A 72089-nucleotide genomic window follows, 5' to 3' on the forward strand; every position below is an offset into this window, starting at 1 on the left:
ATAGAACAATACTGTATTGTGAATATTTGAATATAAACATATTTGACTATTTGCTTTCATTTTCTCCCTTTGCCTCATTATTCTCTGTGAAATTAATATTTGCTCTCTAAGGAAAACTTATTTCCATAGTTTAGGTTAAATGCTACATAAAGGTAGAGAAAATTTTAAAATATGTATTAAATGTTAAACTATCAATAAGTTTCATATTTTGAAAATTGTATCAATGAAGTTTTTAATATATTCTTTTTAGTTATTTAATAGCGGTTGACAAAATTGTCGTATCAAGGCAGTGCAATTTCATACAATTCACACCACCAGAGTTCTATATCCCCTCCTCCTCCATTGGAAATTTCCCTGTTCTTTATCCCTCTGGGAGTATGGACCAAAATTCTTTATGAGATGCAGGAGGTGGGAGGTCTGGCTTCTGTAATTGCTTCTCCACTGACATGGGCATTGGCAGGTGAATCCATACCCCCAGCCTGTTTCTATCTTTCCATAGTTGTGTAGGACTCTGGGTAGGTTGGGTTCCAGGGCATATTGGTGAGGTCGTCTGTCCAGGGTAGTCTGGTTGGCATCATTTTAGCATCTGGAACCTGGTGGCTGAAAAAAGAGTGAACATATAGAGCCAAACGAATTGTTGACTAATCGTGAACCTAAAGGCTAGAATAGTTCAGATGAAGAGTTGGTGGCTCTCTGTTTTGTATATGGTTAGTAGTCCTATTTTAGTTATATTCCAAAGGGCCCATGACTATATTAGTTTTTTTTTTTTTTTTCCTGAGCCTGACATCTGATACATAGGCGGATCCATGTTATTGTCTGGGGAGTTGATGTCATGGCTGGAAAAAGGACCAGAAAGCTGTATCAGGAAAGAGAATAGCTTCCAAATATGGGAAAGTTGTATAAATATTGTTGACTATAAACTCCATAGATTTTATCTGACATGGGCCTCATATTCAGCTTAGGAACCTATGTGACCTCTGGATCCTTGTAGATCTGAGCTCACATTCGGTGGTCATGAGTAGGAACAATCTAGGAACATTCTACACTATACTCATTTTAGGACCAGTCTTTCTTGAGTGGCAGAGTATGTTGACCCAGCCTTTCTCCAGAGAGTGGGGCCAGTTTCTACCACTGTTGTTCTACACTGAGGGCAATGTACTGTAGGCCAACAAGAGGGTTTGTGATGTTGTTCCTAATGGAGATGATCAATGATAGTGGAGAGAGGGATCTACTAGAGGTCCAGACCCATCATATCTATATGGGAATCCTAGGATTTCCTGACTAGGACCCCACATGATGGGGTTGCCTCGTAGTGATCAAAAGGGCCATCATTAAATGTATTATTCTCTTGACCTTATCCAGCTTTTGTAGTCCTTACTTTATATGACATGGTTAGACTTAAAGTGATTGAGGAAAGGGAAATAAGGAGTAGGTGAGGAGGATATCTAGGTCTAAGTAGAAGATATTTGATTAAGTACCTTGTGGTTTCTATTTTAGGTCTTCTTACTTGTTTGCTGCACTAGTTGAGTCACTGTAGACTATTGTGCACTTTTACTTTAAGGTATGTATATTCCTCCAACTTGTGGATACATCGCACGTGTGCCCTATCTCATGGGCCCTGGCCTATATCTAGGTTGTGTGACTTTGTTAGGAAGCGTGCCACCTGAAATGGAACTAAGGAGTCCTATGAGCTAGGAAAGGTCTCACCAGAGTATTGGAGCTGGAGAGTTGGCATTCCATGCCTAGTGTCTCTGGACACAGTCTGAAGTAGAATATGTAGAGGTAGCACTGATTGCATTGATTTGGTGGAAATCAGTTTATGCAGTATCAAATGGTATAGTTCCAGAAAAGAATGAAGGAGAATGAGCAAAGTCCCAGAAGTTTCATAATGGGGATAAGTATGGGCTTATAGAGAACATGAAAGATTTCTTGCTCTCTTAAGTTTAAGAAGGAAATATATAGGTATTATTATAACGAAGTTATCTGTAAACTTGATTTACTCTGAAAATCCCATGGTTAGGATTTACTATACTATACAAGACATTACCATGGTTTGTGTGATTTAATGGTGTTTACAAATAACTGTATCTTAGATACTGATAAGACTGGTTACTTCTGGTCTCCTTGGTCTAAGATATAGGTGATTGAATAACCCAAAAAGCTATTATTAGAAATGCATTAACAATTTAAGCCCAATGTTAAAATTCTATCAGTTTACTCATTGGAAACCTTAAGTGCTTAGGTTGAAGGAATATATACTCAGAACTGAAGTCTATGTATTAAAAAGCTCTAGACATTCAATCTATTTTCCCCTTTCATATTGATTAATGGTTTAAAGACTATAAGTTAAAAGGAATATATATTAATACCATTACCACCACCAAAGGTCTACCTACACCTTTGTCCCTACCCACACCTTTCTACAGTGGAGCTACAAACTACACTTCCCATCCTGATCTCCCCAGAAATTTTTATTTTGGTGCAATACACCAAACTTGATCAAATTCTGCTTTGCATTTTCCTTCCTGTTCTTTCTCAACTTCTTTTTATGAGTGGGATCATCTCATACTCATAATTTTTTTGGTGTGTGGCTTATCTCACTTAATATAATTCCTTCTAGTTCCATCCGAGATGGATTCATAATTATTCTTAATAGCTGATTAGTATTCCATTGTGTATATATACCACAACTGTCTCAGCCACTTATTTGTTGTTGGTTACCTGGTAGGTAGTTCTAGGTAGTTTCCTATGAACATAGATGTACACATATCTTTTTGGATGGGTGTGTTTGACTCCTTAGGATATATCCCTAGTAGAAGAATTAATGAGTTCTAGGAAAGTCCATTTCTAGCCTTGTGAGGGTTTTCCAGACTGCTCTCAAAAGGGACTGGACCAATTTATGTTCTTACCAGCAGTGCAGGAGGGTTCCTTTCCCCCACAACCTCTCCAGCATTTGCTGTTGCTGTCGTTTCTTGTGTATGACATTCTCACAGAGGTGAGGTGATATCTTATTGTTGTCTTTATTTCCATTTCTCTGACAATCAGTGACTTGGAGTGATTTTTCCGTATCTGCTGGAATTTTGCATCTCTTTTGTAGTGAATATTCTGTTCCTATCATCTCACCACTTCTGGATCAGATTATTTGCTTTTTCACTGCTAAGTTTGGTGAGGTCTTTATATATTTGGTTATTATTATTATTATATTTGGTTATTATTATTATTATCTTCTCTGATGTATGGTGTGTAAAGATCTTTCCCATTCTGTGAGGAATCTCTTTGTTTAGGTTGTGGTTTCTTTTGCTGTGCAGAAGCTTTTCAATTTGATGTTGTCCCATTGGTTTATTTTTGTTTTAGTCTTCCTTGCAATTGGTTCTGTATCATCAAAGGTGGTCTTGAGATTTAGATGGGAAAAAATTCCACCAATATTTTCTTCAATGAAGTTTTTTCTCAGTTTAATGTTAAAGAGATTATTATTCTTCAACTGAGTATAAATACCAATTTTAAGAGAAGCACAGTAAGGTAGAGACAAGCTGATTCAAATGTTAAGTTAATTGCATTAGGCAGTGACAATGTCTGGAACTGCATTGGTGTGATGTGTAATGTACCTGGTGTACTCATAAAACCTTACTTTTTTATGGCTACAGTAATTTATTTTATTTTATTTTTGATAATTCCTCTCAGATAAAAGGAATATGTCTTTCCTAGTAGTAGTAGACTGTTTCATAGCTACACAAATCTAAATTAATTAAATTAATTAAAAGATTACGTGGCCAAGACTAGCATAATTATTTTGACAATGTTAGTTCTTCTAGTTCATGAGAATCTTTCCATTTCTTTGTAACTTTTTCTGTTTCCTTGATTAATGTCTTATAGTTTTCAGCATAAATGTCATTCATTTCTTTTGTTGTGTTTATGCCTCGGTATATATTTCATTGTTTTTGCTGTTGTGACTAAAATTGATGTCTGGATTTATTTTTCTTTTGGTTTGGTGTTTGCATAGAGGAATGCCACTGATTTCTGTGTTGATTTTTTTAAAATATTTATTTTATTTATTTATCCCCTTTTGTTGCCCTTGTTGTTTTATTGTTGTAGTTATTATTGTTGTTTATTGTTGTAGTTATTATTGTTGTTGGATAGGACAGAGAGAAATGGAGAGAGGGAGGGGAAGACAGAGAGGAGGAGAGAAAGATAGACACCTGCAGACCTGCTTCACCGCCTGTGAAGCGACTCCCCTGCAGGTGGGGAGCCGGGGTTTGAACCGGGATCCTTATGCTGGTCCTTGTGCTTTGCGCTACCTGCGCTTAGCCCGCTGCACTACAGCCCGACTCCCTCTGTGTTGATTTTATAGCCAGATACCTTTACTATATTACTCGATAATTTTCAGGAGTTTCCTGCTGGATTCTTGTACATTTTCTGTGTATACTATGACATCATTTATGAATACGGGCAGTTAGACTTCCTCTTTCTTAAGAATTTATATTACTTTGAGAGACTGGTGGTAGTGCAGTGGGTTAAGCACACGTGGTGCGAAGCAAAGAGCTTGCATAAGGATCCTGGTTTGAGCCCCCTGCTCCCCACCTGCAGGGGAGTTGCTTCACAGGTGGTGAAGTTGGTCTACAGGTGTCTATCTTTCTCTCTCCCTCTCTGTCTTCCCCTCCTCTCTCCATTTTTCTCTGTCCTATCTAACAATGATGACATCAATAACAACAACAATAGTAATTACAACAACAATAAAAAAACGACAAAGGCAACAAAAGGGAAAATAAATAAATTAAAAAGTATTTTTAAAAAATTTATATCACTTTAATCTCTCCTGTCTGATTGTTATGGCAAGGACTTCCAAGACTATTTTGAATAGTATGGGCACAGTAGCCTGTCTTGTACCTGATTATAATCTTTCAGTTTCTTTTCATTGAGTTGATGTTGGCTATAGAATTGCTATATATAGATTCAACTAGTTTGAGGAATTTTCTACCTATTCCCATTCTTTTTAATGTTTTAACCATGGATAGATATTGGATCTTGTCATTAGGCTTTCTCTGCATCTATTTAGATAGTTATGGTTTTTGGATTTCTTTTTGTTGATGTAGTGCATAAATTAGAAAAAACAAGCACAAATTGTTGGAGAGGCTGTGGGCAGAAAGGGTCCCTCTTACACTGCTTGTAGGAATGTAAGTTGGTTCAATAGCTATGGAAAAGTGTCTGAGATTTATAAGAATTCTAGAAAAGGATCGACCTTATGACCCAGTATTCCCTCTCCTAGGACTTTTCTCAGGAAAAACAAAACAAAAACACCTATCCAAAAAGGTCTATACACGTCTATGTTCATAGCAGCAGTTTGTAATAGCCCAAATTTGGAAGCAACCCAGATGCTCAGTGAAGGATGTATGGCTAAGGAAGTTTTGGTACATATACACAATGGAGTACTATGTAGTTGTTGTAAATGATGAACTCATTTCCTTTGCATTGTCATGATTAGAACTCATGGGCATCATTTTGGGCTTGAAAGCAAGAAAGACCAATACTTTATAATATCATTTATAGATGGACTTAAGAATAAAGAACAGAAAGAGAAAACATAAAATGAAACTTAGATTGGATGTTGTATATTGCACCAAAGCAGAGGACTCCAGAGAAGGCAAAGGACAGGAGAAAGGTACTTTGGGATCCAGCTGTGTCTCTTAGACACCAGTCAACAGGAGATGAGAAACCTTGTCTGTGTGTTAAAGAATATACTGTAAACCACTAACCCCCCTCCAATAAAATAATATTTTAAAAAATACATCAAATCCAAAAAAACTTATATGAACATCCCAAAGAAGACTTTAATTATGGAATAAAACTATTCATGAAGTTTAAATATCTATGGAAAGGTAAGATAAAAAACTTGGGTTAGTACCCCAAAACTCCATATTCTATGATTAGAGGTCTAAGGATAAGTCAACAAAAATTATGCATTACAAAAGAGGAGTCTCTATCAGTCTGGCAGCTTGAAGAAGAGAGGTGTAGAAATACTGGATAGGAACCTACCACTGGACTCAGTCATCACTTCTGACCATCACCTCATTGACACTCTAGGCGACCCAATACTATGATGTGCAGACCAAGAATGACAACACTCTGACTGAGTAGAATGGTGTGATCCACCCTCCATGTTGGTGAAGCACTCTCCAGTGAAATCCAGATACACAGGAACATAGATCACAAGCAATCCACTGGAGATCTAAGTCCTCCACAACTTCAGATAAGGATAAATTGTACAAAAGTACCCTTTGCTGTGGTATCAAAGACAACCATGTAGCTTTTATACTACAGTGTTATCCATTTCATTCTGAAGGAAGTCCCCAAACTTATAGATACTCAAGTTGGGTCATCATCACTGACAACCATTTCAAAATATCTATATCCATTTTTTAACAAATACAAGAATGACTGGTGAACTTTAAGCTAAAATATATAATGTATACCAACAGTTGTTTGCTATGTAATTATATCATCTTGAAAATATTTTCAGAAAGGCAAAGTATATGTTGTAAGGAACAGACCTGTAGAATGTTCTTTCATTTTTTTTTCTTGTGCCTATTTTTTCGCTACTTATTTTCTTTCTTTTTTTAAATTTCTGGGGAATTAGTGTTTTACATTTGACAGTAAATACCATAGTTTGTACATGGATAACATTTTCCAGCTTTCTACATAACTACACAACCCCCGCTAGGTCCTCTGTCATCCTTTATGGGCCTGTATGCTTCCTCCCACGCACCCCAGATTTTTTAATTTGGTGCAATATGCCAATTCCACTTCAGGTTCTGCTTGTGTTTTCTCTTCTGATCTTGCTTTTCAACTTCTGCCTGAGAGTGAGATCATCCCATATTCATTCTTCTGTTTCTGATTTATTTAACTTAACATTATTTCTTCAAGCTTCATCCAAGACTGGCTGAAAATGGTGAAGTCACTGTTTTTAATAGCTGAGTAGTATTCCATTGTGTATATAGACCACAACTTGCTCAGCCACTCATCTGTTGTTGGACACCTGGGTTGCTTCCAGGTTTTGGCTATTACAAATTGTGCTGCTAAGAACATATCTGTACACAGATCTTTTTGGGTGGGTGTGTTGGGTTCCTTAGGACATATCCCCAGGAGAGGAATTGAAGGATCATAGGGAAGGTCCATTTCTAGCCTTCCGAGTGTTCTCCACAGAGGTTGAACCAATTGACATTCCCACCAGTCATGCAGGAGGCTTCCTTTGACAACCTCCCTGGCATTTGTTGCTGCTACCTTTACTGATGTATGACTTTCTCACAGGAGTGAAGTGGTATCTCATTGTTGTCTTGATTTGCATTTCTCTGACACTCAAAGATTTGGATCATTTTTTCATGTGTTTTTTTTGCGTTTTGCATCTCTTCTGTGGTGACTATTATGTCCATGTCCTCTCCACATTTTTTGGATGGGGTTGTTATCTTGTTTTTGAGTTTGGTAAGCTCTTTATATATTTTGGTTATTAAACTCTTGTCTGATGTATGGCATGTAAAGCTGTTCTCCCATTCTGTGAGGGGTCTCTTGGTTTGGGTAGTGGTTTCATTTGCTGTGTAGTAGCTTTTTAATTTGATGTAGTCCAACAGGTTTATATTTGCCTTAGTCTTCTATGTAATTGGGTCGTTTCATTGAAGATGTCTTTAAAATTTATGCAGAAAAGAGTTCTGCCAATATTTTCCTCTAAGTATCTGATAGTTTCTGGTCTAACATCCAAGTCCTTGGTCCACTTGGAATTTACTTTTGTGTTTGGTGAAATATAGTGTTTCAGCTTTATTCTTCTTCATGTTTCAACCCATTTTTTCCATCACCATTTGTTGAAGAGACTCTGCTTTCCCCATTTGATAGTCTGGGCACCTTTATCAAAGATTAAATGTTCCTAGGTGTTTGGGCTTACTTCTGGGTTCTCAGTTCTATTCCACTGCTCATTGTGTCCTGTAGAATGTTCTGATAAGCAAAGTGGAATCCTACTGATCCGATAGGCCAACTTGTTGATAGTAACCAGAAATTGAGCTCTAAGGCTCCTTTGAAATTGATGAGAATATTAGATAGGCAAGGTAAATGAAAATGTCAGGTTGTGTAAACAGTGGAGTTTTCTGTGTCATTTTTTGTGAACTAAACTTGTATGTTTTGTGATTGAGCTCAAAGATTGCACTTTCTGTGTCTGTTTAGTATTTCTTCTTGATAGCAAAATTTGAGTTTGATAAACTTCAGAATGTAGTAGTAAAGAAATAAGTGGACCTGGCCATAATTGTGACAAATACATCTAGTTTAATTTTAAAAATACAAATGAAATTAAATAAATTTAAAATTCAATTCTATAGTTACCATGTTGTAAATGCTCAGGCAGTTAATATGATAATAGTAGTTATTGTACTAGACATGAAGACAGACTGCTTCTACTCCCACAGATGTTCTATGTGAGACTCCTTCTCCAAGCTCCTACTGGACCAGACTTATGCTGTATTCCAGTTGAGATTTATGCTTTGAAATTTTGTTCTCTTTTGCTCCCTTGCTGTCTTTATTTTTCCTTCAATAAGCAGTATGTATTTGAATTCCTTTTATTCTTATGCAGAACTCTGTCTATGATGCTATACATGTTTATTGACCTGCCATTTCCAATATGATGATAAATGCATTTTCCACCTCAATTGTATAACAGTTATACAACCTCCAGGTCATCAGAGTCTACTGTAAAAAATCAGATTCACCACGAACATGTTAGGCAGAAATATTATCCATACATTAGGGATTTAAAACACCGATATTTCACTGATGTATTTTCTCAGGAACTAGATATATAGTGTATATGTTAAATATATGAGAAACTTCTGTGTATTTTATGATATCTTAAATTCAGAAATTATCTTAAGATCTTTTGATTCTAATTGTTTACTATGCATATTCTAGCTTTATTCAAATATTTACTCTCCCAGTAAAATTTTAGAGTAATATTACACGAATTTTTATTGAAAACTATTACTTCTGCCTCCTGATCTATGTCAGTATTAAGCTTTTCATTTGATGAAAACATTATCATTTAGTGCCAGTTCTCTTGATTAGTATTGTAAAATCACGAGATGGCATTTCTCACATTCTTTTACAGTGTTAAATTTTGCAAGAAAAACATCTAAGTTTTCTTTTACAATGTATTTTTAATTTATTCATATTTCTACATATATGTTTTTTCAAATATTACTTTTATATACAAAATAATTTCTGTTTAATTTGTATAACAATTTCTTCTGACATAATGTCATTCTTTGATCCTTTATTGAGAATGAATATTCCTAGTATTTTCAGTTAATCCTATTTATAATATTTGTCAATTTTAGTAAATGCAGTGATTTGATGCTTACACAAACATAGATGATTATTCCTTGGCAAATCACATGATTATTTGCATGTGGTAAGAATGAAATGAAATAAAATTTCTCATTTATGCTTAGCCAGTATATATTATTTCACTTGAGAGATTGCCTTGTGTGGCAGTGCTAAACAGTTTTCAGAGGGATGAAGGTTGTAAGGAAGGGGAAATAAACAGGTGAGTAAGTCAGCAGAATGTAGTGTTGAAATCCAAAAGAATAAGACATTTTACAGCTCCATCTTTTTAAAAAAATATTTATTTTATTTATTTATTCCCTTTTGTTGCCCTTGCTGTTTTACTGTTGTGGCTATCATTGCTTTCATTGTTGTAGGATAGGACAGAGAGAAATGGAGAGAGAAGGGGGAAGACAGAGAGGGGGAGAAAAAGATAGACATCAGCAGATCTGCTTCACTACTTGTGAAGTGACTTCCCTGCAGGTGGGGAGCCGGGACTCGAACCGGGATCTTTATGCTGGTCCTTGTGTTTTGCCACCTGCGCTTAACCCACTGCGCTACAGCCCGACTTCCAGCTCAATTTTTTAAAAGATGGACAGCATATTTCTTAAAAATGTATGTACCCAGATGCTATGAAGCTGGAAATCACTGATATACTTTAATTTCATGAGTGTTTTCTCTTTTTTCACCTCCCTTCCTGATCCTTGGTGTCTGGAAGGTCTGTCTTTAAGCTTTGGGTACTTTCACTACTCCAGATTTATATGAGAAAATACTATTAATTAAACCATGTTTTAATTTTTTTTCAAGTGTGGGAACTATACTCTTCTATACTGTAGTTTTGGAATTGATTATAAAGCTAGATTAGTTTAGCTAATCCTTTTTCATATGTAATGTATTACATTTTTATTATGTATAACTTTATATGTGAAACATTATTTTTGATTATTTCTCTTGCAACTAAGTTATGTGACAAGTAGGCCATTTGTCAGTGACAGGTCTGATAATTCACATTTTTAATCAATTTTAAGTTACTTCTTTTTTATTTTTATTTTTTTTGCATGGTGATATATGTTGTCCTGTTTCATTGTTTTGCATGTTGTAACCCAATTTTCCCAACAGCACTTATTAATGATTCTTTGTTCTCCATTTAATGTTCTGAGCCTCTTGTCATAAAATAACTGTCCCTATGTATGAGGGCTGAATTCTGAGCTTTCAGTCTATTGCACTCTTTTCTGTGGCTATTGTGATCCAGTTATCACAGAGTTTTGATAACTATAGACCTCTAGTATAGTTAGGAGACAAAGTATGTGAAGCTTCCACTCTTGTCCTTGTTTTTTCCCTGAGGATTTCTGGCTTTTTTTTTTACTGGTTCCAGATAAGGTTCTGTCACATTGGATAGAAATGTTATTGCTTTTTGTGATGACATAAAACTAAATTGTTGCATAAACTATGTCAATTATAAGTAATTAAATATTTGCATATGTACTGTAGGCATATAACTTTTACCGAGATGAATTGTTCTCACCCATTTTTTAAAGATAGATTAAAAAAATTGTCAAATAATTTGTTTTGACAGGAAACAGGTACTAACAAATGATGGAACAGAAAAATGCCAGCTCTTTCACTGGATTCATCCTACTGGGTTTCTCTGACAAGCCTCAACTGGAGTTAGTCCTCTTTGTAGTTCTTCTGATTTTCTATAGCTTCACTTTACTGGGAAACATGACTATCATTGCATTGTACCACTTAGACCCAAACCTTCACACCCCAATGTACTTTTTCCTCTCCAACCTAAGCTTCCTGGACCTATGTTACACTACCGGTATTGTTCCTCAATTCCTGGTTAATCTCAGTGGAGCTGACAAATCTATCTCCTTTGGTGGCTGTGTGGCTCAGTTGTATAGCTCTCTTGGGTTGGGATGTACTGAATGTATTGTTAGGAGTCATGGCATTTGACCGCTATGCAGCTGTTTGCAGGCCCCTGCAGTACACTGTGATCATGCACCCTCATCTCTGTGCCCTCCTGGCTTCTGCTTCATGAATCTTTGGTTTCTCCAACTCCTTACTGCAGACTGTGCTGATCTTCCTTATACCACTCTGTGGGAGAAATGAACTAGACCACTTCCTTTGTGAGATCCCTGCATTAATTAAGCTTGCCTGTGTTGATACCACAAGGATTGAGGCTGAAATATTCTTTGTCAGTGCCATTGATCTTCTCATTCCCGTTGCATTAATCACTTTATCTTATAGTCGTATTGTTAGTGCCATCTTAAGAATAAAATCATCAGCTGGAAGGAGAAAAGCCTTTGGCACCTGTGGATCCCACCTCATAGTGGTCTCTCTGTTCTATGGCACAGCCATCTATGCTTATCTCCAGCCCAGCAACAACTACTCTCAGGATCAAGGCAAGTTTACCTCTCTCTTCTACACTGTCTTTATACCCATGATCAATCCCCTCATATACACATTGAGGAACAAGGATGTAAAAGGAGCAATGAAGAAGGTGTTTTGGAAGGACTATGGCTCCAGATGAACATGTGAGGAAGACAATTTAATGCAACAATTTTACATGTCAACATAGACAAAATGTGTGTTTCCTACATGTGTCATCCAGAATTTCTCCTGACAACTGTCAAGAAAATTTCCTTATGTTTTCTTAAATGAAAATTTATATATAAATTGTCAGATTTATTCAGCTTCCTTGGACTTTGGTTCTCTATTATTAGGACATCTATATTATGTTTATTATTTTAAAATCTTTAACAGTTTTTTTATTTGTGTTCACACTTGGCATTATTATTTTAGTTCTATTCACAAGAAAACAAGTTAATACAAAAAGGTTTAACTAAAACCAGACTATCAGCTAGAAACACTGTTAGGATAATTATTTTTTAAATCATTTTACTGGGGAGGATGTTTTAAAGTATAGTTGTTAACATATGTGTGAAATTTCTCATCACACTATGTTAGGTGTCTGAAAAACACTCTGATGCCACCATAGATATTTTTCTATCCTCAGTGCACCAAAGCCTCAAAGCTCCCCCCAACCTCTCCTTGCTCTCTGGAATATCAATTTTTTAAAAAAATTTATTCTTGGCCTTATTACAAAGTCTTAGTTTACTATCAGATCTCTTTCATAAAAGTATATGTGGATTCTATGGAATAAATACAGCATAAACTCAAAGAAAACATGCTAAAATCAATCTTGACAATGCTTTGGAAATGAGTCCCCCATTACATCATCAATGTGACAGTCATATAATGTAGCATTCATTTCATAGAAAGGTGTGCACAGGAATCACTCAGTGGAGGTTATATCCAGAAATGGAGAAAACTTTTTTCTACCAAGAGTTTTTTTTTATTTTTTAAATATTTATTTATTCATTTTCCCTTTGTTTTTGCCCTTATTGTTTTATTGTTGTAGTTATTGTTGTTGTTATTGATGTCTTCGTTGTAGGATAGGACAGAGAGAAATGGAGAGAGGAGGGGGAAATAGGGAAGAGAAAGATAGACACCTGCAGACCTGCTTCACCGCTTGTGAAACGACTCCCCTGCAGGTGGGGAACCGGGGGCTTGAACCGGGATCCTCTCTCTGGTCATTGTGCTTTGAGCCACCTGCGCTTAACCACTGTGCTACCGCCCAACTCCCCCAAGAGTTTTTTTTTTTAAAATATTTATAACATCATTTGGAGGGCATACAAAAACATCAATTTAAAAATTAGCACTTGTTGTTACGAAGAAAGCACAAATTGCCTTAACAGGGCCAGACCAAATATTTGCATAGGTTGTTTACAGTCTTTGAGCCTATTCTATTGTATTCAGTGACACTAGTTACCCTTTCATCACAACACAGGAAATGCTTAGGTAGTTTGTACATTGCCAGAGAAGTGTATGATATGAGATGTGGGAGATGATTATTTTAAGTTTTAACTCCCTTTTTTTTGTTTTCTTTTCATTTTGTAGAATTTTATTTATTTTTACTACAGAGAGAGAGAGAGAGATACCAGAGCGTTTCTCAACTCTGAAATACAGTGGTACCTGGAATTAATACTGGGATCTCTGAAGCCACAGGCTTGCAAGTCCAGTGCACTGCCACTATGATATCTCCTATGCCTACATTCTTTCTTGTGTTGACATCTGCTCAAATTCTTATGTTTAAATATGTAATCCAAATCCTATATCCATCTACATATTAAATTAGCAGTAATGTAGTAAAGGTCTCAAAGGGTAAATATATAGTTAGAATACCTTTTTTCAGACTATTTTTAAAATTATTTCATTCATACATCAACTGTTCAGGGACCATGTATGAAATGTCTCCTCTGTCATGGCCCATAACTTAAAATCAGTAGCATATATGAAAAATTATGGGTGATAGGCATTCATATCCAAGAAGACCCAAGTTCTATGGAAACTTAATCTACCTCAGGGCATATGAGTGTGATATGGAGTAGCAGCAGACACATGATTGTCCCTTAAAACAACTAGAAAACTCAATGAAAGAACATTCCAAATCTCATCAGATCACACCAGAGACTTGTGAAGAAACATACTTAGCCACAGCAGGGTGTAGACATATATGATTGGTGGACAGAAAAGTAGAGAGGGAAAAATTTCATTATGGAAGAAGTCATGCATTCCAGCATGTTGTTAAAGTTTCGGAAGGCTCTTGCCGGGCGGGTCTAGCTTCACAGGCGGGTAACAGAGACGCGGAGACAACGGCTGGGCAGGGAAGCTGTATTTCTTTATTCAGGAACAACGATTCATAAACTAAGACAAACTAATCACCAAACAGAACTCTGCTGTCTCTTTGCGGCGGCACAAACACTCTCTCTCTTACTTTCGAACTCAAGAACTCTCTCTTACTCTGGAACTCTGGAACTCTCGTACTGGGGAACCCTCTGCAACTCTGGCACTCTCGGACTCAGGAACCCTCTCCCGGGGTTCCTTGGGGCGGGGCCAAGCAGGCCAGCGAAATTAACTGGACTGATCCAATTCTCTTGGCGGGGGAGGGCTAGAACAAACCAATGTAAAGCATACGACACCAGCAGCTGATATTATCTTGTCAACTATGCAGTGGAATACAGTGTCAGCGAAGCATGGAATCCCTGGGCTCTTAACCCATGACCTCAGGGGCATCAAGACACTGAACTGCTTGCAAGGTCTCAGCAGTGCAGCTGAGAAATGACCTAGCTCAAAAGGAAAGTTATGTGATCTGTTCCTGCCCCAAAGGAGATTTATGGGAGGTTAAACAGGCCCACATGGCTGCTGGTTGATGGCTGTAATAGTAAATCTTGCTTCTTTGAACATACAAACAAAAACAGCTCTCACACATCTAGTCCTCAGAGGTCTGAGTGTATGATGAAACACCACACAGAGGCCTTCTCTGTCACAGGCATTAATTCATCCTAGTGATACACTACTGAACTTCTTTCTCATCCAATCACAATATATAAACAAAGGGAAATCTAGAACTGTAGCCTGAGTGCTACTTGCTGACTCAATAACAGAAACCATGATAAATACACAAGCTGAGTCAAAATATCCCAAATTCAGCTTCTACTATGGAAGAGAAAAAAAAAGCCATAGAAATATGTAGAACTAGAAGCCTTATCAGAGAATGATTTTAGAAAATTCATTGAAAGAGGAGTTCAAGAATCTAACCTTAATATACAAAAACATAATGGAGAACAGAAAGATAATTTTACTAAGTTAGAAAACACAAAGGAAAAACTCTAAACAATTCTTTTAAAAGTTAAAATGATGTCAAAGAACAAATTTAAACAGAGTTCACTAAAAAGACTGGGCTGAGTGGTGGTGGTGGGGGGTTAGAATACAGGTCCAAAAAGGATGACAGAGGACCTAGTGGGGGTTGTATTATTATATGGAAAACTGGGAAATGTTATGCATATATGAACTATTGTATTAACTGTCAAATGTAAAACATTAATTCCCCAAGAAAGAAATAAAAAAAAGAAAATATGAAAGAAAAATGCCAGAGTTATGGGGAGTGATAGTTGCTTATAGTGCCCCTTAATTTGGTGCATATTAGTATTAGATTCTTTTGATTGATTAATTCCCTCATTACTACATTATGTTCATCCCTGTCTCTCATTGCCTTATCTATATTCAAATCTATTGTGTCAGATAAGTATGGTTGCTTTTTTTGTGACCCATTAGCTTTTATAATTCTTTTCCAATCTTTTACATTAAGCCTATATATATTTTTTAATATTTATTTTATTTATTTATTCCTTTTTGCTGCCCTTGTTTTTTTATTGTTGTAGTTATTATTGTTGTTGTCGTTGTTGGATAGGACAGAGAGAAATGGAGAGAGGCGGGGAAGACAGAGAGGGGGAGAGAAAGATAGACACCTGCAGACCTGCTTCACCACCTGTGAAGCGACTCCCCTGCAGGTGGGGAGCCAGGGTTCGAACCGGGATCCTTATGTGGGTCCTTGTGCTTTGCACCACCTGCGCTTAACCCGCTGCGCTACAGCCCGACTCCCAAGCCTATATTTTTCCTGGGCAAGACTGCCTAACCTTTATGTTGACAGAACTTCTTTGTTTGTACTGGGACATTACTGCTGGGTATGTCATTTTTCTTTACTGTCTCCTCTCTAGGATACTGAATTCTTTACTTCTCTAGTTGTTGAAGTAGTCTTCTGAATTCTATAGGTTTTTTTTTATCCAGGTATGTTGAAGATTTTGCTATAGATTTAATGGGGTCTCTGGAACGGACTGACAGGCTTGTATGCTAGACCACTATCTTGCCAGAACTCACCGGTTTGAATAATGTCTAATAAGTATTTATTTTAAATGTGGATAGGTGGAAGAGTGCTTTAGCTAACTGGTGATATTATAAATATTGTAATATCAGAGTCAACTATAATATTATTTCAGTTTGTTTCTTTTTTTTCTTTAAATTTTTTTATTGGGGGATTAATGGTTTATAGTCAAGAACTAAATACAGTAGTTGGTACATGTGAAACATTTCTCAGTTTTCCACATAAGGAATTAACCACCCCCCAGGTCTTTCTCCACCATCATATTACAGGATCTGAAAATGCCCTCCCTCTCCAACCCCAGAGTCCTTTACTTTGGTGTAAAACACCAAATTCAGTCCAAGTTCTGCTTTGTACTTGCCCTTCTGTTCTTATTTTTCAACTTCTATGAGTGGGATCATCCCATATTCATCCTTCTCTTTTTGGCTTATTTCAACATTATTCCTTCAAGCTCCATCCAAGATGAGGTGAAGAAAGTGAATTCATTGTTTTTTAATACCTAAGTAGTATTCCATTGTGTATATATGCAACAACTTACTCAGCCACTTATCTGTTGTTGGACACCTACATTGCTTCCATGTTTTGGCTATTACAAATTGTGTTGCTACAAACATGTATACACAAATATTTTGGGGTGGACATGTTTGGTTCTTTAGGCTATCCCCAGATGAGAAATTTTAGAGTCATAGGTAGGTCCACTGCTAGCCTTCTGAGAGTTCTCTAAACTGCAATTACAGAAGCCAGACCATCTACCTTCTGCACCCCATAGTGATCCTGGGTCCATACTCCCAGAGGGATAAAGAATAGGAAAGCTATCAAGGGAGAGGATGGGATTCAGAGTTCTGGTGGTGGGAACTGTATAGAATTGTACCCCTCTTATCCTATGGTCTTGTCAGTGTTTCCATTTTATAAATAAAATTAAAAAAAAATAATTCTATAGGCTAGGAAGAGGTTTGCTAACAGCCAGACCTACATCAACAACAACAACAAAGTAAGGAAATCTCACAGAAAAAAGAACAATAAAAAGAACACATTTTATGTTTCTGGAAAAAGACTATCAAGAGAAGTAAATGTGTTAACATTCAGGTAATAGAACACCAAGAATGAAAGCAAAAATGTACAGTGGAAAAGAAAATTCCTAAAGACATAATGGAGATAAATTTTAGAATTGAAGTGTTTGGATTTGTTTTGCTATAATTTATATTTGTCACTGCATAGCACTCATGTGAATGGGTAAAAAAATTACCTGTTTTACTATTGATAAACATCTGATTTATGTTTTTTTAAGTCAAGTTCTAGAATATATTTATTCAGCAAATGGTATTACTCATAAATTTCACAGCTATTAACAGGGTGACTAGATCTCTAAATCTGTATAATTTCTTTGTCTGGATTTCATAACATTTGATCTAAGGATCTTAAATAACCAAAACAAGAAGTGAGTCTACTCAAACTTACTATAACAAATTAATCCTTACTGATATGTATAGATATGGTTTTAATATAAACCACATTTGTATAAAGCATTCTGTATTAAGTAAGATAACCCTAAAGTTGCTCTCAGCTTACTCGTCTTTTTAAGTAACTATAGGTTCATGATCTCTCCTTCCTTAGAGGATTTTTAAAAATTTCTTTATTGGGAGGTTGTTTTATAGTTGACAGTAAATAAAATAGTTTGTACATACATGACATTCCCCAGTTTTCCACATAACAATACAACCCCCACTAGGTCCTCGCCATCATGTTCTAGGAAATGAACCCTCCTCTCCACCCACCCCGGAGTCTTTTACTTTGGTGCAATACACCAACTTTTTTTTTTTTTTTTTTTTTTAAACCACCAGAGCACTGCTCAGCTCTAGTTCAAAGCAGTACAGGAGATTGAACCTGGAATTTTTGTAGCCTCAGGCATGAGAGTCTCTTTGCATAACTATTATGCTATCTACTCCTATCCCAATGTTTGGTTTATTTCTAGGTTTTGGATAACATAAACAGTCCTCTGACTATTCTTATACAGGTTTCTTGGGGCACTTTTCCAAGTAGTTAGAGGTAATTACCCTTAGAATGGGATTGTAGGTTAGATAACTATTAATGCCAAACTACTGTTCAAAATGATCTTTTACCGAATATTAATTGCAGCAGCAAGAGTAAACTGGGAAGAAAAGATTTATAACACATCTAACTCTTATCTTTTCCTGGACACCGGGAGTGGTATTGATATTTAAAAAAACTTCTTAGTGAATATCATGATGAGATTATCTACCAAGATATTTGAGGAAATTCTAAAGACTTTTTTTAAAAATAAGAAATGGTTTTGCCACATAAATTTGCAAAACAAACAAATGGAAGTAAACAAACTTCCTCTAACACTTCTGTGAGAAATGGGCAGGCAGAAGCATCAGGTTAAGTGCACATAGTACAAAGCAAAAGGATTCAGGTTTGAGCCCCCCCCACACACCACCACTGCAGGAGGGTCGCTTCACAAGCTGCAAAGTAGGTCTGCAGGTGTCTTTATTTTTATCTTCCCCCTCCTTTTAATTTCTCTCCATCCTACTAAATAAATAAATAAATAAATAAAAATAATTTTTATTTTTTTATTATTTTTATTTTTTTATTTTTAAATTTTTTATTTAAGAAAGGATTAATGAACAAAAACATAAGGTAGGAGTGGTACAACTCCACACAATTCCCACCACCCAATCTCCATAACCCACCCCCTCCCATGATAGCTTTCCCATTCTCTAGCCCTTTGGGAGCATGGACCCAGGGTCGTTGAGGGTTGCAGAAGGTAGAAGGTCTGGCTTCTGTAATTGCTTCCCCGCTGAACATGGGCGTTGACTGGTTGGTCCATACTCCCAGTCTGCCTCTCTCTTTCCCTAGTAAGGTGTGTCTCTGGGGAAGCTGTGCTCCAGGACACATTGGTGGGGTCTTCAATCCAGGGAAGCCTGGCCAGCATCCTGGTGGCATCTGGAACCTGGTGATTGAAAAGAGAGTCAACATATGAAGCCAAACAATTTGTTGAGCAATCATGGATCCCAAGCTTGGAATAGTGGAGAGGAAGTGTTAGGGAGGTACTCACTGCAAACTCTAGTGTACTTCTGCTTTCAGGTATATATTTTGCAGTAGTTTATGGATACGTGTGCACATAAGCTCTCTCTCACAGAAACTGGTGTATATCTAGGTTATGGGACTTTGTTAGAAAGTGAACTACCTGAGATGAAATTAGAGTGTACTATAAAAGGAAAGGTCTCACCCGAGTAATGAAGCTGAAGGGTTGTCGTTCCACACGTGAAGTCTCTGGACACAGTAAAAAATAATTTTAATATTTTTAAATTTATTTTTTATTTTATTTATTTTCCCTTTTGTTGCCCTTGTTTTTTAATTGTTGTTGTAATTATTATTGTTGTTATTGATGTCATTGTTGTTGGATAGGACAGAGAGAAATGGAGAGAGGAGGGGAAGATAGAGAGGGGGAGAGAAAGACACCTGCAGACCTGCTTCACTGCTTGTGAAGCGACTCCCCTGCAGGTGGAGAGCCGCAGGCTCCAACTGGGATTCTTAAGCTAGTCCTTGTGCTTCGCGCCATGTTCACTTAACCCACTGTGCTACCTACCGCCTGACTCCCAAAATAAAAAATTTAAAAGTGGCCGTAGGAGCCGTGGATTCTAGTGCAAGCACTGAACCCCAGCGATAACCCTGGAGGCAAAAAACAAAAACAAACAAACAAACAACCCCCAACTTTGTGAGAACTAAGGTGATGATTGTTGGGGGTGCGTGGTGGGGAGAACACAGAATTTTGGTGGTGGGTGTGGAGTGGACCTATACCTGATAATCTTATAAGCAAATATTAATTACAAATAAAAAATGGCTAAAAAAGATGTTTTCTCCAGGATAAACATTATAAATACAAGGAACATCTGTGGAGATGAAAAACAGTTAACTAATTAGGGATTGATTTAAGAGATTTATATACATCTATGTCAATAGCAACACTATAATAGCCCAAACTTGGAAGCAACCTGATGTCTGAATGAGTGGCTAAGAAATTTCTGATATATATATATGAATACTCCTCAGCTGTATGAAATGATAAAATTGTCCCCTCTGTCACATCATAAATGGAACTTGAGGAAATTGTGTTAAGTGAAATAAACCAGAAAAGCACCGATATCAGTTGATCTCACCTATACGTGGAACTTAAGTAACAAGGAAAGGAGAAACAAAGGAAAAACATAGACTAGCTGTTGCAGCAAAGTCAGTGGTTCTGTGGGGGCAGGAGAACTTGAGTTGGTGGTGGGAGAAGTAAAATTATACTCATATGATAGCTATGTTGTATATCATTCCCCTAATTAAACATTAAAGAAAGAAACTAATTGGATTTTCAGTCACTATGATTTGGTTATGAATAAAAAAAAGGAAACTGGCAAAAATATAATTAAAATTAGGTAACTATTCTTATTTATTTATGTAATTATATATCAAATAGTTTTTGCAATTGTGGAAAATATTGTGATTTTTTTTTTTTTTTAGCACTGCGACCATGTTATATTTACATTTTCAGCACCCTTAGGATGAATGTTTATTTATTTATCTTTTAAATTTATTTATTTATTCCCTTTTGTTGCCCTTGTTGGTTTATTGTTGTAATTATTATTGTTGTCATCGTTGTTGGATAGGACAGAGAGAAATGGAGAGAGGAGGGGAAGACAGAGAGGAGGAGAGAAAGGCACCTGCAGACCTACTTCACTGCTTGTGAAGTGACTCCCCTGCAGGTGGGGAGCCGGGGCCTCGAACCGGGATCCTTATGCCAGTCCTTGTGTTTTGCGCCATGAGCACTTAAGCCACTGTGCTACCGCCCAACTCCCGAATGTTTATTATCTTCATTTTAGAGAGATAGGAAGAGAGAGAAAGAGAAAGAGAGAAAGACCACAGCACTAGACCTTCTCCCTGTGCTGTGACAGTTCCTTGTGCTACCAAGGCTTGAACTTAGACTGTGTGCATGGCAAAGCACACCATGTGAGATATCTTCTGGCCCCCAAATATTGTAAAACATCTGAATCCTTCAAGTATGATAAATGAGAAGTCTATTTATGTATCATCTGTCAAATACATAAAATATGTGCACCCTCAAAAGAATTCTGGTCCATACCCCAGAGGGGAGAAATGTTAGGGGAAGATGACCAGAGGGCTCTGAAGTCCAATTTCATCAAGACCTGGAGAAAGAAGAGGAAAAAAGGAAGGACATTTGGAAGTGGCAATAGACATAGATGTGGCTTAGAAAGAAAAGGAAGGCAAGACAATAAAAAAAATGGACAAACACATTTAAATATGGATAGTTGTAGAAATAATAGTCAACCAATATCTGTGATCTTGGGAGAACTACTGCAGTTTCCAGTGGAGGGAATGGGGACACAGAACTCTGTTGGTGGGAATGTCGTAGAATTATACCTCTGTTAGCTCATAATGTTGTAAATCAATACTATATCCCTAATATAAATATATGTAAAATATAAATATATAACAACTTTAAAAGGGGTATCTTTTAGAATTCTTCTTGATACTAATTTTCCCTAAAGGTTATCATCTCCAGACAGCTCAGTATAGAATCTAAATGAAATCCATAGAGACCTCTGCCAGCAAACAAATTTGCTTCTTAAACTGTGCGGCCTGCTTCTAGTTTCATTCTCACCCTTTCTTGTTGCCATAAGGATCTCTTCGACGTATAGCCTAGTCATTGAGTTAATGCATTTAGAGAATAAATAGCACACAGTTCAGAGTTGCTCTCCACTATTTTATCACATGAGAGACAAATGCAGGTCTTTAATGCTGTGTAAAGGTAAGCAAAGTCATGGTGAGAAAGTATCCTCTTGCTGAAGAAAACTTCAGACAATTCAATGTTGGTATAATCAATCAGTCCTTGATTTCATTCTTGTAACTTGTTTCATAAATCTAAATACCTGAGCTTCAGTCTTCTGTAATGCATTAAGGACAATGGTTTGGAAATGAGATGAGGAAAAAACTTAGAACCTGGTGAAAAAAGGTAAGTGGAATTTAGCTTGGTCTCAGTGTTGTGTAAATTGGTAAGCTAGTTTACATTCAGTTGAAATTGTTCTTGAAACCAAAAATAAACTTGGTGTGCCTTATGCTAGTAGTGCCAGAGAAATTCACTAAAGGACTAAATTTGATTGTGCATTACAGAAGTCAACTTTTGTATGAATGTGAAAGTTTTCACTATTTGCTTCCATTATCTTCCTTTGACTCCTTGATCTCTGTGAGACTATACAATATTTGTTCTCCATAGTAAAACTTTTCACTGTCTGTATTCTGAATTTTCTCTTACTTTCATAACAAGATACAAAAAGATTTAAAATGGTGGTCTGGGAGGTGGCATGGTGTATAAAGTATCAGATTCTCAAGCATGAGGTCCTGAGTTCATTCTCCAGAAGCGCATGTACCAGAGTAATGTCTGGTTCTTTCTCTCTCTCTTCTCCTATCTTTTGCATTAATAAATAAATAAAATCTTCATAAAGATTTAAAATGTATATCTAACCTACATGTTAAGCTAAAAGTTATAAGGAAGTTTCATGTCATGAACAATTTGTCAATAAATTTATTTTATTTTATAATATATTTTCTTTTAAAAATGAATCTTTATTTTATTGGATAGAGACAGTCAGAAATTGAGAGGGTAGGGGGAGATAGAGAAGGAGAGAGAAAGAGAGACACCTGTAGCACCACTTTGCTTCACCACTTGCAAAGCATTCCTCCCATAGGTAGGGGACTGGGGGCTTAGACCCAGGTCCTTGTGCATTGCAACTTGTGCCATGAGTCTAAATACCCGAGCTCTCAACCAGGTGTACCACCTAAATCTCAGGCTAAATCTAAATAAATTTTAAACTTTAATAAATTTAAGCCCTGTTAATAAATTTTAAACTTTCTGTTTATTATAAAAAGAACTGACTCCAGTTGAGTATAAATGCTAATTTAAGGAAGAAAAAGTTAAAAAGAGAAAAGGTGACTTGAATGTTCAATATTGGTAACGAGCAATGACGATGTTTATAAGGGAATGTATTGATGTTGATATGTAATGTACACTAGTGACCATCTTCCTCCACCCTTGAGTGTGTTCATGAATGAATTCTTTCATATCAAAGTTTTTGGTGCCCCACTTCAACTGTCACCTGATTGGTGCACCCATTCACATAATTGCATGGTTCACAGCCATTCCTTTCTTCAAGAGTTGCTCTGAACTGGTGTGCCCTCACTGCCAGAAGGTTTACCAAAACCTTGTGGAGAAGGTGCACAGCCTATAGACTCATATTATATATGAAAAGTTGTCTTTGCCTCAAAATAAGACTGAATCTACTGCAAGTTATGCTCCATAGTTCTGTTGTCTTAATAGGGTACATCTGACTACATGTAGTTCTTCCATGAATTAAAATTAGACATTAAAATTAATTTCTGGGAGTCAGGCAGTAGCTCAGCGGGTTAAGTGCAAGGACAGCGTGTAAGGATCCCGTTTCAACCCCCTGGCTCGCCACCTTCAGGGGAGTTGCTCCACAGGAAGTGAAGCAGATCTGCAGGTGTCTCTCTTTCTCTCCCCCTCTCTGTCTTCCCCTCCTTTCTCCATTTCTCTCTGTCCTATCTAACAATGATGGCATCAATAACAATAATAATAATAACTACGACAACAATAAAAAACAACAAGGTCAACAAAAGCAAAAATAAATAAATATAAAAAAATAATTTCTTACCTGCTACTTTTAATTTTGCAGAAGTGGGGTTTTGAAAATACATAATTTTACTGCTATAGGGCCACTTTTTCAGAGGTGATAGATTGATAGATGATAGATAGGTGATGATAGATAGATAGATAGATAGATAGATAGACAGATGATTGATAGATGATAGATATGTAGCACAGTACTGGAACTTTCCTTTGTGCCTTTGTGCATTTCTAGGCTGGTGCTAGGCTCCAAACTGGGCCACCCATGTGCTAGAGCTTAGATATCTCTGTGCATTCTACCACCTTTAAATGCTTAAGTAGAAATGTGAATAGTAGCTATTGTATTAGATGAAGAGAGATTATTTCCAGCATCACAGATCTATTGGAGACTTTTGCTCCAGGTTTTATGGGGTCCAGCTGTATTCTACTTGTGATCATCTATTTGCTTAGCACCTCTGGTCTGTTTTGTTTCACTCACTACTTTTATTCTGAGAGCATTCTCTCAGTACACAACATATATTTTGATTGCTTCTACATTTACTTCTTTTACAGAAGTTTGCCACAAACAATATCCATGCACATTTCCCCCATTACTTCCAATATAGTGGTAGTCTTATCTCCCCTATTTATATATCCTCTGTTACCATAAGAGGCCATCTTGATATATCCAAGTAGATTTATAGTTATATGTTGTAGTATCATATTAAAAGTAAACGTGATTGCTTTCATAGTACTGTGGCTACAGAAATTCTGCTTGTACTCTTTCAGATTCAATCAGGAAGCGATTGGGAGAGAGTTTCTGTGGTTAAAACATCAGTAGTAATTATGGATAATTAGAAATATCTTCTTTATTGCCACCAGGGTTATCACTGGGGCTTAAAGCCTACACAAGGAATCCACTGCTGACTTCTGGAGGTCATTTTTCACTTAAAAATTTTTATTTTCTGCTAGAGACAGATATAAATGTGGAGGGGGGAGGAGAGTGACAGAAAAAGAGAAACACCTATAGTACTGCTTCACTGCTTATAAAGCTGGGTCTGCGCATGGAGATCAGTGCCTTGAATTCAGGTCTTGGCTGCTCATGATAAGACATGTACTCTACCAGATGTGCCACCACCTGGCCTGTAGACATATTTTAAATTCAGACAGCTTGAGATATTTTCCCTTGAAAACATTCTTGTTGATATCTAGTTTTACTGAAATATTATTCTTCCACAAAACCTTATTTTATGTGAAGTATTATAAATTTTTCAATTATAAACTATTAGCTACCATTCAATATGTATTAGTCATGCCATACTTTCAGGGCTAAAGTTAATTTATTTGATGGCTGACCTCTTGAATATTTTTATAAAATTGTGTTCTTGTTAAGTGTCATTGTTCATATTTGTTTTTGAAAATTATTACATACATTTTTGAGAGATTAGTTGAGGTTATATGTATTAATGATTTAGATCATATCAATTACATAGTAATGCCTACTAATAATATTATTAGCTGTAGACAACATTTAAATTCAGATTTGGCTTCTTTAATTTTTTAATTTTAGGATTAATGGTTTACAGCTGACAGTAAAATACAACAGTTTGTACATGCATAGATGATAGATAGAAGACAGATAGATACATTTCCACCTAACAGTACAGTCCTCACTAGGTCCTCCTCTGACATCATGTTCCAGGACCTGGTCCCTCCCCCTACACAGAGTCTTTTACTTTGGTTCATGGTTCTTCAATTTTCAATTTTTATTTTACTTATTTATTTTGAATAAAGAAAAAATTGATAGGGAAGGGAGCGACAGAGGGATCAAAAAAGAGATACACCTGCAGCACTGCTTAACCACTTCTAAAGCTTCCCCTCTCCTGGTGGGGACCAGGATGTGAATCTAGGTCTTGCATGTTGTAACATGTGTACTCTACTGCATGGCACCACTGGCCTCTGTAATTTTTAAAAATTTTTATTTATCAAATGGGAATATTGACAAGACCATAAGATAAGAGGGGTATAATTCCACGCAATCCCCACCACCAGAACTCCACATCCAAGCCCCTCCCTTGATAGCTTTCTTACTCTTTATCTGAGAGTATGGACCCAGGATCATTATGAGGTACAGAAGGTGGGAAGTCTGGCTTCTGTAATTGCTTCCCTGCTGAACATGGGTGTTGATAGGTGTTGTATGCTTTACATTGGGTTGTTCTAGCTCTCCCCTGCCAAGAAAATTGGATCAGTCCTGCTAATTTCGCAGGCCCGCTTGGCCCCACCCCAAGGAACCCCGAGAGGGTTCCAGAGTTCCAGAGTTTGAGAGTTGGAGAGTTGCAGTTAGAGAGTGCTTGGCGCCGCAGGGGAAAGAGGCAGCAGAGTTCTGTTTGGTGATTAGTTTGTCTTAGTTTATAAATCGTTGTTCCTGAATAAAGAAATACAGCTTCCCTGCCCAGCCATATGTCTCTGGTCGTCTCTTTTACCCGCCCGTGAAGCTAGCCCAGCCAGCTAGAGCCACCGAATTTTAACAACAGATAGGTTGATCCATACTACCAGCCTCTCTCTCTCTCTCTCTCTCTCTCTCTCTCTCTCTCTCTGTCTTTCTCTCTCTCTCTTCCTAGTGGAGCAGGGATCTGGGGAGGTGGAGCTCCAGGACACATTGGTGGGGTTGTCTGCCCAGTGAAGTCAGGTTGGCATCATGACAGTGCCTGGAACCTGGTGGCATAGTGATGAAGCTGAAGAGTTGACATTCCATGCCTGACATCTCTGGACACAGTCCAAAGTGAAGCATGCCGAGGTGGTACTGGTTGCACTGACTGGGTTGGGATCAGTAGGTGCAGTATAAGTTGATATGCATTAAGAGAACCATGCAAGAAAGTGAGCCTCGCCCTAGAGGACTGGGAGAAATACGGGCTTTATAGAGAAAAGGGAAGCTTCCTGCTGTCTTAGGGTTTAAGAAGGCAATAGATAGTTATTGCTATAACAGATTATTTGGAAATGGGGTTAATTTTGAAAATCCCATTGTTAGGATTTGCTGTGACATACAAGACCTCACCATAATTTATGTCCTTTTATGCTATTTACATGTAGTTATATCTTATAAAGGAACACCACCAGTTGCTTCTGTTCTCCCTAGTCTAAGCTTTTAGGAGATTTAATATTTCAAAGAACCAATCATTATATTAAAAATGTATTAACAATTTCAAGAAACAAAAGGATACATTTTTTAAGAAACAAAAGGATACATTTTTAAGAAACAGAAGGATACATTTAAAAAAAAATCCATGGGGGGGGGGCAGTAGCACGCCAAGTTAAACTCACATAGTACAAGGTGATCTACCTCACAAGGGGTGAAGCAGGTCTGCAGGTGTCTATCTCTCTCCCCACCCCTCCTCTGTCAATTTCCTTATGCCTTCAATAATAATAATAACAATAATAAGAAGAAGAAGAAGAAGAAAAAGAAGAAGGAGGAGGAGGAGGAGGAGGAGGAGGGGGAAAAAATGAGGTGGTGCTTCAACTGGCAAACTGCCAGGCTGTTACCAGTTGCTCCCAAGTAGAGATGCGCTTTCAGCCCCAGTAATCTCTCCTTAGGCCCCTCTCTGTCCACCAGCCACACGTGTTTGCACTTACCTGTGACTTGGTGGGTTCCAAAGTAGTCTGAGTCTTATCTTGTTGTGCTCTAGGTGATCTTTGTTATTCTTAGTTGACCTGTTCCTAAATTGTATCTTTTTGACCTGCCATTGCTTGACAAAGTATTTGTAAATATATTTGGGTTTGTCTGTTATTTTAATCATAGTGAGTAATGTGAAACATTGCACTTCGCTTGTAGAGCTCATAGGTTAATAACTTTTGTAATTGTTCATCCTGATTAGAATGTTAATAGTTGGTATTCCTACTTTCTACAGTAATTGTATACATTCTAGTTGTTGGCTATGTGTGAAAATTAATCAGGACAAAAGAAAAGAAAATTTTGACCATTGTATTTTAGATTTATGACTCCAATTGACCATGCATAGTCAGTGGATTTTGTCTTTTGGTTCTTACTATATTTGTATAGTAATTTTAGGCTTTAAAAAATTAACTTAAAAGGTGATAAGTAGTTTAATTTGGGCTGAAGAACTTCTTTTTACAGAAACACACACATGTTTAAGATGTTTGAGGATAATAGTTAAGCACTGTAATTTAAAGGTGGTATCTGAAGTTTCTTCCTGAGTATTTGTCATGCTACCATGTAAAAGACTATGGTAGAATTCATAGACATATTAGAATGAGTAGAATGACAAAGCTTATAAAAATATGAATGTGTAGCATTATCAGCATTTTTAATATTGTCTAATCTTTTGTGTAAGTACAATCTAGATAATAAGTTCTTATATTCTAATGAATTTTAGAAAGTATTTCATAATATGTCCTATTGAATATGAGATATGTGAAAATCCAGTTATGTGGAACTAGACAATAATTAAAAATTGTGCAACAATTAGTATATCTTTGTACTTATTTCCTTTTCTTCCTGTATTTCCCTCATTTTCATTTTTCTAGGACACACAGATTCTTTTTTTTTAATATTTATTTATTCCCTTTTGTTGCCCTAGTTGTTTTATTGTTGTAGTTATTATTGATGTCATTGTTGTTGGCTAGGACAGAGAGAAATGGAGAGAGGAGGGGAAGACAGAGAGGGGGAGAGAAAGATAGACATCTGCAGACCTGCTTCACCGCCTGTGAAGCGACTCCCCTGCAGGTGGGGAGCTGGGGGCTCGAACTGGGATCCTTAAGCCGGTCCTTGTGCTTGGCGCCACGTGCGCTTAACCTGCTGCGCTACTGCCCGACTCCCCACACATAAATTCTTACAGTACTTAATATTTTTAGAGAAGATACTATGTATTGCAAAAAATAGCAAAAATCTTCAATATGTGAAGAAAACAAACAAGGAAAAATTTGCTGCAGAGTGGATGAAATATAATGCATAGTATTGCAAAATGAGTTTTAAACCACGTAAAAATAAACATGTCAGATAAAAAAATGAATGGTAAAGGAAGAGATAGACAGACATGTGGAGGAGTCCGGGGAAGAATAATTACAGTATCTTAAATTTCACTTAACTTTCTTAAAGACATATTTTATGTCTACAGTTTATGTATACATTTCCCACCACTGAATTTTTCAATATTAAATGTTAATGATACCACTTTGAGATAATTTTGACCTAAATTGATATTAGATATGTCAGTTTAAATGAGTGTACCATTCATTTACAGAGTTTCATATAAATTTCATACCTACAGTTTTTATTGTAATAATTTATCCCTATTTACCCTTATAAGTGATGAGAAGTGGTGTACCTGATTGAGCACACACATTACATTACAGTGCAAAAAGACCATGGTGCAAGCCCCAGGTCCCCACCTGCAGGGGGGCAGATTCATGAGTGGTGGAACAGTTCTGCAGGTGTCTTTGCATTTCTTTCCCTTCACAGATCCCCCTTCCCTCTCAATTTATCTCTGTCTCTATCAAAGTAAAGCAATAAATAAATAAATAAATAAATAAATTTAAAATGATAACATAGAAATTGTTAAATATTTTTTCTTACAGGAAACATGTACAAACAAGTATGGAACAGAAAAATGAAAGTTCTTTCACTGGATTCATTCTACTGGGCTTCTCTGACAGGCCTCAACTGGAGTTAGTCCTCTTTGTTATTCTTCTGTTCTTCTATATCTTCACTTTGCTGGGAAACACAACTATCATTGCTCTGTCCCAACTGGACCCAAATCTTCACACACCCATGTACTTTTTCCTCTCCAACTTAAGCTTTCTTGACCTGTGTTATACAACTAGTATTGTTCCACAGCTCCTGGTTAATCTCAGTGGAGCTGACAAATCTATCTCCTATGGTGGCTGTGTAGTTCAGTTATATGTGTCTCTAGGCTTGGGATCTACAGAATGCATCCTGTTAGGTGTCATGGCACTTGACCGCTATGCAGCTGTTTGCAGGCCTCTGCACTACACTGTAATCATGCACCCTCGTCTGTGTGCCCTGATGGCTTCTGCTTCATGGATCATTGGTTTTTCCAACTCCTTATTGCAGACAGTGTTGATCTTTCTTATGCCACTTTGTGGGAAAAATAAGCTAGATCACTTCTTTTGTGAGATTCCTCCAATGCTCAAGATTGCCTGTGTTGACATCACTATGAATGAGACTGAGCTCTTCTTTGTCAGTGTTATCATTCTTTTCATACCTGTTGCCTTTAATCACATTCTCCTATGGTCGTATTGTCAGGGCCATATTAAGAATAAAGTCAGCAACTGGCCAGAGAAAAGCCTTTGGGACATGTAGCTCTCACATTATAGTGGTCTCTCTGTTTTACGGCTCAGCTATCTATGCTTATCTTCAGCACAGTAGCAACTACTCTCAGGATCAGAAGAAGTTTATATCTCTCTTCTACACCATTGTTACTCCAATGATGAACCCCCTCATATATACACTACGGAACAAAGATGTGAAAGGGGCAATGAAGAAAGTGTTTTGGAAGGACTATGGGTCCAGATAACTGCAGAAGAAAAATATGTTGGTGGAAGGAGTTTGAATATAAATCTTTTTGTGTATATTTCTTTTATTTGAGCCAGGATTTTTCCTGAAAATTATCAAAGAAATTTTTTTATCTCATTCTCTTATGAAAGTGAGAGTTTATACTTATTTATTAATTCCTTCCAACTTCTAGCAAAGTTGATTTCATATTCCCAGAACATTTATACTTATTATTATTATTTAAATTTTATTGGCTTTTAATGATTTACAGTGTAGTCTTTTATACATAGACACAGTCTCTCATCTCCCCTTGACTGTTGTCTAGAAGACACATTAGGATTCCAATGTCCCTTCATCTTGTCACTTGCTTTGGTGCAATGAACCATACTCAATCCACGTTTCACCTTGTGTTCTCCCTTACTGTCCTTTATTCTTAAATTCTACCCATTTATTATTTTACTGCTCCACAGATTGTATTGGTCTATAGAATAAAAAAATTAATTTAACATAATTATTTTTTATCTGTGGTATCTTTTTATGGTTTCTGTATCAGGGTGATTTTAGTTTCATAGAATGTGTTTGGAAGATTTATGTTCTTTTCCATTTTTGCAAGATTCTAAAAAGGAAAATGTAATATAGAGGGTCACAGGATAATTCACTTAGTAGGTCACAAGCCTGGCATATAAAGCCCTGATTTTGTGCCTGGCATCATATGGGAGCACCCTGGGTAGTACCAAGGAAGCCAAACGATGATGAAGTGGTACTGTGGTTCTTTTCTTTCTATGCCTCCTTCTATCCTTGCTTCTGCTTCTGTAATAAACAATGAAAAATTGGACTGGGGAGGTCTCTCAGTAGTGGTATTATATATGCATCCAATAGGCTTTAGGTTCATCCCCCCAACACTACATAAAAAGTCAAAAGAAATTGTGTTTTATCTATACAAAAAAATATCATTCAGCAATGAAAAAGAAACATAATCATGCCATTTGCAAAAGCATGAATTGTCATCAAGAACAATGTTAAGGAAAATAAGTCAAAGAGAGAGTTGCTGTATACATTTAATATGCACATAGAAATAAACATCACTCAGAGAGAAAATTATCCAGGAAACAATGACCTTAAATGACAAAGTAGACAAGTAGGACATATTGGATATCTATAGACTATTCCATCATTCCAAAGTCCATATACACCTACATTATTTTTTTAATTGTTCATGGAGTAGTTTTAGGATAGACTAAATATAAGTTGGAATATAAAACAAGTTTTAATAAATTTGTGAAAACTGAAATCATATAAAGCAACTTTTCACATACTAGTGGGAAAATACTAAACATCAATCAAAAGAAGAAAGGGCAAGAAAAATACAAAATTTTTAGGGGGGGGTAAATAGTATGCTATAGGGTCAATAAAGAAACCAAAGGTAAAATTTAAATATATATACCTAGATATAGGTGAATGTGAAGGCATGACTTATCAGAATCCATGGGATACTGCAAAATAAAAAAAAATTATAGCAATATAGGCCTATTTGGGGGAAAATAATCACAACTAAAAAATTTAAATTTACTCCTAAAGGAACTAGAAAAATAAAATCAAAAGATGGAAAAGAATAATAAACATTAGAGAATAAATCAATGAAATAGAGACTTAATGACAACTTAAACATGAAACCAAGTTGACTTTTTGAAAAGAATAACATGGGGCTGGGTGGTAGGGCTCCTGGTTGAGCTCACATGTTATAATGCATAAGGACCTGGGTTTGAGGTCTCTGTCATCACCTGCAGGGGGAAAGCTTTGGGAGTGGTGAAGCAGGTCTACAGGTGTCTCTCTGTCTCTCTCCCTTCTACCACCCCTCCTTTCAATTTCTGGCTGCTTCTATCCAATAAATAAATAAAGATAATAAAAAACTTAAAAAAGAAAATATTAATAAAATAGAAAGACCTATAGTTATACTTACAAAGAAGGAAAACTAAACTAAAATCAGAATGAATAAGGAAAAGCTAGAAGATATAATGGAAACATAAAACATCATAAGAAATTGAACAATTATTGGGTGACCAAGAAGAAATGGACAAATTCCATTATATTCTATTATGACATTTTAACACTAGCATGGAAGAAATAGAAAACCTGAGAAGACATCATCAGTAGCAACATTTAAACAGTAATCAAATACCTCCTGAAAAAAAAAAGTCAGTCCAGATGGCTTCACTAGGTAGTTATGCCAAATTTTCAAAGAGGAATTGATACCTTTCCTTGTTAAAGTCTTGTAAAATTGAAAAGAAGGGAAAATTTCCAAACACATTCTATGAAATTAAAATTATCCTATACTGAAACCAGAAAAAGACACCAAACAAAAATATCAAAGTAAACAACACTACAGACCAATACCTCTAATGAATACAGGTGCTAAGGCCTTAATAATAATTAACAAGCAGAGTTCAACAATATAATGAAAGTAAAAAGACCATAATCAAGTGGGATTTACTTCATGGACACAAGGGTGATTCAACATATAAAAACCAATAAATATGAAATACCGCATCAGCAAAAAGGACAAAAATCATATTGTCTCTGTAACAAACAAAGAAAAATCATCTTTGAAACTCAGTATATTTTTATAATAATAAAAATCCTTAACAAAACAGGTATAGAAAGGAGTGTACCTTAACATAGTAAAGGCAAACAATATTATACTCAGTGACAGAAAAACAGTTTTCCTCCTAAGACTGAGAAAATACAAAAATGTCTACTCTCACTACTACTTATTAATATTGTGTTGAATGTATAAAAAGAAAATTCCAAAAAATAAATTAGACAAAAACAAATAAAAATAATTTAAATAGAAAAGGAAGTATTAGTACTACCATTACTTGAAAATGGATTGATTATACACATAGAAAATCTTCAGGACTCTAGTAAAAAAAAATTATATAGGAAGATGGCGGACTGAGAAGCTACTAGTGGCTGAGCTCTGGGATTCACCCCAGGAATGCAAGGCTGGTTCAACATCCATAAGTCAATCAATGTCATTCACCACATCAATAAAAGCAAAGCCAAAAACCACATGATTATCTCAATAGATGCAGAGAAAGCCTTTGACAAGATCCAACACCCATTCATGCTCAAAACTCTACAAAAAATGGGAATAGATGGGAAATTCCTCAAGATAGTGGAGTCTATATATAGCAAACCTACAGCCAACATCATACTCAATGGACAGAAGCTGAAAGCATTCCCCCTCAGATCAGGGACTAGACAGGGCTGTCCACTGTCACCGTTACTCTTCAACATAGTATTGGAAGTTCTTGCCATAGCAATCAGGCAAGAGAAAGAAATCAAAGTAATACAGATTGGAAGGGAAGAAGTCAAGCTCTCACTATTTGCAGATGATATGATAGTATACAAAGAAAGACCTAAAGAATCCAGCAGAAAATTACTGGAAGTTATTAGGCAATATAGCAAGGTAAAAGGCTACAAAATCAATGTACAAAAATCAGTGGCATTTCTTTATGCAAACACTAAATCTGAAGAGGAAGACATCCAGAAATCACTCCCATTTACTGTTTCAGCTAAATCAATCAAATACCTAGGAATAAAGTTGACCAAAGAAGTGAAAGACTAGTATGCTGAAAACTATGAGTCGCTACTCAAGGAAATAGAAACTGATACCAAGATATGGAAAGATATCCCATGCTCATGGATTGGAAGAATAAATATCATCAAAATGAATATTCTCCCCTGAGCCATATACAAATTTAATGCAATACCCATCAAAGTTCCACCAAGCTTCTTTAAGAGAATAGAACAAACACTACAATCATTTATCTGGAACTTGAAAACACCTAGAATTGCCAAAAACATCTTGAGGAAAAGAAACAGAAATGGAGGCATCTCCCAGACTTTAAACTATATTATAAAGCCATCATCATCAAAACAGCCTGGTACTGGAACAAAAATAGGCACACAGACCAGTGGAACAGAATTGAAAGCCCAGAAATAAATCCCCACACCTATGGACATCTAATCTTTGATAAGGGGGCCCAAAGGATTAAATGGAAAAAGGAGGCTCTCTTCAATAAATGGTGCTGGGAAAACTGGCTGTAACATGCAGAAGAATGGAATTGAACCACTTTATCTAACCAGAAACAAAAATCAACTCCAAATGGATCAAAGACCTACATGTCAGACCAGAAACAATCAAATACTTAGAGGAAAACATTGGTAAAACACTTTCCCACCTACACCTCAAGGACATCTTTGATGAATCAAACCCAATTGCAAGGAAGACTAAAGCAGAAACAAACCAATGGAACTACATCAAATTGAAAAGCTTCTGCACATCCAAAGAAACTATTAAACAAACAGAGAGACCCCTCACAGAATGGGAGAAGATCTTCACATGCCATACATCAGACAAGAAACTAATCACCAAAATATATAAAGAGCTCAGCAAACTTAGCACCAAAAAAGCAAATGACCCCATCCAAAAATGGGCAGAGGATATGAACAAAACATTTACCTCAGAGGAGATCCAAAAGGCTAACAAACATATGAAAAACTGCTCTAGGTCACTAATTGTCAGAGAAATGCAAATTAAGACAACACTAAGATACCACCTCACTCCTGTAAGAATGGCATACATCAAAAAGGACAGCAGCAACAAATGCTGGAGAGGATGTGGGGACAGAGGAACCCTTTTACATTGCTGGTGGGAATGTAAATTGGTCCAGCCTCTGTGGAGAGCAGTCTGGAAAACTCTCAGAAGGCTAGACATGGACTTTCCATATAATCCAGTAATTCCTTTCCTGGGGTTATACCCCAAGGACTCCATAACACCCAACCAAAAAGAGGAGTGTACTCCTATGTTCATAGCAGCACAATTCATAATAGCTAAAACCTGGAAGCAACCCAGGTGCCCAACAACAGATGAGTGGCTGAGGAAGCTGTGGTATATATACACAATGGAATACTATGCAGCTATGAAGAACAATGAACCCACCTTCTCTGACCCATCTTGGACAGAGCTAGAAGGAATTATGTTAAGTGAGCTAAGTCAGAAAGATAAAGGTGAGTATGGGATGATCCCACTCATCAACAGAAGTTGAGAAAGAAGATCTGAAAGGGAAACTAAAAGCAGGACCTGACCAAATTGTAAGTAGGGCAGCAAAGTAAAAACCCTGTGGTGAGGGGTAGACATGCAGCTTCCTGGGCCAGTGCGGGGAGGGAGTGGGTGGGAGGGATGGGTCACAGTCTTTTGGTGGTAGGAATGGTGTTTATGTACACTCCTAGTAAAATGTAGTCATATAAATCACTAGTTAATTAATATGAGAAGGGGAAAATTAATTGTATGTCTCGAAGTTTTTAAAACACAGACTGAATCTTTTTAATAAATAGGCTGTGTATTTGATATGCAGAATCTCTCAAAAGCCTAGACCAAGTAGATCAGAAGCAACCAATAGCACAGCTATATACAAGATACTGGGTACTGTACAAACCCTAACAAAAGGACTTTTCAAGGTTAACCCAATTACCAATTAATGTGATGATAACATTAACTATCGATTGTCTTTTAGAACCCTAAGACAGCAGGAACCTCACATCTCCACTATAGAGCCCCTACTTCCCCCAGTCCTGGAACCCTTGGATAGGGCCCACTTTCCCGTATGCCTCTCCCAATCCATACCAAATAATATTGCATCCGCCGATCACAACCTAACCAACGCAACGATTGCCACCTCAACATGCTTCACCTCAGACTGTGTCCAGAGACTTCACATGTGGAATGACAACCCTTCAGCTTCATTACTCGGGTGAGACCTTTCCTTTTATAGTACACTCTAATTTCATCCCAGGTGGTTCACTTTCTAACAAAGTCCCATAACCTAGATATACACCAGTTTCTGTGAGAGAGAGCTTATGTGCACACGTATCCATAAACTACTGCAAAATATATACCTGAAAGCAGAAGTACACTAGAGTTTGCAGTGAGTACCTCCCTAACACTTCCTATCCACTATTCCAAGCTTTGGGTCCATGATTGCTCAACAATTTGTTTGGCTTCATATGTTAACTCTCTTTTCAATCACCAGGTTCCAGATGCCACCAGGATGCTGGCCAGGCTTCCCTGGATTGAAGACCCCACCAATGTGTCCTGGAGCTCAGCTTCCGCAGAGACACACCTTACTAGGGAAAGAGAGAGGCAGACTGGGAGTATGGACCGACCAGTCAACGCCCATGTTCAGCGGGGAAGCAATTACAGAAGCCAGACCTTCTACCTTCTGCAACCCTCAATGACCCTGGGTCCATGCTCCCAGAGAGATAGAGAATGGGAAAGCTATCAGGGGAGGGGGTGGGTCATGGAGATTGGGTGGTGGGAATTGTGTGGAGTTGTACCCCTCCTACCCTATGGTTTTGTTAATTAATCCTTTCTTAAAAAAAAAATTTAAAAAATTACATAGACTAAATGAACAGAATCAGAGGTTATGAAGATAATATACAAACATCTGTTATGTTCCTATATGCAAATAACTAACTAATAGAGAAATCAGGAAAATAATTTCATTTATAATTACATCAAAGAGAATTAAATACTTTAGACTAAACTTAAGCAAGGAGAGATAAATTTGAAGTGAAAAACTATAATATATTGTTGAAAGAAACAGAAGTAGACACAAGGAGATGAAAAGCTATCCCATGCTCATGAGTTAGAAACATTACTAGAGTTAAGTTTTGTATAACATCTAAAGCAGATTAAGTGCAATTCCTATCATAATTCTCATAGAATTCTTGATTGAAATAAAAATATGGAGTTTATTTGCAACTATAGAGCACTTCAATTGGTAAAAACATATCTGGGAGAAAAAATACAGAGATTTCACTCCTGTGCTTGAGACTATATTAAACAGTGTTAGTAATTGAAACAGCGTAATATTGGAGTAAAAACAGACATGTAGGTCAATGGGACAAAATCAAAAGCCCAGAATAAAACCACACTCATATCAACAATTAACTGCATCCTGGAACCCCACCTGCTAAGTGCCCTACCTCACTAGGGAAAGACAGAAACAGGCTGTGGGTATGGAGCAACCTGTCAGTATACATATACAGCTGAGAAGCAATAAAAGAAAATTGAACTCTTCCTTTCTTTACCCCATAAAGATCTTTGGTCAATACTCTCAGAGGAAGAAAGAATAGGGAAGCTTCCAAAGGAGGGGGTGGGTTATAAAACCCTGATGGTAGAAATTGTATAGAACAGTTTATCTCCTTTTCTGATATTTGAGAGCTACTCTCTTCCCTGATCTAGCTTTGTGGTCTTTTTTCCAGCCCTGACATCATCTCCCTAGACAGTAACTTGGATCCACCTGCATATCAGATGTCAGGCTCAGAAAAAAACAAAAAAACAAAAACAAAAACTAGTATAGTCAAGGCCATTTGGAATATAACTAAAACAGGCCTACTAATTATCTTCAAAATGGAAACCCCCTCCAACTCAACATCTGGACTATTCTAGCCTTTAGGTTCATGATTAGTCAACAGTTTGTTTGGCTTTATTATGTTCACTCTTTTTCAGCTACCAGGTTCCAGATGCTAAAATGATGCCAACTGGACTTACTGGGCAGATGACCCATCAATATATCCTGGAGTCCCACTTCCCCAGAGCCCCACCCCACTAGAGAAAGAGAGAGACAGGCTGGGAGTATGGATCAACCTGTCAAAGCCCATGTTCAGTGGGGAAGCAATTACAGAAGCCAGACCTTCCACCTTCTGCATCCCATAATGACCCTGGGCCCATACTCCTAGAGGGTTAAAGAATAAGAAAGATATCAGGGGAGAGGATGGGATATAGTGTTCTGATAGTGGGAATTGTGTGGAGTTGTACCCCTCTTATCCTATGTTTTTTGTCAGTGTTTCTTTTTTTATAAATAAAACTAAAAAAAAAATACCTCTCTATCCCAAAATCTTTTTTGATCATTACTAATTCACTAATAAAAAAATTAATTCTGACAATGAATCCAAGAGATTTTTTTAACATATTTTTTAATTGGGAGAATAATGTTTTACATTTGACAGTAAATAACAATAGTTTGTACATGCATAATATTTCTCAGTTTTCCACATAACAATACAACCCAAAGTAGGTGCTCTGTCATCCTTTTTGGACCTGTACTCTCCCCTCCACACACCCCAGAGTCTTTTATTTTGGTGCAATACACCAATTCAGCTCAGGTTCAACGTGTATTTTCTCTTCTGACCATGTTTTCCAACATTTGCCTGAGAGTGAGATCATCCCATATTCATCCTTATGTTTCTGACATATTTCACTTAACATGATTTCTTCAGGCTCCATCCAAGAAGGGCTGAAAACGGTGAAATCACCATGTTTAATAGCTAAGTGGTATTTATTCAGTATATATACCACAATTTGATCAGCCACTCATCTGTTATTGGACACCTGGGTTGCTTCCAGGATTTGGCTATTACAAATTGTGCTGCTACGAACATAGGTATACACAAATCTTTTAGGATGGGTATGTTGGGTTCCTAAGGATATATCACCAGGAGAGGAATTGCAGGATCATAGAGTAGGTCCATTTCTAGCTTTCTGAAAGTTCTCCAGACTGTTCTCCACAGAGGTTGGACCAATTTACATTCCCACCAGCAGTGCAGGAGGGTTCCTTTGACCCCACAACCTCTCCAGCATTGCTGCTGCTACCTTTTGTGATGTATGACATTCTCACAGGAGTGAGGTGGTATCTTATTGTTGTCTTTATTTGCATTTCTCCAAAAATCAAAGACTTGGAACATTTTTTCAAATGTTCCTTGGCTTTTTTCATCTCATTGGTGATGGGAATTCTGTTCATATCCTCTCCCTAATTTTGGATGAGGTCATTTGCTTTCTTGTTGTTGAGTTTGGCAAGCTCCTTATATATTTTGGTTATTAAATTTTTGTCTGATGTATGGCATGTAAAGATCTTCTGCCATTCTGTGCAGGGTCTCTTGGTTTGGGTATTTCTTTCGCTGTCTAGAAGCTTTTTAATTTGATGTAGTCCCATAGGTTTATACTTGCCTTAGTCTTCTTTGTAATTCGATTTGCTTCTTTGAAGATGACTTTGAAATTTATGCAGAAAAGAGTTCTGCCAATATTTTCCCTTAAGTATCTGATAGTTTGTGGTCTAATCTCCAGGTCCTTGATCCACTTGGAATTTACTTTTGTATTTGGTGAGATATAGTGATTCAATTTCATTCTTAAACATGTTTCAACCCATTTTTTCCAAAACCATTTGTTGAAGAGACTCTGCTTTCCCCATTTAATAGTCTGGGCACCTTTGTCAAGATTAGATGTCCATATGTGTGGGGGCTTACTACTGGGTTCTCAATTCTACTCCACTGGTCAGTGTGTCTATTCATGTTCCAGGACCAAGCAGTTTTCATGACAATGGCCCTATAATACAATCTGAGATCTGTGAGTGTGGTGCCTCCAGTTCTGTTGTCTCTTCTCAAGACGGTTTTGGCAATTCTAGGTCTTTTCTGGTTCCAGATAAACCTTTGTAGCATTTGTTCTAGTCTCCTAAAAAATGTGGTTGGGATCTTGATGGGGGATAGTATTAAATCAGTAGATGGCTCTGGTTAGTATATTCATTTTGATGATGTTAATTCTGCCAACCCATGAACGTGGGATATCTTTCCACTTCTTTGTGTCTTTTTCTATTTCCTTCAGTAGTAAGTCATAATTTGCAATATACAAGTCTTTCACTTCTTTGGTTGGGTTTATTCCTAGTTATTTTATTGTTTTTGTTGCTATAGTAAAAAGAACTGATTTCTAGATTTCACCTTCTTTTGAGTGTTTGCATAGAGGAATCCCACTGACTTTTGAATATTAATTTTGTAGCCTGACAGCTTACAGTATTGCCTGATGATTTCCAATAGCTTCTTGCTGGATACCTTGTTTTCTTCTATATATACTATCATGTCATCAGCAAATAAGGAGAGTTTGATTTCTCTTCCAGTCTGTATGCCTTTAATTCCTTGCTCCTGCCTGATGGCTATGGAAAGAACTTCCAACACTATGGTGAATATTAACAGTGATAGTGGGCAGCCCTGTCTAGTACCTGATCTGGGTGGAAATGCTTCCAGTTTTTCACCATTGAGTATGACGTTGGCTGTAGGTTTGCTATTATAGACTCCACTATCTTGAGGAAGTATCTATCGATTCCCATTCTTTGTAGCATTTGTATCATGAAGGGATATTTGATTTTGTCAAAGGCTTTCTCTGCATCTATTGATATAACCATGCGGTTTTGGTCTTGCTTTTATTGATGTGCTGGATCACATTGATTGATTTACATATATTAAACCAAACTTGCATGCCTGGGATAAACCACACTTGGTCATGATGAACAGTCTTTTTAATATACTGCTCTATATGGTTGACTAGATTATGTCCTGAAGAATGCATTCTTCCACTCTCTCTCTTTCTTCCTCTAGTAAGCCAGTAATGCATATACTATTTCTTTTTGAAGTTATTCCGTATGTCTCTGTTATTGTTTTCAGTGTCTTTTAATCTCTTTTTGAGATCTCTTACTTCTTTTTTAGTTGTCGATATTTCATCCTCGATCTTGCTAATTCTGTCTTCAGCCTCATTTATTCTATTCTCTCTCCCCTGTACTGTTTTCTGGAGTTCACCTATTTTGTTATCCTGGTCTGATACTGTTTTAGCTTGCTCAGCTAGTTGTGTTCTTAGCTCAGTTATTTCAGCTTTCAGCTCTCTAATAACCTTGAGATAATTAATGTTGTTTCCAGAGTCTCATTTCTTGTTTTGGCATTTTTTATGACAATTTTTTCAAACTCTTTACTCTCTCCTGTGATTATTTCCTTAACTAGTATTTGGATGTTAACCTCATTTTGTGCTTCACCCTTTGGGGGCTTTTAGCTGAACACTTCTCCTGGTTCATTTCTCCAATATTTCTTCTTGTTGGTTTAACCATTCTAAACAGTGTATTATGAGGTCCCTCTCTCAGTACTTTTCTAATTACTGACCACTCTAACCTGGATTGACTTGTGTCTAAATAAGGTACTTAAAGAGTTCACAGTGCTGGAAACTAACAGTTGTTTCAATATTATTTCAATCCCTGAGTTGGAGCACAGAGACTTGTAAAAGCCTCTTTTGTTCTTTTTCTTGCCTGTAGGCTATGGGAGCCTATGGGCTTTTAAACCATAAGTAGGTTTCTTAGCATAATCCCTCACTCCTGACCAAGAGATAAAGCAGAGTGTGGGTGTGGGGGAAGATAATACAGTGGTTATGCAAAGACAGTCTCACATCACACCCCAAGGATCCATAACTCTGGGCTGAATTCAGCTTCTCTGCCAAGCTGGGCAGCACTGCTGGACCCTGTGAGTTTCTAAACAAGTCCCGTTTATAGTCTGCTATTTGAGGCAATTATTCACCATGTTCTCATCAGGAGAACAATGTGGAAAGGCTCCCACTATATAGCCTCACTACTAGGCCACCGAGGTGTAGCTCTTCTCCTGATTTTACTGGCAAGATCTCTATTCCCAGATATCAGCACAGGGTCATCCCCCTGCTGCTCCAGCCTCTGAGGGCAGCAGCAATGGAAACTCACAGTTGTATCTGGTGAGTCTTAGGGGAGTCCTCTCCTCCCTTCAGCAGCCTTTTTGCTGGTAAAACAGACTGGAGGTGGTGCCTCAACTGGTAAACTGGCTGACTGCTACGAGCTGCTCAATCTCTCCTTAGGCTCCTCGTTGTCCATGAGGCACACGTGTTTGCAATAACCAGTGATTTGGTGGGCTCCTGAAGTTGTTCTAGTCCTGCAGTCCCAGGTGTTCTCTGTTGTTGTTGCAGTCCCAGGTGTTCTCTGTTGGTATGTTCCCTTCCCCCCGACCTCTGAGAAGAATTGGTTTGCTCCTTGCTAGTTTTGCCCCCCTATGCTAAGGATGGGCAGAGTCCCAGCAGCAGCAGCTGAGAGAGGATGATGGAGAAAAGCACATGGTGTGGTGATTTGCCCCTTGGTGAATAAAAATTAAACTGTGTTCTCAGCCCAGCCGTGTGTCTCTGGTCGTCTCTGTTACCTGCCGGTGAAGCCAGCCTGGATAAAACAACGGTTCTCCTTTGATATTCCTATTTGACCCTGGAGAGGGGAGGGGAGGGGATGGGGGAGGAGGGGAGGGGAGGGGAGACACAGCTGCTGCTGCCTGGTAGTCCTATCTCTTGAAGTTTCTTTTTTTTTAAATTTTTTATTTAAGAAAGGATTAATGAACAAAAACATAAGGTAGGAGGGGTACAACTCCACACAATTCCCACCACCCAATCCCCATAACCCATCCCCTCCCATGATAGCTTTCCCATTCTCTAGCCCTCTGGGAGCATGGACCCAGGGTCATTGTGGGTTGCAGAAGGTAGAAGGTCTGGCTTCTGTAATTGCTTCCCCGCTGAACATGGGCATTGACTGGTCGGTCCATACTCCCAGTCTGCCTCTCTCTTTCCCTAGTAAGGTGTGTCTCTGCGGAAGCTGAGCTCCAGGACACATTGGTGGGGTCTTCAATCCAGGGAAGCCTGGCCAGCATCCTGGTGGCATCTGGAACCTGGTGATTGAAAAGAGAGTTAACATATGAAGCCAAACAAATTGTTGAGCAATCATGGACCCAAAGCTTGGAATAGTGGATAGGAAGTGTTAGGGAGGTACTCACTGCAAACTCTAGTGTACTTCTGCTTTCAGGTATATATTTTGCAGTAGTTTATGGATACGTGTGCACATAAGCTCTCTCTCACAGAAACTGGTGTATATCTAGGTTATGGGACTTTGTTAGAAAGTGAACCACCTGAGATGAAATTAGAGTGTACTATAAAAGGAAAGGTCTCACCCGAGTAATGAAGCTGAAGGGTTGTCATTCCACACGTGAAGTCTCTGGATACACTCTGAGGTGAAGCATGTTGAGGTGGCAATCGTTGCGTTGGTTAGGTTGTGATCGACGGATGCAATATTATTTGGTTTGGATTGGGAGATGCATACGGGAAAGTGGGCCCTATCCAAGAGTTCCAGGACTGGGGGAAGTAGGGGCTCTATAGTGGAGATGTGAGGTTCCTGCTGTCTTAGGGTTCAAAAAGACAATCGATAGTTAATATTATCATCACATTATTTGTTAATTGGGTTAACTTTGAAAAGTCCCTTTGTTATGGTTTGCTGTACAGTATTCAGTATCTTGTATATAGCTGTGCTATTGGATGCTTCTAATCTACTTGGTCTAGGCTTTTGAGAGAGTCCGCATATCAAATACATTCCAAGAGTTTTCAATGGAATAGAAAAGTCTTTTTAGAAAATGTGGGGTAGTCTGGATCTGCGCCAGCAGGCATGGCGGCCTCCACTGCGGGGAGCTATGGGGCCGCAATGGCCCTGGTCGGGCGCTTTCGAGCCAACAGGGAGCTGATTCCTGTGCCGGCCTCCTTTGCCTGCGGTGTGCGGCCGGCCCTGGCCTGAGGCAGAGCACAGGACCCTCGGAGTCAGGCGCCTTCCGGCCGCCCTCGAAACCCGTGATCGTGGACAAACGCGGCCCGGAAACCAGGTTCCTGAGTCCTGAATTCATTCCTCCACGGGGAAGAACAAATCCTCTGAAATTTCAACTAGAAAGAAAAGATATGCCAGAAAGGAGAAAAATACTCCACATTCCAGAGTTCTATGTTGGAAGCATTTGAGTTACTACAGCTGACCCTTATGCCAGTGGAAAAACTAGCCAGTTTCTGGGGATTTGCATTCAGAGATCAGGATCAGGATTTGGAGCCACTTTTATCTTTCGAAACATTATAGATGGACAAGGTATTGAGATTTGCTTTGAACTTTATAATCCTCGAATCCAGGAGATCCAGGTGATCAAATTAGAGAAGCGACTGGATAATAGTTTGCTGTATTTGCGTGATGCTCTTCCTGAATATAGTACTTTTGATGTGAATATGAAACCAGTATTTGAAGAATCTATGGATGTTCCTGTTAATCAGCTGAAAGTAAAAATGAAGACTAAGCCCTGGTCCAAACGCTGGGAACGTCCACACTTTAATATTAAAGGAATCAGATTTGATCTTTGTTTAACTGAAGAGCAAATGAAAGAAGCTCAGAAGTGGAATAAGCCATGGCTCGAGTTTGACATGATGAGGGAGTACGATACTTCAAAGATTGAAGCTGCGCTATACAATGAAATTGAAGCATAGAGAAAGTCATGATTCTAGAATGACTTTCAGGATATATGGATCCTCAGGAAATTTATTTAAAGACCAATTTAAGGACATAGTTATCAAATTGACTAAGTATCCTTTACTTAGCGATTACTTTTTCAAAAAGTAAAATTAGCATGCCGGTATATATATGAAAAGTGATCCAGTGTCCACTCTTGGCTGGAGACAAAGGTACAATAGACTTAAACTGTTACCACTGAACAAAGATTAACTTTGCTGACTTTTTAAATTCATGAAATAAAACATGAATATAGAAAAGTGTGTGACTTAAAAGAGAACGACAAAATGCACATTCATGTATCCACCATCATGAGACAACGGTGACACTGTGTAATATCTAAGAAAGTTAAGAAAGAGAATGTTTTCTAGAATCTATTTGACTCCTGCAGATTTGAAGTTGGATGCCTGCTCCTTCCAATTATAGGTACCAGCCTGACTTTATGTTAATCATTTTAGTTTGTACATACCCTTGCACTTCTTCTTTTTTTATTATTTATTTTTTTAAATAAAAAGGATACACTGACAAGACCATAGGATAAGAGGGGTACAACTCCACACAATTCCCACCACCAGAACTCTGTATCCCATCCCCTCCCTTGATAGCTTTCCTATTCTTTAACCCTCTGGGAGTATGGACCCAAGGTCATTGTGGGATGCAGAAGGTGGAAGGTTGGCTTCTGTAGCTGCTTCCTGGCTAAACAAAGGCATTGACAGATCAATCCATACTCCCAGCCTGTTTCTCTCTTCCCTAGTGGGGTGGGGTGCTTGGGAAATGGATCTCCAGGACACATTGGTGGGGTTGTCTGTCCAGGGAAATTTGGTTAGCATCATGCTAGCATCTGGAACTTGGTGGCTGAAAAGAGAATCAACATACAAAGCCAAACATATTGTTGACCAATCGTGAACCTAAAGGCTGGAGTAGTGTAGATGAAGAGATGGGGGGAGGGGGTCTCTGTTTTGTAGATAGCTAGTAGGCATATTTTAGTTATATTCCAAAGGACCTGTGGCTATACTAGTTTTTTTTTTTTTCCCCTGAGCCTGAAATCAGATAATGCAGGTGAATCCAAGTTGTTGTCTGGGGCAACGATGTCATGGCTGGAAAAAAGACCAGAAAGCTGAATCAGGGAAGAGTAGCTACCTAATATGGGAAAGGTGTATAAATATTGTTGACTGTAGAACCCATTGATTTCATGTGATCTGGGGCTCATATTCAGCTTAGGAGCCTATGTGACCTCTGCATCCCTCTAGATCTGAGCTCACATTCTGTGGTCATGAGAGGGAACATTCCAAGCTGCCATAACATCAGGACCCATCTTCCTCAGGTGTAGCATAGAGTATGTTGTCCAGCCTCCCTCCGGAGGATGGAACATTCTCTACTGTTGTTGATCCAAGTTGAGGCCAAAGTCCTATGGGGGCCCACAAAGGGGTCTAATTTGTTTTTCCTGATAAAATGAGCTGTAACAATGGAGAGAGGGATTTATTTGAGGTCTAGACCTATCATGTCTGTTTGTCTCAGGCCTCCCTGATTAGGACCCAGCTGATGGATTGGCCTGATAGTGACTAAAGAGTCATCGTTAGAGTATGCCAGTCTCTTGCCCTTATTCAGCTTTTGCAGTCCTTGCTTTGATGAGGTTAGCTTTGGAGTGAGTGAGAAAAGTGTAATAGAAAGTAGGTGAGGTGGGTAACTAAGTCTAAGTAGACACTATTTGATCATGAACTGCTCTGATCTGGGTTGGTGCTGAGTGTTCAGGGCCTCATGATAAAGAGAGGCATAGACACCACCGCTGGGCCACCGCCCGGGGCTCCATACACGCATGTGAACACACACACATATGTACGGAAACTGAGGATATGGTTAAGCATGGTGGAACCTCCCACTGAAAGACGGGTGTGAGGAATATGGTCTTCCTGTCAGCCTCTCTCTACCAGAGACTGGGCATGGGAGAGAACGGCCTTCAGGTTCAGCTTCACCTGTCAGACTCTGCCTCACAGGGACTCTGCATTCCCTGACACAATAGTCCACTCCCTTATTATCAACATAATCATAGTTTTGCCTGAAAGTCCCCTCCCTACTTCCCCACCCATTCCATTCCTTTGATCATATCTATCTTCTTTTTGCCCTCAGGACCCCCGTCTGGCTGCTGGTTACTGATAACTTTGCTTCCTTATTCCTTTAACCAATTAAACCTCTTGCTCAACAATTACTGGAAAAGTCCTGACCCTCCCCCATACCCTTTGCCTCCCCCCTACCATATATTGTATACACATGTCCCTTCCTCTTGTGACCCCTTATAAACCCTGTTTTGCTATTCAATGAATGGATTGTTCACGAAGCAAAAAAAAAAAAAAAAAGAAAAAGAAAATGTGGAATAACTGAACAACATGCAAATATGAAACTAAATCATTATTTAGTAACATTCACACACACACACACACACACACACACACACACACACACACTAATTCAAAACAGATCAATGACTTCATCTGCACTATTCCAGTCTTTAGGTCCATGATTGTTCAACAATTTGTTTGGCTTTGTATGTTAACTCTCACTTAAACCACCAGGTGCCAGATGTTAGCATGATGCTGACCAGGCTTCCCTGGACAGATGACCCCATCAATGTGTACTGGAGCTCTGCTTCCTCAGAGCCCCACCATACTAGGGAAAAAGAGAGGCAGACTGGGAGTATGGATCAACCATGTATAAACGCCCACGTTCAGTGGGGAGCAATTACACAGTGACCCACAATGACCCTGGATCCATCCCCCCAGAGAGATAGAGAATAGGAAGGCTATCAGGGTAGGGGATAGGATATGGAGATCGGGTTATGGGAATTGTGAAGAATTGTACCCCTTTTATTCTATGGTTTTGTTAATGTCTCCTTTCTTAAAAAAAAAGAATAAAATATTCAAACACAACTCAAAAATAATAATAATAATAATAATAATAATAATAATAATAATAATAAGGCCAGGAAGGTAGCCCAGCAATAGAGGACAGGCTCTGTGTAAGAACCTGCATTCAATCCCTGATTCCCAGAACTGTATATGGAAAAGTTCAATACAGATGAGTGATTCTCTCTTTTTTCTGGATACCTTGCTCTTTACTAGACCTCCTAACAAACATATTATTGGACACTATAGTATGGACACAGTTGAGCACGTCATTTTAGGCAAGTTTTTATAATAGATGTTTATATTTTAGGCGAAATTCCACATATAAAGTTGGAAATTTGGACATATGGAAAATTATATGTGAAGTGAAAATCAATAATTTCTGTGACTTATTTTAAAGTAAATTAAATGAGATTACTGAAAATTTTCATATTTATACTTAAATTCAGACAACTGGATCAATTCTTATTCATTTATTTACCTACACATCTACAACTAGTGTAAGAAAAATATCATATATTTTACAAGACCTCTAAATCTCCCAAATGTGAGAAGTAACTTAACTAGGAGACCTAGGTGGTTGTCATCTGTCAAATACATGATGTTATTCAATATACAGATATTTTGACAATCTCTGGCATTCTCCTTGATATTCATTTTTCCTGAGGTTTATCATCTTAGGACAGCTCAATAACTTTAGCTAATTAACAAGGTAGTACATATATCTCCAGAGACAACCATCAGGTAAACAGGCTTGCTTCTTTGCACAGGTCAGTCATAATTTTGTACCCTGTCTTCAGCTGCCTATTAGGGTCTCTCTGCTATATAGCCTGGTCCTTGTAGTTAGTACAAAGCACTCAAAGTAAGGAATTGCCTTACTTCTTCCAACCACTTAGAAGCAGAATGTAGATCTCCAATACATGTGAAAATCTGTTAAGTCATTGCTTAAGAATCTGTAGATATCTAACCGTGCTATACTCAACATTTGCTCTTACTCTACACAATCAGCTTCCTGGTTCTACACATCCAAATTACAGTCTTTAATGTAGTACTGGAGACTGAAACGTGGAATAAGGTAAATAAATAGAATAAGAAAATGCTTTGGACCTGATAATATGGTGAATAAAGGTGAGTGAAATGGTACTTGGTCTCAGTGCTTCTGTAAGTATTCATATGTGAGTTGATTTTATTTCATTTGTTTTTTATTTAGTTGTATTTGAAACAGAAGCAAATATTGTAGAAATTCACCATGTATGAACTAAATTTAATTCTTCATTTTAAAAACCAATGATTCTTTCCTAGAATTTTCTCCTATTGTATATTTATTATGCTTCCTTACATACTTATGAGAAATAAGGCAAATACAGTATTTCTAGTTGTAATCAAGTGTAGCTTTTGGTTGTAGAAGATCAGTATATGTGTGAATGTAAAAGTGTTAGGTTATATGCTTCCATTCTTTATCATTGATTTCTCTTTATTTTCTAAAAATTAATACAATATTTGTTCCTTTTTGCTTAGAATTTATTTTAAGGGTCTATAGTTTTAAAATACTCATTTTCTGCCTCTAAGAGATATAGATTTACTTAAACTATTATGAGATATTCATATTGCTAGTTTGAAAGTTATAAGGAAGTTCCATTTTATAAATATTATCTCAGTGATTATTTACTTTGAACTTATTGCTCATGTGAAAGAATAGTTCTTTAATTGAGTAAAACTAATAATTTGAAGAGGAAAGTGATAAGAGGACATAAATAGTTACATATTGAATCAGACAAATAATTTTTATGAGAAGATATTGGTGTAATAAGTAATGTACATTGGGTACCAGCCTTCCATTCTTTCACAGGTTCACCAATGAACTCTTCGGTGTAAATATTATTGGTGCCTTACTGCGATCCTCCATACTGACTGGTGCTTCCGTTCATACTTTACTTGTTACATGTATTGGCTGTTAGGTTCACAGCCATTCCCTCCTTCAGAGAATTGCTTTTAGCTCATCACCCTTCATTTCCCAGAGTTTTCTGGAGTCTGGTGGGCTAACCATCGCCAAAGAAGACTCATGGGATTAAAAAAAAAAAAAAAGTACCTTTGCCTTAAGATGGAGTTAAATCTGTTACAATACCTTGATTTTTTGATGCAGTAGTAAACTAATCACATGTAGCTACTTACATTGGAATGACTTGAAATTAAATAAATCTAAAATTCAGCTTTTTAGCTACCACATTGCAAATGCTTAGGTGACAACATGTGTTCAGTGACTAATGTACTAGGTAGAGCCAATATTTTTTATCATCACAGATTATTTCATTGGAGAGTTGTGCTCTAGGGTCTTATGGATCAGGCTCATACTCTGTTCTACTTGAGAACACATTCTTTCTTACAAAAATGGAATGCTTTAATTTGTGTCCCTCATTATCTTTACTCTGAGATCATTCTCTCAGTAAAAACTTGCAAAATAGAAATATCTATGTCAGCTTCGTTCTCATGGAAACTAATTTAAAAACTGCCCATGCTCTCAAAGTGACAGAGAATATAAAAATAAGTCTCTTATCAATTCTAGGAAACCCACTTGGGGGGGGGTGTCCTAGACAAATGAACAGTTAAGAAATCTAGAAGACATATATCAGATAGAAAGTGATAGAGAATACATGGCCATCACAGAAAAAAATGGAGTTGCAAAAAGATTTTTTTCTTTTGCCTTATCAGCAACAAAATTTAATAGAAGCTATAAGAAGGAGAAATCTTGTTAACTTTTTTGCTTTAAAATCAGTAATAAAAATAAAAAAGTTAAAAGAAAAAACCTGTCTATGTTCATACACTTCCTTTTCTTAAACTTTTTTTCTTTTTTAATATTTATTTTTTTCCCTTTTGTTGCCCTTGTTTTATTGTTGTAGTCATTGTTTAATAGGACAGAGAGAAATGGAGAGAGGAGGGGAAGACAGAGAGGAGGAGAGAAAAACACCTGCAGACCTGCTTCACCGCATGTGAAGGGACTTCCCTGCAGGTGGGGAGTAGGGGGCTCTAACCAGAATCCTTATGCTGGTCCTTGTGCTTTGTTCTATGTGCGCTTAACCCGCTGCGCTACAGCCCGGCTCCCACACCTGTCCTTTCTACTACAGTCACAAATCCATTTCTTCCTCATTTATATATCCATCATTGCCATCATATTTGATTTTATATCAGACTTGTAGATAGAGCGGTATTAAGGCCACTATTATTGAGCTGCAATATTGAACTGTGGAAATTTGCTAAATGTGGATAAAGTCTTGATAGCTTTCTTAAATAATTATTTAGTTGGGAGTTGCGGTAGAGCAGCGGGTTAAGTGCACGTGGCGCCAGGCTCAAGAACCTGTGTGTTTTCAGTCATTATTAATATGTTTTACTTAGCTTGAATCAGTCACTCTTAAATGAATTCAGCTAATTTGATACTTACTAAAACACATGATTTCCAGTTAGAGCACTCAATTCTTTAAGGGAAGTGTGAGGGAACTGAAGTGCATTTTCATATACATTATAACAAAAAAAAACAAAACAAAACAAAACAGTAACTGCCTTCCCTTGGGAAACTGCCTCTAGGGGTGGTGCAAATAGCTTTAGAAGATACAGATATTGAGTTGGGAAGGATGAAAGGAATGAAATGATCCAGAATGAATTCTAGAGAATCAGAAAATCAGAGTAATCATGTATTCATCCACTCAATCTTGATCATAGCCAGTTTTAATAAAAGATAGTTGTTTACTCAATTGTTGAGGAAAAAAAAAACAAGCCCTAAAACTAAGACAGTAGTATATGCAATTTGAAAACTAACTACTTACCAGTTGGTCTCCTGAGTGATAGTGGAGCAATTACAACATGCAGAGACATAGCTCTTCTGGTTTAGTAGGAGCTTCCTAGACAAATATTTTACTTTTCAGGCTAAAATTATATTAATTTTTAGGCTTGCCCAGATAAGGATTCAACATCCTTTTAAACATATACATATTCTAGAGACCAACAACTCATTCTAGAGTCAACCTTTTATCAACTGTCTTCTTGGTCTTGATTGATATAATGTTAAAACACATTACACAGCTGGGAAGGTAGCACAATGGTTGTGCAAAAAATGGGCTTTCATGCCCGAGGCCATAAGATCCCATTTTTAATCCCTGGGACCACTATAAATCAGAGCTGAGTAGTGCTCTGGAAAATAAAATAAAATGAAATATAAATTTTAACATTATAATATACTATTATTATACTGATGTTTCTTTTGATAACTTAGCATTATTTTGCTCTTTCACTTCAGTTAGCACCTCCTTGATGAAGTATATGTTAATAATTTTCCAGCAGTTAATTTCAGATGAGTGTATTAACATGTGTATAGGTCTGAATGGTTTTATTTTATTTGCTCTATGAGGAGTTGTGAGCCAGTGGATATATTCTATCACTACAAATTAAACTCATACTTTTAAAAATTAATGCTATTATGAAATATTTCAGTTTTTTTTGTACATGTAGCTGATGTTCTGATCAAAGTACATACGAACTTACTGTGATATACTATAACCTATGTTCTGTGAAATGACTTTCTCAATTTTCACTTGTTATTTGCTGTTTAGTCATGTGCATGGCCAAGATTGCAGTCCAATCTCCAACACATTAGAATAAGCTTTGGTGGTATGGTGTTTTCCTATCCTTCCCTGGTCTTTCTCCTTTCTCTCTCTCTCTTTTTTTAAAATATTATCTTTATTTATTTATTGGATAGAGACAGGCAGGAATCGAGAGGGTAGAGGGAGAGAGACAGAGAGATACTGGCAGCACTGCTTCACCACTCATGAAGTTTTCCCCCTGCAGGTGGAGACCTGGGACTCAAACCTGGGTCCTGCTGCATTGTAACATATACACTCAACCAGGTGCGCCATCACCCGGCTCCTCCTTTCTCTTTCTTTCTATCTTTAAAAAGATATTTTAAAAAATCTAGATAATTTGATTAGGGACAGTGGGGTCCTAGCTAAAACAAATAAGCAAGCAAAACAGTTATTTCGTTAACAATAAAGTGATGTGCCGGTTAAGAACATGAACTTTGACATCAAGGAGATCTGGGCTTATAATGAAACATTTAGATATTAGCTATTTAGCCACTTACATTGATTTCATATGTGAAAAGGCAGTGATAGCACAACTTCAAACTTCTTGAGATATTAATCATTCAAGTTAGTATTTAGAGCATATGAAGCACTATCAATAATAATATCAATAATTCCTAATAGAAACATTACTAACTAGCATGTTAATATTAAGTAACATGTCAGTTCTGTCTTCAGTCATCAGATACTGTAAGTTTAAAATGTAAATGTGAAAAATCAGTACATTAAATATTATCGCTTTTGCCAGGTATGTGAAACGTATACTTTCATATCGCTGATTTGGGATGAGTGTAAAGTTAGATAAGTCTAACTAATTCTTCTTATACTATTGCAGAAAAAATAGTTACTCTCAGCAGAGATTCAAGAGACATTTCAGGAATGTAAGAACACAATTTGTTAACGTTAGTGGGTCACAGAAAGAGCTCGTGCTCTGAAAGAATTCTGAGCCCTGAACAAAGGGAAGGTATAGCTTATTCAGGGGGCTTCAGGCTGAAAGCAGAAAGCATCACCACAGAAACAGATGCGGCAAGGTTAGGGGGGTGGGAATGTCAGTCCATTGCTCAGGGTCTGGTTGTCTAGTCCTGCATAGTTGTGTCTAGGGGAAGGTTAGCCTCAGGATTTACAGAAACATCACTTTAAGGAGGTTGAGGTCCTGTAGCATTCAGTGGCTGCCTTAAGGATGGAGAGGATTTAGAAGCCTCATGACCTGTCAGGGTAAGATACTCCATGAAGACGGGGAAACAGACCTCAAAGCCTCGTGTTATTTGGCCAGAGGATGTAGGTTTTCTCTTCAGTACATTTGGGCTTCCTATAGGACTTTGGTTAGTTAATTCTTTCTTTGACATAACAATACATGATGTATTAAGTTTCTATTGTGTTTGCTTTTTTAATTTGAAACATATGTTTTAGGCTGGAAAATAGCTTATCTGAAGGGGTGTCTGCTTTGCCTTTCTTGTAACTGAGGTTTGAGTCCTAGCGCTACATGAGGAATGCTACACTACAGAAGTGTCCAGGGTTTCTTTTACCCCCGTTTGTCTGTCTGTCTCTATATGTGAATGAAAAAGTTGTCCAAGGGCAGCAAAATGATATGTGCAAGAAGTCCTGGCAATACTAAAATAAATAAATAAATAAATAAGTAAGTAAATGGCAATTTAAAACAAAATAAAACAAATGTGGGTTTTTACACTGCTTAATTTTCTTGAAATTAAATTATGGAAAAGAAGGACATTTATGTTAGTGATGGAAAAATATTTCTTAGTAGTGTCTAATTCTAACTCTTCTTTTGTTTGACTTTTCCGTTATTCAGATTATACTAACATTTATTTGAGTCAATTTAATATAAATTTCTTTTATACTGAATTGATTTCTTTTACACAAGCTTGATCCAGGTTTTAAGTTTTGGAAGATTTAAAAATGTACTGTATTGCCAAACCCTTTGAATATAATAAAGCTGAATTATCTGACTGCTGAAGACTTTGAGGTCAGTATAAAAACTTTCTTATGTGATACTAAATTGTTGAACCATAATGGTAATTAGTTAACTTTAGTCCTACCAATGTACATGCTCTAGTACAACTAACACTTCAAAATAGCTCTCAAAAAAGTGGACATATGAAATCAACTATTTTTTGCATCAATAGAGATGGATTTTTCTCAAATTTTTGCACCATAAATCTTTCTTTATGTCTTTAGGTAATATTACTTTTAGTTCCACACACTCTCTCTTTAAACTAGCACTGCTTAGACAATGTATCTGCCTTTACTTATCTATTAATGAAATTATTATGGAGAGTGTTGCTGGTCATTATATTTTGTACGAAGATTATTCAACAGGATAACTTGAAAGTTTATCTTAATTACCCACAATTTGATATTTCTTATATTTAATATCATAATATTACCCTTTTTGATAATTTTAAACAAAATTATTGAACTACATTCATGAATAAATAAATTTTTACAATTGCATACTAAATACTATGGTTTGAACTTTTACCATGATAGACTAAGTCCATCTACTTTTTTTGAAGATATTGATTTTATTGTCACCAGGGTTTTAGCTGGGGTTCAGTCCCTGCAGGATAAATCCATCATCCCAGGTAGCTCTTGCTCTCTCTCTCTACTTCCTTCCAAACCTATTCTCTTTCTCCCTCCTTTTTCTCTACTTTCTTTCTTTCCTTCATTCTTTCTCTCTTTTTTACATTCATTCTTTAATTCTCTTTGATAAATCAGATAGAAATTGAGATGGGAGGAGGAAGTAGAGAGGAAGAGAGAGATAGTAGCAATACTTCACCACTTGTGAAGCTTTCTCACCCATCCTGGTGCAGATGGGATGGAGATAGTTTTTTGTTTTGCTTTGTTTTGGTTTTAATTACTAAATCCTGTGTCTTGATAGGAAGCATCCACTAACAAGGATGGAACAGAAAAATGGAAGTTCTTTCGCTGGATTCATCCTATTGGGCTTCTCTGACAGGCCTCAACTGGAGTTAGTCCTCTTTGTTATTCTTCTGCTCTTCTATATCTTCACTTTGCTGGGAAACACAACTATCATTACACTGTCCCAACTGGACCCAAATCTTCACACACCCATGTACTTTTTCCTCTCCAACTTAAGCTTTCTTGACCTGTGTTATACAACTAGTATTGTTCCACAGCTCCTGGTTAATCTCAGTGGAGCTGACAAATCTATCTCCTATGGTGGCTGTGTAGTTCAGTTATATGTGTCTCTAGGCTTGGGATCTACAGAATGCATCCTGTTAGGTGTCATGGCACTTGACCGCTATGCAGCTGTTTGCAGGCCTCTGCACTACACTGTAATCATGCACCCTCGTCTGTGTGCCCTGATGGCTTCTGCTTCATGGATCATTGGTTTTTCCAACTCCTTATTGCAGACAGTGTTGATCTTTCTTATGCCACTTTGTGGGAGAAATAAGTTGGACCATTTTCTTTGTGAGGTCCCTCCAATGCTCAAGATTGCTTGCGTTGACATCACTATGAATCAGACTGAGCTCTTCTTTGTCAGTGTTATCATTCTTTTCATACCTGTTGCCTTAATCACGTTCTCCTATTTTCGTATTGTCAGGGCCATATTAAGAATAAAATCAGCGGCTGGTCGAAGAAAAGCCTTTGGGACCTGTGGATCCCACCTTATAGTAGTGTCTTTGTTCTATGGCACAGCCATCTATGCTTATCTAAAACCTAACAATAACTACTCCCAGGATCAGCAAAAGTTTATATCTCTCTTCTACACTGTTATTATTCCCATGATCAACCCCCTGATATATACACTGCGGAACAAAGATGTAAAGGGAGCGATGAAGAAGGTGTTTTGGAAGGACTTTGGTTCCAAATGACTTTAGGGAGACACAAAATAGAAAGACTTTAAATGCCAGTGTACATATAACAAATATTTCATGTGTCATCCATATTTTTTCTGACAATTCTCAAAGGCATTTCTTTATCTAATTATTTTCTAGAAGCAAATTCCAAATCTGATTTCATGGTCTCAGTTCACCCTTCAGAGATGCAGATATCATGCTCCTAAGAATATATGTATCATAGTTTCTATCATTTTGTTAGGGAAATAATAATTTACGAGATAGTTGTTGTCACGAGTTCAGCTTCTTAACTCCCTGTGGTAAGTGTCTGCACACCATTATCACCAACAACTTAAGTCCTCCACTGCCAACTTGCACTGGGTCCCTAATTGTGTTCTCACCTTTATTCTCAGCCTCCAGAGTCCTTGACTTGGCTGCCACAGACTATAAGGAAAGAAAGGATATACTTATTATTTTAAAATACTTCATAGAATTTTCTTAGTTGTATTTCCTTTGGAAACACTATGATATTAGTCTTTGTAAAAAGACATTTAAGGCCATACCCTAGAAGTACAGCCAAAATAATAAATAAAACACCACAAGGAATTTTAACATTTTATTTATATTATTCATAGGCTTATTATTATTATTATTTTATAAACGTGGGTTATTGCCACTGGGGTTCAGTGCCCATACCATGAATCCACTGTTCCTAATGGCCTTTTATGGCTTATTATTATTATTTGATAATGCAGGGAGAAGTTGAGAAAGGAGGGAGAAATAGAGGACACCTGCAGCACTGCTTCAGCACTCATGAAGCTTCTCCTCTTCAGGTGGTCACCAGGGGCTTGAACCTAGGTTCTTTCACATGGTAATGTATGCTCCCATCTAGATGTGCCACCAGGCCCTTAGAGATATTGACATCTTAACATTTTGGTTTTTTTTAAAGCTAATGTCAGAAGGAGATCACTCTTATATTAGGTTCTGTTGTAAAGTCTATGGGATAATTGTATCAGAGATTTTTTTCATGGAAGTAGAGAAAACACAAGGAAGAAAAGTTTCAACTCAAAGAAAATTTTCTCACATCAGTTGTGATAAGTAATTTCAAAACTTTCCTCAATGGATGCTTGACCAGCGTATGGCCGTGTTAATGGTAGTCACTTTCCAGGAATTGCTGGACTATGGATGTGATAAAATGCTGCCAGTGACAATAGTATCCACTAATACAAGTGATGCATATACAATTTTTTCCCTTAGAGAAACACTTATTGATAAAGAAGTCCTTTAAAATTTGTCTTCTCTTCCCACTATGAAGTGACTTCTGAGTATGTTATTATAGCTGAACGGTACATGACCCAGTCTGTTCCATTATCTATCCCTTTCACCTACATTACCTTACAAAACATCAAAAGGTGAATTGTGTTTAAATTATATTCTTCCTACCATTTATAAAGCCTTTCTTTCATGTATCTTTTAGTGCTGGCTTATGTCTCATCTGTTGTGAACTCTCTAATTTAATTCAGCGACCTATTATAAAACATGGAAAATGCCCCCGATTTTAGAAAACTCTATATTCTCTGGAATCTTACTCAAATCAACCATAAGGAAGTCTAACATAAATAATATGTGAAATAATATAAAAATATACTTATGCTAAGGATTTATAGTAGTCCCATTATAAAATCAGTCCCCAGAGATACAGCATAGTCGACATGCACCTGCCTTTCTTGCATGAAAGACTGAGGATCTTTCATGCATGAGGATTGTTTCAATCTCCAGCACGACAGAAACTAGAAATGAGTAGTAATTTGGCAACTCCCTCTCTTTCTCTCTCTCTCTCTGTTTCTCTCTCCTCTTTCATTTTAGAGAAATAGTGAATTTTTCTATGCGGGTTAAAGCTTCGGCAATGCCTGCCCTCATCAAAAAACATTTGGGATTTTTGGTAGCTTTACCTAGCAAGTGTCAAAGTGAACAAACATATGTGTCTCTGAGTATATGTGTGACATTATCATATAGTACCTTATGCCAGTAGCTAACAAATTTTTTCCAAGATCCAGAGTGATTTCAGTTATAGATTCTTATAACAAATGTTCTTGTACCAGATACATCATTTAACAAATTGGAAATGATAACAAAAGTCAATTATATACATAGTGTTTATATCAATAGCAGCCTCAGAGTATTTATACTGGAATAAAACAAGAAACTATAGATTACAACACCTGGGATACTTAATATATACTGGTATAAATGAAGTTTGGGAATATGAATGAAATTTGCCCATAATAGTAACAAATTTCCCGATACACATTTTTTTCCTGCCACCCTGATGGTTAAACCAAATTGTTATTAAAAAACTCACATTATGACATCTTGGGTTCTGAAACAGACAATCTCACAAAGACACAGAGCCTATTGTTGGGCTAAACAACTACTTTGCTGATCTTAAAGGGACACAAAGCAGTGCTATCAAAGATATTACATAAATTTGAATGGCATTATATATTTACATGAGAAGAAATTACAGATAATAAAAGTCTCTGCATCTCATGATAAATTTTTTTTTAAAGTTTAGTATTGTTTATAATTTTTTTTAAATAGAAAGCCTCTTTACCAAATAATGTTGGGGAAACTGGACAGCTACATATAGAAAAAGCAAACTAGACTATCACTTAACATCATATTTAAATATTAATGCAAATGGATGGATTAAATACTTGAAGTAGACCTGAAAGTATAAAGGGCATACCAATAGAATGAAACATAGGTGACAAATGGCAGGGTCTTGACATCAGAAATGTACTTGGAGATTCTACCCCACTGGCAAGGGAAACAATAGCAGAAATAAGCCAATGGACTACATAAAATCAAAGATTTATTACACCTTGAAAGAAACCACTACAGAAATAAAAAGACATTAAAATTCTTTACTATCACTCTGTTTCTTTATTCAAGTCTATGAGTATCAACTTGATGTACTTAGATACTCCAATAGTGGGTGCACATAGGTATTTACAATAGTTATAGTTTGGTTAGTCATTATGTGGTGACCTTTTTGAATCCCTATTTTTGACTTAAAGTCTAGTCTTTTTGATATACATGTATATGCACCCACTTTCCTTGGTTTCCACTTGTTTGGAATATATCTTTCTGTGCTTCTACTTTTCAGTTTCTATATGCCCTTATATCAGAGGTGCGCTCCTTGTAGACTTGTTATAGTTTTTAAAATCCATCCAGGGGTTGTGAAGGGGAAACTGATCACTCCCAAGATTAACCTACACTTTTTTGAAGTTATTGTTCCTGTGATTTTATTTATTTATTTAAATTTTCAACTTTATTTCATTTGATAGAATAGAGAGAAATTGAGAAGGAAGGGGAGCTAGAAAGGGAGAGAAAGAGACATTTGCAGACATGCTTTACTTCTCATGAAGTTTTCCCCTTCAAGGGGTGACTGGGGCTTGAACCCAGGTCCTTGTACATGGTAATACAAGCACTTAACCAGGTGTGCCACCACCTGGCCCCATGATTTTATTTTTTCCTGCTCATCCGTTCATACCACTCATGTACTCTTGACACATTTCAATAAAATTATTTTAAAAAATAAACAGCACTTTCCTGGGGGAGATGATTTCATCCAATATCTGTGTGCCTTTCACTAATTATCTCAATAAATTTCCATCAAAAAGTTAGCAATCAAAATATGCAAAGAGCTCACCAACCTCAGCCCAAACAACAAAGCAAATAACCCTATCCAAAGGTGAAGAGAGGCTATGAACAAAATTTTCACCAAAGGTTCAACGAACATGAAAAAGTGCTCAAAATCATCAATATCAGAGAAATACAAATAAAGACAATAGTGAGATACTACTTTACTCCTGGGAGAATGTAAAACATCTGAGAAGACGGTAACAACAAATGTTGGGAGAGGTTGAGGGAGTAAGGGAACCCTTTTATACTGCTGGTGGGGACGTGAACTGGTCCAACTGTGAAGAGCAGTCTAGAGAACTCTCAGAATGCTAGAGATGGACCTACCCTATGATTTGAAAATTTCTCTCCTGGGAATATATCTGAAGGAAACAAACACACCCATCCAATAGCAGCATAATTTGTAATAACCCAAACTTGGAAACAATATAGGTGTCCAACAACAGATGGATGGCTAAGAAAATTGTGGTATGGATACACAATGGAATACTACTCAGCTATTAAGAATGATGAATTTACCTTCTTCAACTCAGCTATGATGGCGCTTGAGAGAATCATGTTAAGCAAGATAAGCCAGGAAGAGAAGGATGAATATGGGAATGTCTCATTCATGAGCAAAAAGATAAAGAGGTAATATAAAATAAAACTTGAACTTGTTTGGTGTATTGCACCAAAGCAAAGGACTCTGGAAAAGGAGAACAGTAAAAAAAAGGTACAGGGAGGAAGACTTTGAGGTCTTGGTAATGATGATGGACCTAATTTTGGGGTGAGAATGTTCTGCAGACACCTACCTTGGTGAGATGAAAAATTGTACTCAGATGCTATATGTTACCATTATATATATTTGATGCAATGTCACTGGAATTTTGATGATGAATGTGATTATAAATTGAATAAAACAATAGAGTCATTATTCATTATTTGAAAAATTAAAAGTAAACATCCAGATGAGTATGAAGTCTTTGTGTCATAAATAACATAGTCATCAGTGGTTATCATAGTTTGAAAGGACAGTGTAAATAATTATTAAAATAATATCTTCTGTATGATACTCAAAATATACCAACTCACTCAAAATTACTGTTTACTGATAGGTGGAAATTAAAACTCAAAGACAGTAAGGGAAAACAAAAGGTGACAGTTGGACTGGCTGTGGTGAAGTGCGCCAAAGCAAAGGACTCTGGAAGGAGGGAAAGGTTTGGTTTCTTTGGCTGTGCAGAAGCTTTTTAAGTTGATATAGTCCCATTGATCTGTTTTTGTTTTAGTCTTGTTTGCAACTGGGTTAAATCCCTGGAGCCATTATTTGCCAGAGCTGAGTGATGGCCTGGTATATCTCTCTCTTCCTACCCTCTCCATTGTTTCTCACTTTCTCATTCCATCTCATGAAAAATACATCAATAAGGGGGTGGGGGGTAGATAGCATAATGGTTATGCAAAGAGACTCTCATGCCTGATACTCCGAAGTCCCAGGTTCAATCCCCCACACCACAATAAGACAGAGCTATGCAGTGCTCTGGTATTTGCCTCTGTGTCTTTCTGTCTCTGCAACTCTCTCAAAAATAAAGTAAATAAAATACAAAAAAAGAAAAAGAAAAACCCTAGTGGCAGTAAAGAAAACATTAAAAAAAAGAAAAATACATCAATAGATAAATAAATATTTAAAGAAATTTATGAAGGCTCTCTCTCTACAAAAGATTGTTATATTTTCAGAGGAAAGTTATTTCTAATATATTCAATGGTAAATTTTCTTTTAGTTGACTAAGTAGTATTATCAAGAACACTTTAGAATTCAATAGTTGAGTTCAATGAGAAAATAACTTGTGTCTTTTAGAGTATAAAATCAAACCTTTGTATAAGGGGCAAGTAGTTAATGTAATTAGTTAATGTTATCATTTTGTGTTCATTTTTAACTTAATGTTTTAGAGCTTGTATTATCAGTATCCAGATCAAATACTAAAACATTATCAGGATCTTTATTTTCTCACAATCTATTTCACCTTTCTATGAATATTCTTCAAGAGAACCACCATTCTGATTTCACAAATTTTTTTTTTGCCTATTTATGAGGTTTCTGTAAGTGTAATTATACACTGTGAACTATTTTACAGCTGTATTATTTCACTTGGGACTGTGTTTGTGAAAACAATTTGTAGTATTATATAAACTTAAACCTTGTCTATTCTTATTATATATCTATAGTTGTTCAATATTGATATACCAGTGTTAGGGTACTTTATATATACTATGGATATATTCCAAGTACCTAAAACAGTACTTTTTACATAGTAGGCGTTTTATAAGGATTTTTTAAATTAAGTTAAAGCCAATGTATACTCAGTTGGAAGTTTTCCAGTATACAAGTACTTGGGCCTACAAATCCTACATTCTCTCCCTCTTCAATCTATGTTTCTTCTCACTAGTTTCCTTAGTGCCCCTTTGACTTCCTTGTTCCTCAAAGTATAAATAAGTGGGTTCAGTAGTGGAGTTACTAGAGTATAGAAGAGAGCAATGCTTTTGTTCACATCCTGTGAATAACTGGAAGGGGGCTGGAGGTACATGGAAATAAGTGTGCCAAAGAAAATAATTACTACCATTAGGTGAGAACCGCAGGTTCCAAATGCTTTCCTCCTCCCCTGAGCTGACTTAATCTTCAGGACTGCATGGGTTATGTGGCCATAGGACACTAAAATGAGGGACAGAGGCACTACCAGGAAGATGACACTGACAGCAAAGAGCTCAGCTTCATTGACAGAAGTGTTGGTACAGGCCAATTTCAGCATTACTGGAACTTCACAGAAGAAATGATCCACTTGGTTTTTACCACAGAGAGGAAGAGTCATAGTCAATGCTGTCTGTACTACCGAATTGCTGAACCCTGTAAGCCAAGCAGTTACAACCAGCTGCAAGCAAAGCTGGGGATGCATGATCACCATGTAGTGGAGTGGGCGACACACAGCCGCATATCTGTCATAAGCCATCACAGAGAGGAGGACACACTCTACCCCCCCAAGTCCTAAAGCAATGAAGAGCTGTGTTACACAACCACCATAGGTGATTGTCTTATCTTTCCCCTTAAAGTTGGCCAGTGTCTGAGGGACAGTACAAGTAGTCAGACAAAGATCCATAAAAGACAGATTGGAGAGGAAGAAGTACATAGGGGTATGAAGGCGAGGATCTACAATTGACAAAAGTATAATTGTTCCATTGCCTAGAAAGCTCAAAAAGTAGATGATCAGGATGACCACAAAGAGAGCAGTTTCCAGCTGAGGTCTATTGGAGAAGCCCAGTAGAATGAATCCAGAGAAAAGACTGTTGTTACTACTTTCCATCGTACTCTATTTGTTGGAATTAAGAGTAACTTTTCTTTGCATGTTTAATCCACTCTTTTTATTTTTTTTCCTTAGAGAGAAATAGGCAGAATTTGGTTGGGATTTTGAGACAGCTTCAGTCATTTCCCTGCTGATAACAAAGAGGGTGGTTAAGAGCTACTATATAAGATTCATCCACATTTCAGGGATTGACCTAAGTACTTTAGATGAATTTTATCACAATAACTTTATTAGGTTGGCACTATCATGTTATCTGTTGAATAGATAAAGGAATCAAAGGTTAAAAAGTTCAGAAAATTTACCAGGATCACTCACCTAATAAGTGGCAGAAGCTGGATCCAAAATAACTTTAAAATATGATTTTAACTATTAGAATTAATGCCTTTTTATGATTGTAGAATTTCTCCAAACATTAAATGTAACAGTCTTGGATATACAAAGCACATTAAAAGTACTAATTTAAAGGTACATATTTACCTATATTTCATAGCTACTTTATTCACAATTGACAAAGAAATAGAAGCAGCGAGAAGTTATGGGATATAAATTCAATAGAATACTACCCTACATTAAAAAAAAGGATGACATTGTGTCCTTCAGGGTAAGATGGATGAAACTACTAATAGATGTGATTATGCTTAGTGAAGTAAATAGGGACAACTACCACATGGCTTAGCTCACATGTGGGATATGGAGAATTAAAGCACATATACTTGGGGAAAAAAAGCTACCAAGCTGTCTCTAAGACTTTCTGAGAACTACAGTGTTTATTGTGAGGAGGAGGAAGTCACAGAACTTTGGTTCTGAGTGTAGTGTGGAACTATATCCCTGCAATCTTATAATCTTGTAAATTGTTATTAAATCACAAAATAAATGTGACAATCTTAAATAAACAGAAAATATGTACTTCCCCAACCCTTTTACTTTGAGTTTTCCATTACAAATTTAAATATTTCAGACTATTTCATTTACTTTAAGTAGAGAGAAACATTCTTCTGAAGATGTGTAGAAAATAAAACTTATCCTTTTACTCATTTTATTCAAAGAGGAACAATACATTTAAAAGTATATATCAACAGAAGCTTTGGATGCAGAAGCTAGAAATACATTTATTTATTTTAAATATTTTATTTATTATTTATTCCCTTTTATTGCCCTTGTTGATTTATTGTTGCAGTTATGATTGATGTCGTTGTTGGTTAGGACAGAGAGAAACGGAGAGAGGAGGGGAAGACAGAGAGGGGGAGAGAAAGATAGACACCTGTAGACCTGCTTTACTGCTTGTGAAGGGATGCATTGGATCGACCTTCCCGTAGTGCATTCCGTGAGTACCCATTCATTGGGGAAACTGACAATCCTTCCTAGCCTACTGAATCCACATGGATCTCAATCACTTTCAAAGCCAGCAACAAGCAGCTCCTGACAGCTTTCAACCTGACGCTGTTGACTGGCTATGGAAGAAGGGCAAATACTAGAAGAAGAACTGCTTGTGAAGCAACTCCCCTGCAGGTGGGGAGCCCCGGGCTGGAACTGGAATCTTATGCAGGTCTTTGTGCTTTGCGCCACCTGTGTTTAACCCGCTTACTACCGCCCGACTCCCAGAAATACACTTATTGATGTGAACATTTTCTTTTGAAAAATTCACTACATCCAAACTTTATGTTGCTCCAGAACTAATCCCCGTTAATCATTATTAATACCATTTCCAGCAAATTTACAGGAAATCACCAGTTAAGTGTTTTTATTTTCTTTGCTTTCATGTTGTAACTCTCTTTAGAAATTCTTCAAAGTGGGACCCAGAAGTTAACTTAGCGGTCAAAGTGCATGGCTATTATGTGTGAAGTCCTGGGTTGAATCCCTTACAATATGAGAGCACCAAGTAAAGAAATCATCAAGGACAAACAGGTGAAACATCATGGATGGTAGAGTAGTACTTTGAAATCTTCTTTTCCCTCTCTCCTGAAAACTGGGGTAGAGGAGTTGAGGCAATAGCATAGTCAGTATACAAAAACCAAAACCAAACAAACTCCCATGCCTGAGGCTCCAAGGCCTCTGGTTCAATCTGGTGTAAGCCAAAAAAGCAGCAATACTTAGCAATAAAAACAAAGAAGCTATGGGTATATTCAACAATGTGGACAGATTTTTAAAAAAATGTTGTATGTGCGTGTAGACAAACCAACAATAAAATAAAACCTGTATCAGTACTTCTCGACTGGAGGGCAATTACCACAACCCAGAGTTTAGCAATGCTCTGCCTCTCTCCAAAATAAACAATAAATAAATAGAAATTTGCTAGGGAAGTTTCTGAACAGTAGAGCATAAACTTTTCGTTATGCAGATCTGGGTTCTGTCCCCAAGGCCCAAAATACAGCAAGAAAAATAAAAACAAAACAGAACATCAAGATGCCAAGTGCTATTGTATTTTTTTCTCTTCTTACAGTAAAGTAAGATAAAATTAGATTCTTCAGTTTTTTAAAGCTTTCCCCACTCTTCATTCTTCCCATAAATACCAACCTCACATTCCTTGTTCTGTTTTGTGTTTATGTTTTTGGCTTGGAACAAGAGATTTATTATCTTTGTTCTGGAGGTCAGAAGTCTGAAAAAGGTCTCACCTGGACAAAGTTTACTTGTCAGTAGAGTTGTATTTTCTTCTGGTGGTTCTGGAAAGAATCTGCTCTCTTTTCTCCCTCTCTCTGTCTCTCTCTCCTTTTAACTTAGATACATCAAGTCTTTCTCTTTTTAAAAAAATTATGATTAAAACCAATGAATGGGGAGATAGCATAATGGTTTTACAAAAAAAAAAGATTTTCATAGCTGAAGCTCTGAGGTCTCAGATTAGGTCTTTTACCCAACCATAAGCTAGAGCTGAGAAGTGCTCTGGTAAGAAAGAAAGAAAGAGAGAGAGAGAAAGGGAAAGAGGAAGATTAAAAAAGGAAAAGAAATTAAGAAAAGGAAATAAAAAAGGAAAGGAAATTTAAAAAAGGAAAAGCAAGGAGGGGATAGGGGAGAGGAAAGGAAAGGAAGGGAGAGGAGGGGAGAGGAGGAGAAAGCAAAGGAGAGGATTGGGAGGGTCTGGCTTGGGCACAGGTAGGAGGCAGCCACCCATAGTCCAAGTTCAGCTCCAGCACCACATGGGACTGTCATGTAGGGGAACTTTGGTGTTGTGGGATATCTCCCTCTCACTCTACCTCTCTATCCTTTTTTTTTTTTTCTTCTACCTCTCTATCCTAATGAAAATATTAACTCTGGAGCCTGTGTGAGTTTCCACCTCTAAAAGGAAGTGAAGAAGGAGGAACAGGAGTAGGAGGAGAGAAAAGGAGGGAAAAGGAGTAGCTCTGCATTGAATTTATTCTGAGAGATAAACCTTTCTATATATATTTTCTTCTCTCACATAAGTCACACACACATTTACCATGATGTGAGCTTAATAATAAATCCTTAATAATAAGTGATACTGCATAATATTACCATAAATATGGGAAAAGTCTGTCATGTAGTAGAACAATAAATGTAATTGTTGAATAAATAAAAATATGGAAGAATTTTAAGACTGAAATAGACTGTAGAGAAGTGAACTGTCAACAACTGTTAATAGACTGTACTGACACTTCAGATTTTGTTTCATTTAAATGTTCTGTTGATGACAGGCGGGATTCTTTCTCTTGTAAACATCACTTTTCTTTTAGCCAAAATCCATGATCAGGTTAGAGAGTATTCTGCCAAGTCACTACTGGATTCTTAGTGTTTATTACAATTTTTCAGTTTTGTTTTGCTGATAGTTACTACTATAGTGTTAAAGAGTATAAACTAATTTGGAATAGTAAATTCTAAAATGAGATAATACTGGAGTTGGTATACTTGTGTTATAATTATAAGTCTGTCTTTAGTAAATGTTGAGATTTTAGAGATAAGAGAGAACTCAGGTGAGTGTCTCACTAGGCACAGAACCAGGGTTTGAATCCCACCACCACACCGGAATAGCAAAGTACTAAGGAAAGGACTAATGTTGTGTTATCTCTTCTTTGCTCTCTCTACTAAAAAAAATAGTAATAAAAAAAGCCAGTCTTAAAGCAACAAAATCACAGATGCATAAGACTGTGGAACAGAAAAACAAATAAGTATAAATTAATACTGAGATAGTAAGAGCTGCTTCTCACCCTAATTCCTAAATATTTTTTCTTCTTAATGAAAAATGATGTTATTATCTTTTCTTTACTTTTTTTTTTTTGCAACTAGGGTTTTCACTAGTGCCTATATAATTCTCCACAATTCCTGGTTTACTATATCCTTCTTTTTGTTCATGGAGTAGTCTTGGGACAGACTAAATATAAGTTGGAATATAAAACAAGTTTTAATAAATTTGTGAAAACTGAGATCATATAAAGCAACTTTCACATACTAGTGGGAAAATACTAAACATCAATCAAAAGAAGAAAGGGCAAGAAAAATACAAAATTTTTATGGGGGGGTAAATAGTATGCTATAGGGTCAATAAAGAAACCAAAGGTAAAATTTAAATATATATATAAAAGAGAGAGAGAGAGATCAGAACCCATGGGATACCACAAAATAAAAAAAAATTATAGCAATATAGGCCTATTTGGGGAAAAATAAGCACAACTAAAAATTTTAAATTTACCCCTAAAGGAACTAGAAAAAGAAAAATAAATAAAATCAAAAGACGGAAAAGAATAATAAACATTAGAGAATAAATCAATGAAATAGAGACTTAATGACAACTTAAACATGAAACCAAGTTGACTTTTTGAAAAGATTAACATGGGGCTGGGTGGTAGGGCTCCTGGTTGAGCTCACATGCATAAGGACCTGGGTTTGAGGTCTCTGTCATCACCTGCAGGGGGAAAGCTTTGGGAGTGGTGAAGCAGGTCTACAGGTGTCTCTCTGTCTCTCTCCCTTCTACCACCCCTCCTTTCAATTTCTGGCTGCTTCTATCCAATAAATAAATAAAGATAATAAAAAACTTAAAAAAGAAAATATTAATAAAATAGAAAGACCTATAGTTATACTTACAAAGAAGGAAAACTAAACTAAAATCAGAATGAATGAGGAAAAGTTAGAAGATATAATGGAAACATAAAACATCATAAGAAATTGAACAATTATTGGGAGACCAAGAAGAAATGGACAAATTCCATTATATTCTATTATGACATTTTAACACTAGCATGGAAGAAATAGAAAACCTGAGAAGACATCATCAGTAGCAACATTTAAACAGTAATCAAGTACCTCCTGAAAGAAAAAGTGAGTCCAGATGGCTTCACTAGGTAGTTATGCCAAAAGTTCAAAAAGGAATTGATACTTTTCTTGTTAAAGTTTTGAAAAATTGAAAAGAAGGGAAAATTTCCAAACACATTCCATGAAATTAAAATTATCCTATACTGAAACCAGAAAAAGACACCAAACAAAAATATCAAAGTAAAACAACACTACAGACCAATACCTCTAATGAATACAGGTGCTAAGGCCTTAATAATAATTAACAAGCAGAGTTCAACAATATAATGAAAGTAGCATAGACCATAATCAAGTGGGATGGGATGCATTGGATCGACCTTCTCGTGGTGCATCCCGTGAGTACCCATTTGTTGGGGAAACTGACGATCCTTCCTAGCCGACTGAATCCACATGGATCCCAGTCACTTTCAAAGTCAGCAACAAGCAGCTCCTGACAGCTTTCAACCTGACCTGTTGACTGGCTACAGAAGAAGGGCAAACGCTAGAAGAAGAAGATCAAGTGGGATTTACTTCATGGACACAAGGGTGATTCAACATATAGAAACCAATAAATATGAAATACCGCATCAGCAAAAAGGACAAAAATCATATCGTCTCTGTAACAGACACAGAAAAATAATCTTTGAAACTCAGTATATTTTTATAATAATAAAAATCCTTAACAAAACAGGTATAGAAAGGAGTGTACCTTAACATAGTAAATGCAAGCAATATTATACTCAGTGACAGAAAAACAGTTTTCCTCCTAAGACCGAGAAAATACAAAAATGTCTACTCTCACTACTACTTATTAATATTGTGTTGAATGTTATAAAAAGAACAATTACAAAAAAATAAATTAGACAAAAATAAATAAAAAGAATTTGAATAGGAAAGGAAGTCTTAGAACTACCATTACTTGAAAATAGATTGACTATACACATAGAAAATCTTCAGGACTCTAGTAAAAAAAAATTACATAGACTAAATGAACAGAATCAGAGGTTATGAAGATAATATACAAACATCTGTTATGTTCCTATATGCAAATAACTAACTAATAGAGAAATCAGGAAAATAATTTCATTTATAATTACATCAAAGAGAATTAAATACTTTAGACTAAACTTAAGCAAGGAGAGATAAATTTGAAGTGAAAAACTATAATATATTGTTGAAAGAAACCGAAGTAGACACAAAGAGATGAAAAGATATCCCATGCTCATGAATTAGAAACATTACTAGAGTTAAGTTTTGCATAACATCTAAAGCAGATTAAGTGCAATTCCTATCATAATTCTAATAGAATTCTTGATTGAAATAAAAATTGGAATTTATTTGCAACTATAGAGCACTTCAATTGGCAAAAATATATCTGGGAGAAAAAATACAGAGATTTCACTCTCGTGTTTGAAACTATATTAAAAAGTGTTAGTAATTAAAACAGCATAGTACTGGAGTAAAAACAGACATGTAGGTCAAAGGGACAAAATCAAAAGCCCAGAATAAAACCACACTCATTTCAACAATTAACTGCATCCTGGAAGCCCACCTGCTAAGTGCCCTACCTCACTAGGGAAAGATAGAAACAGGCTGTGGGTATGGAGCAACCTGTCAATACCCATGTACAGCTGAGAAGCAATAAAAGAAAATTGAACTCTTCCTTTCTTTACCCCATAAAGATCTTTGGTCAATACTCTCAGAGGAAGAAAGAATAGGGAAGCTTCCAAAGGAGGGGATGGGATATGAAATTCTGATGGTGGAAATTGTATAGTACAGTATATCCCCCTTTCTGATATTTGAGAGCTACTCTCTTCCCTGATCCAGCTTTGTGGTCCTTTTTCCAGCCCTGACATCATCTCCCTAGACAGTAACTTGGATCCACCTGCATATCACATGTCAGGCTCAGAAAAAACAAAACAAAAAAACAAAACAAAATAAAAACTAGTATAGTCAAGGCCATTTGGAATATAATTAAAACAGGCCTACTAATCATCTTCAAAATGGAAAACCCCTCCAACTCAACATCTGGACTATTCTAGCCTTTAGGTTCATGATTAGTCAACAGTTTGTTTGGCTTTACATGTTAACTCTTTTTCAGCCACAAGGTTCCAGATGCTAAGATGATGCCAACTGGACTTACTGGACAGATGACCCCACCAATATGTCCTGGAGTCCCACCTCCCCAGAGCCCCACCCCACTAGAGAAAGAGAGAGGCTGGGAGTATGGATCGACCTGTCAAAGCCCATGTTCAGTGGGAAAGCAATTACAAAAGCCAGACCTTCCACCTTCTGTATTGCATATTGACCCTGGGTCCATATTCCCAGAGGGATAAAGAGTAGGAAAGCTATCATGGAGGGGATGGGATACAGAGTTCTAGTGGTGGGAATTGTGTGAAGTTGTACCCCTCTTATCCTATGTTTCTTGTCAGCGTTTCCTTTTTTATAAATAAAACTAAAAAAAAATACCTCTATTATCCCAAAATATTTTTGATAATTATTAATTCACTAATAAAAAATTAATTCTGACAATGAATCCAAGAGATTTTTACATATTTTTTTAATTGGGTGAATAATGTTTTACATTCGACAGTAAATAACAGTAGTTTGTACATGCATAATATTTCTCAGTTTTTCACATAACAATACAACCCCCACTAGGTGCTCTGTCATCCTTTTTGGACATATACTCTCCCCTCCACACATCCCAGAGTCTTTTATTTTGGTGCAATACACCAATTCAGCTCAGGTTCGACGTGTGTTTTCTCTTCTGATCTTGTTTTCCAACATTTGCCTGAAAGTGAGATCATCCCATATTCATCCTCATGTTTCTGACATATTTCACTTAACATGATTTCTTCAGGCTCCATCCAAGAAGGGCAGGAAATGGTGAAATCACCATTTTTAAAAGCTGAGTATTTCATTCAGTATATATACCACAATTTGATCAGCCACTCATCTGTTGTTGGACACCTGGGTTGCTTCCAGGTTTTGGCTATTACAAATTGTGCTGCTATGCACATAGGTATACACAAATCTTTTAGGATGGGTGTGTTGGGTTCCTTAGGACATATCCCCAGGAGAGGAATTGCAGGATCATAGGGTAAGTCAATTTCTAGCCTTCTGAGACTTCTCCAGACTGTTCTCCACAGAGGTTGGACCAATTTACATTCCCACCAGCAGTGCAGGAATGTTCCTTTGACCCCACAATCTCTCTAGCATTGCTGCTGCTACCTTTTGACATTCTCACAGGAGTGAGGTGGTATCTCATTATTGTCTTTATTTGCATTTCTCCAAAAATCAAAGACTTGGAACATTTTTTCGAGTGTTTCTCGGCTTTTTTCATCTCATCAGTGATGGGAATTCTGTTCATGTCCTCTCCCTAATTTTGGATGAGGTCATTTGCTTTCTTGTTGTTGAGTTTGGCAAGCTCCTTATATATTTTGGTTATTAAACTTTTGTTTGATGTATGGCATGTAAAGATCTTCTGCCATTCTGTGCAGGGTCTCTTGGTTTGACTATTGGTTTCTTTTGCTGTGTTGAAGCTTTTTAGTTGGAAGTAGTCCCATAGGTTTATACTTGCCTTAGTCTTCTTTGTAATTGGATTTGTTTAATTGAAGATGTCTTTGAAATTTTTGCAGAAAAGAGTTCTGCCAATATTTTCCCTTAAGTATCTGATAGTTTGTGGTCTAACATCCAGGTCCTTGATCCTCTTGGAATTTACTTTTGTATTGTTGAAATATAGTGATTCAATTTCGTTCTTAAACATGTTTCAACTCATTTTTTCCAAAACCATTTGTTGAAGAGACTCTGCTTTCCCCATTTAATAGTCTGGGCACCTTTGTCAAAGATTAGATGT

The 72089-nt window shown here is 37.0% G+C and overlaps 2 protein-coding genes and 3 pseudogenes across 2 annotated transcripts; 4 read left to right on the forward strand and 1 right to left on the reverse strand.

The window, feature by feature from the left end:
- The first annotated feature begins 10944 nt into the window (after nt 1–10944).
- On the forward strand, nt 10945–11884 carry LOC103127470 (putative olfactory receptor 2B8; annotated as a pseudogene).
- Nucleotides 11885–29448: 17564 nt separating this feature from the next.
- LOC103127469 (putative olfactory receptor 2B8) lies at nt 29449–30388 on the forward strand (annotated as a pseudogene).
- Nucleotides 30389–43736: 13348 nt separating this feature from the next.
- LOC103127468 (large ribosomal subunit protein bL19m-like) lies at nt 43737–44872 on the forward strand (annotated as a pseudogene).
- Nucleotides 44873–55055: 10183 nt separating this feature from the next.
- Nucleotides 55056–55994, forward strand: LOC103127467 (putative olfactory receptor 2B8). The gene has a single exon (XM_007538371.1). It carries the CDS (start codon nt 55056–55058, stop codon nt 55992–55994), a length of 939 nt encoding a protein of 312 aa, XP_007538433.1.
- Nucleotides 55995–62059: 6065 nt separating this feature from the next.
- Nucleotides 62060–62992, reverse strand: LOC103123945 (putative olfactory receptor 2B8). The gene has a single exon (XM_007534614.1). It carries the CDS (start codon nt 62990–62992, stop codon nt 62060–62062), a length of 933 nt encoding a protein of 310 aa, XP_007534676.1.
- Nucleotides 62993–72089: the final 9097 nt, after the last annotated feature.

The sequence above is a fragment of the Erinaceus europaeus genome, chromosome 4 (genome assembly GCF_950295315.1).
Source record: "Erinaceus europaeus chromosome 4, mEriEur2.1, whole genome shotgun sequence".
NCBI classification, from domain to species: Eukaryota; Metazoa; Chordata; class Mammalia; order Eulipotyphla; family Erinaceidae; genus Erinaceus; species Erinaceus europaeus.

Bases quoted from the DNA above. Each gene is read 5' to 3' on its own strand.
- LOC103127467 (XM_007538371.1), top strand. From the start codon at position 55,056: ATGGAACAGAAAAATGGAAGTTCTTTCGCTGGATTCATCCTATTGGGC.
- LOC103123945 (XM_007534614.1), bottom strand. From the start codon at position 62,992: ATGGAAAGTAGTAACAACAGTCTTTTCTCTGGATTCATTCTACTGGGC.